This window comes from Diadema antillarum, unplaced genomic scaffold, assembly GCF_040938485.1.
Source record: "Diadema antillarum isolate AM-2024a unplaced genomic scaffold, OU_Dant_1.0 scf00000143, whole genome shotgun sequence".
Classification (NCBI taxonomy): Eukaryota; Metazoa; Echinodermata; class Echinoidea; order Diadematoida; family Diadematidae; genus Diadema; species Diadema antillarum.
In genome coordinates this window covers 2,928,441-3,000,529 of record NW_027271032.1, presented here as the reverse complement: position 1 = coordinate 3,000,529, position 72,089 = coordinate 2,928,441, and the positions used below count along the sequence as shown (strand labels likewise).

The 72,089-nt window shown below is 37.8% G+C and overlaps 1 protein-coding gene across 1 annotated transcript; it reads left to right on the top strand.

Annotated features, from left to right (window-relative positions):
• The first annotated feature begins 17,021 nt into the window (after nucleotides 1-17,021).
• LOC139721468 (alanine aminotransferase 1-like) lies at nucleotides 17,022-56,785 on the top strand. The gene is made up of 13 exons (XM_071632785.1): nucleotides 17,022-17,506; nucleotides 20,609-20,698; nucleotides 21,509-21,617; nucleotides 30,991-31,124; nucleotides 32,303-32,416; nucleotides 35,244-35,373; nucleotides 37,277-37,356; nucleotides 41,179-41,312; nucleotides 46,135-46,243; nucleotides 47,472-47,537; nucleotides 53,296-53,451; nucleotides 54,412-54,524; nucleotides 56,626-56,785. Exons 1-13 carry the CDS (start codon nucleotides 17,246-17,248, stop codon nucleotides 56,729-56,731), a joined length of 1,602 nt encoding a protein of 533 aa, XP_071488886.1. The 5' UTR covers nucleotides 17,022-17,245; the 3' UTR covers nucleotides 56,732-56,785.
• The last annotated feature ends 15,304 nt before the right edge of the window (nucleotides 56,786-72,089 follow it).

Here is a 72,089-nt window from a genome sequence, read left to right as displayed (position 1 = left end):
ATGTTAACCTAATCAAATTTCCTTGATACTTAATGCATCCTCATTCACTCTTTAGGAGCAGACTCTCTTTTTGCTCTCACCCTCTCTTATGTACATGTATGTTCTTAGTTCTTGAAGTTATTTTAATTGTGTGTAGTGAGTCTTGTTTTGTTGCTCAATGTATTTTTCTGATATAGTCAACCAATGCCAGTTTTCTCACGTGAACCCTGAACTTAAAAAACTACATGAATATATTTCTCCTGCTAGCGATAACGAATATGTCTCTGATCAGTATTACTATTCATCCAAAGATTTTAACAGCGTTTTACATTCTAAAATGATTGCAAAAGAAAATGAATCTCCCCTTTTTTGTATTCATTTTAATTGTAGGAGCATGTCTCGCAACTTTGATAACTTAAACTCATTTTTAACTTCAATTGATATTGCACCAACTATAATAGGAATTTCTGAAACATGGCTGAATGCTAACTCACCTCTTGATATGTATAGGCTTGATAATTATTCTTTCTTTGCAAATAGTCGTAGATTTAAGAGGGGTGGTGGAGTTGGATTGTATATGAAAAATGATGTCAAATTTGAACGAAGGACTGACTTGGATGTAAACAATAATTATATTGAAAGTATATTTTCTGAAATTGAAATGAATCATCGAAGAATTTTATTTGGAGTTGTGTATAGACCACCTAATCAATGTGTTGAAGATTTTATGAAAGTTTTAAGTGAAGTATTACAAATTGTGCAAAATGAGAAAAAAGTGTTTTATTTGCTGGGTGATTTCAATATTAACCTCTTAAGGATAGATAGAGAGCAATACGTAAATGAGTTTTTTGATATGTTGTTGGTTCATAATATGTTTCCTCTTATCAAATATCCTACAAGGATTACTCCAGACTCGGTTTCGTTAATTGACAATATATTTACAAATGAGGATAGTGTGAATGTATCTTCATCGGGGCTTTTTTTATGTGATGTAAGCGATCATTTTCCCATATATTGTATTTGTAATAAAATTTCCATTGTTTTTAAAGAAAAATGTTTTCATAAACGTGAAATAAGTGAGATGAATATAATTAGATTCGCGCAGCATCTGAATAGTTTCCAATGGAATATCACAATTCCTAATGCCAATGATTGTTATAATGAATTCATAAATGTATTTTTAGATTATTATGATGTATATTTTCCTTTAAAACGCATTGATTTAAAGGAAAGCAAAAGTAATAAAAGTGCACCTTGGTTTAATGATGAAATTCGAAAGATTATAAAAAAGAAAAACCGTTTGTATAAGTTATATTTAAAAAATCCAACTGATTATAGAAAAAGGGTGTATAAGAAAATTAGAAACAAAGTTGTTAATAAAATTAAGCAGGCAAAAAAACTGTATTATAAGATTCAATTTCAGGCTGCACATGGTGACAGTAGTAAAACGTGGAAAGTTATTAATAGGGCTTTGGGAAAACATAAAAAGAAATCCTGTGTTGATCATGATATTTTACTTAGTAAGATGTATTTGTATGGCATAAGAGGAGTTGTTTTAGATTTGTTCCGCAGTTATTTATCCGACAGAGTGCAATATGTTGTTGTGGATGGTTTTCAATCTAAATCTAAAGAATTGAAGTGTGGAGTACCCCAAGGGTCAATCTTGGGACCTCTTTTGTTTCTTTTATATATGAATGACTTATGTAATACGTCTGAGGTTTTTAGATATATATTGTTTGCTGATGACACCAGTATTTTTATATCTCATAATGATCCCCAAACATTACAAATCATAGTCAATAATGAGCTAAGTATAATTTCTGAATGGTTATATATGAATAAATTATCAGTAAATACAAGTAAAACACATTTTATGATATTCACCAATAGAAATGTTGATGTCAAGGATATTAGCATATATTTAGCAGGATCTGAAATTAAGCATGAAGTGTCTTTGCGATTTTTAGGAATCACAATTGATAATAAATTGACTTGGAAAGATCACATAAATATTATATGCAACAAAATTTCAAAAAATATTGGGATACTTTTTCGACTTAACTTTTTACCCACTGTTGTTCTTAAAATGATATATAATGCAATTATTGCGCCTTTTTTTGAATATGGTCTTTCTGTTTGGGGAAGTGCTGCAAAACATAGACAGACTTTTTAAACTACAAAAACGTTCAATAAGGGTTATAAACCATTCAACTTATTTAGCTCACACTTCACCAATTTTTAATTCCCAAAAGATTTTAAAGTTGTATGACAGATATAAATATATTTTAGGTAATCTCATGTTTCTATGGCATAGAAAGCTTTTACCCGATTCTCTGATGCATTATTTCACCTTAAATTGCACTATTCATTCATATTATACCAGAAACGCTAAGAATTTTCATATCCCAAAAGTAAGAACATCATTATTTCAGAAATCTGTGTTTTATCAAGGTCCGCTTATATGGAACTCAATACCAGATGATATTCGTAAAGTTACCTCTTTTAATGTATTCAAACGTAAACTTAAGGAGAATTTTATACAAAATTATAATTCCTAAGTTTTTGACATGCTTGGCTGGCAATTCATGTATTCTATCTAATGATCGTAACTCACTTTATTCGTATTGTCTTTGTAATGTAAATGTAGTGTATTGTATATCATGCTGTATTGCTTTATGTTTTGTCCTGCAACGGTATATCTGTTCATCTCATTTTTTTTTTTATAAATATGAAAAATTTACCACCAATGCATTTTTTTTTAAATGGATTTTCTGGGTCGGCCAGATTTTAAGGAAACTTAATTCCTCGTTGGCTGCTTCCCTTCAGCTTTATGTATTCCAAAGTTATGTTTTTTTCTCTGTGTCTGTCATGATTGCTCATCATTGTCTTTCTCTGTTGTTTTTATGCTGAATAAATAAATTCAATTCAATTCAATTCAATTCAATTCAATTCAAAATACACAGCATTGCTATATCACATGGCGGCCATTTTGAAAAATGGCCGCCACGGCCGCCACAGGCAGAATCAGAGTGGCTTCCATATCAGAAATGACTTGTATTGGCATCATATAAATGTGTACCAAATATGGTGCTTTTACCATAATGTGCATGATTCACCCTATATGTGCCCTATATCCGCTAGACTACAGGGGGAAACCACTCCCATACCCTCGCTCGCGCGCACATTCGCATGCCGAGATGCCGAGTCATGAAAATCTCACTCATAAATTTTTTTTGAACTTGGCATCCCTGGAATAAATTGCGTGATGAATGTGATGAAATCCATCACGAAAGCAGCACTTACATTAGCTAAGTCAGCCGGGGCAAGTTTCAGGGAAGCTTTCTGGTTGTCAGAACTTTGAATGATATAATATGGATTATTACATTACCACAAGCATCTGTCTGTAATGTGCATGCGGCATGATAATAGCGTATCCGAAGTTTAGCCGATTTATAAGTAGGCTATATAATTGTAGCTATATTGCCAATTGACAATCCCTATGATAATTAAGATCATAAATAAACCCTAAAACACGACTTTCAAAAAATCCAAAGTTGAAGATGGAATCACTTTTTTTTTTCCTCGGGAGAGTCATGTGAAGACAATATAATAGTGATGATTAAGATTTAAATGTCGCGTCTACTGTGTAGTATTGGCAACAAAGCCTTTTCGCTGTTATGTCTCCCCCACCCCCCCCCCCCCCCCCCCCCCACCCCCACTGGGGAATCAACTCTGTACTGTGAAGTACTTGGGTGTAACCATCACTTCTGATTTAAAGTGGACCCAACACATCAACAATACTGTCAATAAAGCCAATAACGTGCTTGCATTTCTAAAACGCAATCTTCGCATAAAATCTTCTGATGTTAAAGCCACAGCTTACAAAACGTTGGTTCGACCAATTGTTGAGTATGCTTCCACAGTTTGGGACCCATCTACCAAGAACCTAATCCACCAAGTGGAAATGGTCCAGAGAAGAGCTGCGCGATTCACTTTAAATCGCTACCATAACACCTCGAGTGTCACCAAAATGCTACAAGAACTTAATTGGACCACTCTGGAACAGCGCAGAGAAAATGGCAGGCTAATTATGATGTACAAAATACACAATAATCTCACTCCTCTTTCAGCACAGGACTATATCATCAAACAGGCTACTCAGTTAACGAGAGCCTCGCAACCACACTCCTATCAGGTACCATATTCGAGAACTGAATCGCATCGCCATTCGTTCTTCCCAAGAACTGTAAGGAACTGGAATTCCCTGTCGTCAGAAATTGTTTCAGCGCCATCTGTGGGATCATTTCGAAACCGTCTAGCGGTTGATCACAGTGGCTAGTATTTTCGTCAAATTTTCTATGTGCTTGTAAATATCTGTAAATAAATTGTATTATAATGTAAATAGCACCAGTCTGCAAGATTCTTCAGTCTATTGAAGGAGGCAGACTTAATCAGAAGAAGAAGAAGACCAAAAAAGAGCTTTTCCCCGAGAGGAGAAAAATCTCTTTGGCGCAGACGCAACTTGGCGCCCTCCCCTTTGTTGCGTTTATGCGCGTTACCCAGCAATACGCGCGCTTGTATGCGCGTTGACTTGACAACATGTGCAAGGCCAAGGGTAGTAACGGTTGTCGGTAAACAAAGAATTCAGCATTTCTGTGTGCTGATTTCGTTCGATCGGTTCAGTGTTTTATCACGGAGATTTCCCCGATACTTTCGAACTTTATTGCGCTCAGAGAGACAATCAATCGTAGTTTGTCAAGGTCAGTAATTATACTAGTATTTACACTCTTCTTCGTAAGTGTGCTTCAAGTAAATTTGTTCAACGAGTTTCATGATTTATAAACTTGTCTAATTCTTTCTGCTCAGAATAAATAGCCTCAAAGTCAACTGAAGGTCATGCGTTGCAAGTTTAGATTAAGCTCAATTACACACAACGGACACAACTGTGACCCCACATCCAAATCACTGACCCAAGATACAATATATTTCCCGTTCTTTTAATCTTGTTTATGTAGATACTGAGATCTAGTCTGACAGAGGAGATGTTTTCCATGTCCCAAATTCACGTCCCCGTGCCATGGGAGTTACAGCAGAGGGCACGATGTGAACCGTGGGTCAGGGCTGGCGCAGCGTCTCCCGCGTACAGCCCGGCAAATGTAAGCAAGAGCAACCCCTTGTGACAATAGACCTATGATAAACGATGATGATGATGATGATATGATGATGATGATGATGATGATGATGATGATAATGATGATAATGATAATAATGATAATAATTATTATTATTATAATTTATTTCAACATATTGCTATTCGTAAAAAAGTAGAAAATTGCAGGATGAAGCATTACAAACATGAAACAACAAAAAACAGATTGAACATTACAAAAGGAGACACCGTATGTAGGCCTTACTGCGGTAGTATATGTAACACAAAACGAAAGAGAAATAGATGGCGACAACATTGTGGGTCAAGACACGTACACAAAAGTAAAGGCATTTACTATATATTGCCCGCAAGCATGTGGGCCCGCACATAATCATGTTACCCCTAAGGAACATTAACAAACATTAATGTATCGCACCTCATCAAAATAAAATGTTTAAGTTTCAAGTTCAAGTTGTTCAAGTTGATTTATTTCACTTCCAACAAACAAATAATTAGAAATACAAGAAACGCTCATATACACAGACGTCATGAAATCAGTACCACAACGCGATGAACAGAATAACATTGTCAAAGAGATACAGGTAAATTATCAACAGAGATACAAATAACTGTTACGTCACTGCGGTAAATGCATAAACAATATTGCTGGAAATGGAGGGGACTGCTAAAAAGCAGAGCTTGTTGAATGCAGTCCCCTCATAGAGAAAAAAGATATAATTGCCAAAAACAAACAAACGAACAACAACAAATTTCCCTACGCGGTATTTATAGCAAAACAAACAAACAAACAAACAAACCAGACAGAGTATAATACACACATACATGCACACTTACGGACGCACATTAACAAACACATGGCGGCTCTCTTGTAAGGAAAGATTGATGAGAGGATAGAAAGATATAGTAGGGAAGAAGGTAGTAAGTCCGAGGTGGACAAGGGGGGGGGGGGGGGGGAGGAGAGGGAAATGGTGGGTCATAACCAGGGCACTGGAGGCACAGAAGCACGAGCTCGCTGATGAACAAAGAGTAGTGAAGCAAAAATAGCTTTGAGAATCAAAAGTAAAAAAAAAAGAAGAATGAATTATTATATGCTGCATACGAAGTTTTTAAATAATTCTTTAACTTTAAAGAAAATGTATCAAAACTTAAAGCTTCTTTTATATCATTATCAAGAGAATTCCAGAATTTTGATCCAGAAAAGGAGAATAAAGATTTTGTAAAAACCGTCCTAGTCAAAAGCAAATGATATTCATGGGATTGACGGGTTGGATATGCATGAAAAAGTTTACCCAGGTAACAATCGAAATGTTTTGACGCTTTTTTAAGGATGTTTGGCAGAACAAAGCCAGATTCATAAATACTCTGATAAAAGTATAGGCCTACTCAAAGTGTTAACTGAGAACTGTGGTTCGCACGCAAAGGACAAAGACGGCCATAAATGCAGATTGCTATTATAGATAAAACTGACATTACGTGGCAAGTAGGCGAACAAGACCTCATCATCATGGTGTATTTACCACTTCACTTTAATCAGACGTTTGCAATAAGTGTGAATATTGTGACGTATTGCTACTTCAGTTCCAAACGAAAAATGCGTTGTTACATCTCATCTTCGAATGTCATTATCTAGCTGGCCGAGACAGCCCGCCGCCAAGCTCCAGTGCCGCCATTGTATCTGGCAGGGAACCTCCTTCTGCAATGGTTACAGGATTCCACCAAGACCAAGCAGCTGGAGGAACAGATTGGAGTACGTTTGACGTCATATCATTTTCCTTCTTTGTGAATTTAAATGAATGCTGTCACTTAGCATTAACAAGCATCAAGCGTGTAAAATTGTAAATTGAAAGGGTCAGAAGCGATGACAGCATGAAAGACATTTGAAAAAACTAAGAGGAGACTCAAACTTTGGCCAATCATGATATAAAAATGTAGGCCTAATTATAACCGATTAGATTTCAAAAATGCTACAGTAATGCCCGTTGGGATCAGAACACACACACACACACACACACACACGCACACACACACACACACTCTCTCTCTCTCTCTCTCTCTCCTCTCTCTCTCTCAATTTTTTTTTCCAATAACCTTGTAAGAGAACGAGTTACTCGAGAGCAATTTGTTTCTCGTAGGTATTTAGGCCTATATCGCTAATGGGCATATCATTAATAAAAAAACTATAAAAGTACTAGTACGAGTATTCACTGCCAATAACTTTGTCTTATCTCCCTAATATTATTCTGACAGGCTTTAGTCAGCAAACTACATCAAGCTGAAAAGAAGGCGATGCGGGCAAAGCGTACGGCAAGTCTCGTGGGAGGAATGGCGAGCCACTCCCTCCAGCAGGTGGCTTGTGCCCAAGAGAAGACCAGACTAGCCGAGCTTCGAGTAAGCCGAGAAGAAGAGAGGGCACGACAGGCAGAAGATTGTGCTTGTCGTGCCGAGGAAAGGGCAAGAATTGCCGAGGAGCGGACAACAGCTATGGAGGAGGGCTTGAGAGTTGCCGAGGAGCGAGCGAGACGAGCTGAAGAGGAGGTTACCATCGCTAAAGGGAAAGAGAGGCAGGCCGAGGAGCGAGCGAGGCAAGCAGAAGAGGAGGCTATCATCGCTAAAGGGAGAGAGAACAAGGCCGAGGAGAAGGCAAGGATGTTGAAGAACAAGTTTCTTGACGCGGCATTAGAGATTCAGGTCTTGAAGATGGAGCTGGCATTGGCCAAACGTAAGAAAGATGCTACGAGGAGCCGTCTTCAGGTGAGTTTAGTATGCATTGAGAAAACAAACCGACGAACAAGATGAACAAATAAATTGGGTTGATTGCCGCTATGATGAGCCTCTTTAAACCAACACCTGTATATATTCAATCAAACAATATCAAACTACTATAAAGAAAGTTATTAATGTCTGATCGCTGTCGCATGATAATCCGAAATAAAAAGAGCAAGCAAAAAAAAAAAGAAGATCGAGTTAAATGCACTATTTTCAAGGGAAAACTTGTTCAGAGAGAAGTGAAGCAAAGACGAAATATTTCTTTCTCCTTTTTTCGCCTACCAGGATCGTCAGGGTGTCGTCACTGCCTCCTCCTCCCGTGTTTCTCCCTCTCCTAGTCTGCCTGGATGGTGAGAAGTCTTTTATTTTCGTCTTAAGCCGTAATTAGTGCGTTGACAAAGAATTTTAGTGCCAAAATCCAAGTCTGCAGATGTGAACAATTTTACTCAATTTTTCACATGCTATCAACACGGTGTGTTATAAATTGCAATCAACTCTTAAAGATGCAGAAGGTGCAAAGAAAAAATTCTTCATGGTCTCTTTCAGCTCAAAATGCTCTTCCGTAAAGGCATTGTAAGAAATTGCATGATTTTCAGCTCTCAACGGTTCCTTGCAAATTCCACGGCTGGATAGTGTTGGCAGAATCTCCCTCACAACTTCTTCCTTGATACTCTTTTTAATGACAGTACACCAAATCAGGCCGCAGCCTCGGCACCTCCCAACACCCCTCCACGCCCAACCTCACACGGTTCAGTCGGTATCGCTGGTCATCCGGCACCGAGCACCTCTCCTGTCTCAAACTCCCCATCCCTTGTGTAAGAATGGGATTTTAATATCAATGATTTTATTGGAGTTCTTACTTCATTTTCTTCATAATAATAATAATAATAATAATAATAACAGAGAGACTCTTATAAAGCGCTCATTCTACCTCAAAAGATAATGTAATGCAACACATTTCATCTGTACATTACCATTAACTTCTATGATTGTTTAACATGACCATTGTAGCCTACTTAGTGATATCTATCTCACGAATGGTAAAGAGGAAAGATCGCATAAAACATGCAGGATGGGAAAACAAAACTCATGCTGATGATGGTGATGATGATGAGGATGATGCTGATGACAGTAAACGTCAAGACTTTTTTTTTCTTTTTCTCTCTCTCCTTGCAGACATATGCCCCACACATCCAATCCACCATCTTCCAGCAAGACATCGGCAAGCCTCACTCCTCGGTAAGAACGATAACCATTGGCACCAATAATTTAATGATCACATACACTGTATTTAATTTACAAACATTATGTTTTTATGATCAGTTAGTGTTCAATTGATTCTTAAAGAGAAGCCTTGAATATGTCGTAAAATTCCAGGATCGTTTGTATACTTCTCTGGCAGGCCTACCATCACTCCATCTCCGGTGGGTGCGACTGGTGGGGCTGTCGCCCAACGCAGCACCGCGGTGAGAGCTCCAAGCCCCCGCGGTGCTGCTGCATCGTCATCCTGTACCAGCTCCTACGTGTGGACCATCTCGGACCTGAAGGCCTTTGACCCCTCCAGAGCCTCCATCGTCCTGGGTAAGGGGTCATACGGCACTGTGTATCTTTGCCGTCATCGTGTTACCAACCAACCGATTGCCATCAAGACGTTCACGCTGCCCTCCTGCGTCCAGCAGATGACTAAGAAGGTAACCTTTCTCGTCCCAATTCTTATCTTCATCTTGCAGCGGTTTTTGTTTTTGTTTAACAACATTTTTTCTTACATTTTTTGACAGTTTTCATTTTTTTTTTTTTGGGGGGGGGGATGTTTGATTCAAATGTAATCTAATGTAAACAAGAAGCAATAGATTAAGTCATTTTGATTATGACAATGATAATGTTCGGAATGAAAACTGCTCAAATGATTAACAATGAACCAGAGGCAGGGGATAATACAAGGTTAGACATGAATATCATCGTTTACGTTATCCATGGTCTATCGATAACTTGTTTCACACATTAATAGGTAGCTGAGATCCAAGAGGAGGCAGCCCTGCTAGACTTGTTTGGCAGGGAGGAGTGCTTCCCGACGTATCTTGGATGTCTTGAGATCGGCACCGGTTGTGTTGGCCTAGCGATGGAGTTCATCGGTAAGTTACACAGTGCAAGAATAGCAAACTTTTTCCTAAAGTTGAGTAATGATGAAAATTTACAATGTTTATGAATACTTTCAAAAGGACTGTCACATTATTCACGATATTAATCCTCAGATATAAAAGCGTCTCGACTGACAGAAAGATATATTCCTTTTAAATAAATTCATACAATGTACATGTTGTATTCTTCTACCATCATTCATGAGTATTATGCAGTCTTCGCGTGTTGGTACAACACCAGAGCATAAATCACAGCGATTTTTTTTTTTTCAAAATCACATTGATCTATATGTTGTGTTATAAAGTGTTAATGATAATAATGATAATAATAATAATAATAATAATAATAATAATAATAATGATAATAATAGTCTCTTTAGGTCGCCTTTTCCGCTGGATACAAAGCGCTAAGTGTTAGCATATATTCTACGGATTAATATCTTTTCACACATAAAGAAGTTATAATACTGAAGCTGAATGAAAGACAAACATAACGGTGAATAGTATAAACCACTGGCAGCATGTATCAAACTGTTACCAGGTGACGCGATGACGGGAGAGACCTTGACTCTCCACGAGGCCATACGGGGCGCGGTCCCTGCCATCACCCGCTCCAACTGGCTCCGTCTGGCCTTGGATATCTGCCGAGGTCTTGAGCTCATTCATCAGAAAGGATATCTGATGAATGACTTAAAAGAGGACAACGTCTTGTTAGACAAGTCCTCTTCAGGTTAGTTCTATAATTCTTCAGAGCAAATATACGTCCCAAACACACCTCTTTCCCCAGCCTTCGAGAAGAGGATGAAGAAATACCATTTGAATTCATCTAGTGGCATAACCGATGCCTCTGTGGCGGACGGTTGAACGCTCAAAGGGGTGGCCAAGTCTTTACATTGCTGAAAATAATTCCCGGAACTAGAATGCAAATGTGAGGTTATATTGATATTCACGGCATTCATTCGATTAGGAAAATTTGTTTTTGTAGTCTACGCTTGTATCGTATTATCGTCTAAATGCAATTAGCTTCCGCCATTCATCCATCCTTTCAACTGTATTTCTAGCAACCCATCAATACTTGTCTTTGCCCCCCCCCCCCCCCCTTCCCTCCCGGCCCTCCAATGAATCTTCCATCATTTTCCTTTCATTCATGTCTTTTCTTCGACTCCAGGTCGTTGGCGGGCCAGAGTCATCGATCTAGGCATGGTCTCCCGTCAGTCGTCTTCTTCCCCTTATATACTATTTCACCTCCGAGGAGAAGGCACGATACCTTCGAGGGGAGTTATATCAACATATCGCCCCTGAGGTCGCCATTCAAGACCAGGCGACCGACGTCCTCAGCGATGTCTATCAGGTGGGTCGCCTGATGAACATGATGGGGCGAGCTGCAGGCGACGGGAGATTGACGCTCATCGGTGCGCTCTGCGGAAATGCCTGCCGAGCTTCTCGGCCCGCTGTGAGAGATGTCGTCCACGAGCTGGAAAGGATGATATAGATGCGATGCACCAGAGTCCGAAAAGATCTTATAATCTCTTTTCGTTCAGTCATCTAGGAAACTTAAAATCTGCTTTGATATACATTTTGGCTCATTAAATTGCAGCAACCAGAAGCGAGCAAAGAGAAGTCCAGCTTGATTTAGCAGTACCAATGTTGATTAAAAAAACATACCAACAAAAATAACAAACATGCTTGCAAATGCCGGAATTGATATGATTTTATTTCGTGGAACCAAATTTTGAATACAAAGGGTTGCCATGACATAGACAACAAGGGGACAAGGGAGCAACTAAAAATCATATTCCAACTATTTTAATTCCATAGTTGCATCATTCCGCTACAGGCGTAATTACCACGAGAGTCGACAGATATTGCTAGATAATCAGTCGCCACTAACCAGGGGCCCGTTGCATTAAAGTTACAATTATGGTAACTTTGCCATCCAATGGTAACTTCCATGGAATTCTTGATTTTGATTGGCTGTTGAGTATTGCTGCCACGGTAGTTACCATTGGATGGCAAAGTTACCATAATTGTAACTTTTATGCAACGGGCCCCAGGTCTTTTATGCGAAGGAGTTTATGACATCTCTTCGGACTTTGGTGCAGAGGTAAGTATATCTGTACATATTTCTATTATTATCTTTCTTCCATAAGCATTGTAGCTATGTCACAAAAATGATGGCGCAATTACAAACGAATTTACAAAAAAAAAATGCACAGACCATGAGAAACTAATTGTTCATTGGCCTGAATAGCCCATAACAGTGAAGAGACAACCAGCTTAACGATGTGACTAATTGAAATGAAGATTCTCTTGTTGAGGTAATAAACGAATGATCACGGTATTTTGTTGTTTGAATTATACAGCTACATATTGATTATGTTTGTTCACTGATGCAAAAGCCAACAGACCAATACCACAGAGCAAGAATATACTTAAAACAAGGAATACTTTAACGGAACAATAAAAGATGCGTGTTTCGGGAATACACTGAAATTTCCAAAGCTCTATCAAACTGTCTATACGAGGAGTGTAATGGTGGATTCAAATCCAGTGATAATGTCACCTCAAAATGTCAAGTATTTCAAGTGCTGTTTAGGCAAGTGCACACCCAGCAGCCATGCACTCAGACATTCAATGCATCAGGGAAACGGAAGTGGCACCCGATCCAAGGTTGTCCATCACAGTGTCGAGCGAGGTGGGGCTCTTCACAAAGCAACAATAAACAACAACAGCAACAACAACAGGTGAGTATTAAGGTGGTAAAATACAAGGAGGTCGTCCATCCCAGAGTAGAGCGGGGCGGGGCTCTATAGATACACACCACCACCAGCAACAACAACAACAAAACAGCAGGTGACTATTAAGGTGATATAATATAAGGAGGTTGTCCATCCCAGAGTAGAGCGGGGCGGGGCTCTAGGTACACACCACCACCAGCAACAACAACAACAAAACAGCAGGTGAGTATTAAGGTGATATAATACAAGGAGGTTGTCCATCCCAGAGTAGAGCGGGGCGGGGATCTAGGTACACACCACCACCAGCAACAACAGCAACAAAATAGCAGGTGAGTATTAAGGTGATATAATACAAGGAGGTTGTCCATCCCAGAGTAGAGCGGTGCGGGACTCTACACAGACCACCAGCAGCAGCAGCAACAACAACAACAATAACAACAACAACAAGAGGTGAGTAATAGGAAGATGGAATACTAAGACGTTGTCTATCACAGTTTGGAGCGAAGTGGGGCTCTTCACAAAGCAGCAACAGCAGCAACAACAACAACAACAGCAACAAACAGCAGGTGAATATTAAGGCAATATAATACCAGGAGGTTGTCCATCACAGTGTGGAGCGAGGCAGGGCTCTTCACAGAACAACAGCAACAACAAAACGAGGCAAGTAATAAGGAGATGGAATACTGAGAAGGTTGTCCATCACATTGTAGAGCGAGGTGGGGCTCTTCACAAAGAAAAAGTAGAAACAACGACAACAAACAACATGTAAGTTGTGAGGAGATAGGGGCTCTTCACAGAAACAACAACAACAAAGCAGTTTAGTGCAGACGAGATGGAATACTGAAAGGATGTCCATCGCATTGTAGAGCGAGGTGGGGCTCTTCACAAAGCAACTACAACAGCAACAACTACAAAACAGCAAGTAAGTTGCACGGAGATGTAATACACTTGGTTGTCCATCACGGTGTAGAGCGAGGTGGGGCTCTCCTCAAAGCAACAGCAGAACAACAACAAGACAGCGAGTTGCAAGAAGATGGAATATACCAAGTACTGAGAAGTTGTCCATCACGGTGTATAGAGCGAGGTGGGGCTTTTCACAAAAGCAACGGACTGCAGCGACATAGCTAAAACGTACATTGTGCGCATCAACAATGACAACTGAACAGCAGGTAATTAATTTTGTTCGAAGATATATAGACGACTGATGAAGGTTGTCTCTTGTGTCCAGAAGTAAAACAACAGACAACTGCCTAAGAAACTGGGAAAGAGATGGAATATTGGCAAGCTCTGAATCAAAATGTGTACAGCGAATTAGGGGCTGTTGACAAAACAAGAACAACAAAAGAAACCACAACAGGCAAGTTGTAAGGAATTGAATACTTTATAGGAGGTTGCCCATAAGGAGATGGAATACTAAGAAATTGTCCATCAATGTGTAGAGCGAGGTGGGGCTCTTCACAAAGCAACAACAACAACAACAAAACGAGGCAAGTTATAGGGAGATGGAATACTAAGAGGTTGTCCATCACAGTGTAGAGCGAGGTGGGGCTCTTCACAAATATCATGCTACCACATCACAAACATCAGGTAATCTAGGTATTTGCAGAAAGATGGACAGTCAAGACGTTGTATCTATTGGTTGTCCAGAAGTAAAACGAAAGAAAACCACGAATAAGGAGGTGAGAATGGAAATCACCGAGTAGAGCGAGTGGCGTTCTTGACAAAACAGCAAAGGTCAAACCAAAGCTACAGGTAAGTTGCAAGGAGATGGAATACCAGGTTGTCCATCACGGTGTAGAGCGAGGTGGGGCTCTTCACAAAGCAACAACAAACCGCAACAGTGCAACTCAAGAGGTAGATTGTGTGAAACGACTGCAACAGTGAAACAAGTGAGTTGTACGGGGAAAAAAAGTGGTTATAAAGAGGTTATCAAGCAGCATACCAAAAGACAGCAAACTTCGAGAAAATGTTCAGTAATCAAGGGGAGGGTGTGAAACGGAGTATCCCCCCCCCCCCACCTGCACGAGGGAGCTTTTGCATATTTTAGAATTCTTTGCACTCGCTGGCGAAATATCTCCACAATTTTTAATTCAACGATCTAGTGCACACTTTTATATACATTTGCAAAATTGTCAATAAAAAAAAATATCCTATTGAACAGGTTTGCAGAGACGAAATCTGTCAAAAATGCTATAACACAAATCGATTAATACGAAAATTAGTAAGCTTTCAAGTCGAGGAGGGGCAATCAGCCGGGGGAAAAAAATCCGGGGGAGGCACCCGTTTCCAGGGATGACCAGCGAATCACAAGGGTTGGACAAAAACATGGAGTTAACACTTCAGTTGTATGAATCAAACCTCTTGAAGTAACAAGGTCTGCATACTGTATCAAACTGTCGTCACGTGCAATTTTGTATTTGTCAATAAAGCAGACGAAACATTTCTCATAAACTCCATTGAGTGTCTAGTGTCTTTTTTGTGAGTGCAATTCATGCGTCATTCTATAAGTAATAATGAGGTGCTATTACGCCGGTGTGTTCAGATTAGCCGAGTGTAACAAGAGGATACAATTTCTTAAGTCAGTTAGAGGTCTTGCAATGTTCATTGTGACATACATTCAAGGAAGACATAAAATCGGATACTATGACACCAGATAATACAGATGAAATATTATTACAAAAAAATTGTCTATCAACGTGGATGATGTGTCAGTCACACGGGTAGGTTTTCTTATTAACGGTGTAAGGTATTTGGATAACATCAGATCTAAAAATTCTTGGCAGTGAACATTTTCATTGTAGTGAAGCAAATTCAAATTAAAATCTCCCATAATGAAAATATTTTTTTTTTTGGTATAGGTTAATGGTGAAGGTATAGGTTAATGGTGAAAGTTAATGGTGAAGGTAAGAAAATAAGCCAGCGAGGAAAGATGAGCCACTGATAGAAAAAGAAGTTAATGGTGAAGGTAATAAAATAAGCCAGCGAGGAAAGATGAGCAACTGATAAGTTGACGCCTTTATGGAACAATAATGAATGTTGTTCTGCTTTGGTTAGATATTAACAGGTTATAAAGAACCATTGTTCTTTGTTATAACACGTATGCATTTTTGTGTTATTTGTTTTCATTGTTCGTCAATATTAATTTCGGGTCTATATTTAATAATAATAATAGTTATTATTACTATTATAATATCAATTTATAAAGCGCAAAACCTATAAACATATATTCTTCTACGCCGCAAAAGCTTCTGATGTGCTTAATGATAATGAACAGTTAAATGAAAAGATGTGTTTTGAGTCGTGATTTAATAAAGACTGCTATCCCCCTATTGGGGATTTCCTGACTTGGTAAGTTATTCCAGAGTTTGGGGAGCTGCATGGCACAGGCAAAGTGCTCTGTCTCCCAATGTTACTTTTGTTTTACGTGTTGTAATTAGTAAGAGAAGAGCTAGTGTCCTTAAAACTGCGCAAATTATGAGTGTGTTTGTGAGTTAAGCACCCATAATTCAATATGAACTGGGGGCTTGACCGATGGGTGACTTATTATACAATCAACAAAATCTTAAACAATAATTATTCGTTTACGAATCGGAAGCCAGTGTAGGTCTTTCAGAAAAGGAGTAATCCTTGAGAACCTGGGTTTGTTATGCCTCCGCCACGAAGTGGTGCCGGAGGCATTATTACAGATAAAGCCTTGCGCAGGAGTTTTGACTCGCTGCAGGCGCCCAACTTAAGAATCAGGGAGTCCATATAGGGTGCCTATAGTAACCCATTGCAATAATCCAGTTTACTAACAATACAGTGAGTGTAGCAGTGAGTGTAGGGGAAGGGCTAAGGGGAGAAGCAAAAAAGAGCGTAGTTTTTTAAGTGCGCCCTTTGATTAGAAGGGCGCTGGAGGGGTATACACAGGGAGCTCCAGAGGCTCACTACCACCGTACCGCGCCGTGTACTGCTAAGTACCGTTTACGAGCTAACAGGTGATTACCGGTAGTTTTTGTGCGTTTGAGGAGTACAACTACAACGGCTAGCCCGTTCACGTAGGGTCCCTACATTAATTGTACGAGCAAATCTTGCGTGAGAAAGTGAAAGCCCAAAGATTATCACTATCGATTATCGATATATCGATGCCGGCTTTGTTGGTTCCATTCATAATATTGTGCACATCGTGTGGTATCGATTATGACCCTTACTGACCTCAAGGTTCTTCCCTGTTGCTGCCACCATCTTTTCTTTCCACAACTTTACGCGCGTCGTATTCGACGAAAGAAGTGAATCGCACTGTTCATATTGTTATTTATTATAATTAGATTCGTTAAGAAGGAATTGCATAATCTCGAGGCGCCACTCGCATCCTGTAGACAGTGTATGTTTACCGTAGTCACGCGGGGAGAGAGTGGTAGTTGTACAACCGGCGAAATCGCTCGCTCGACGATCGCCTCCATTCGATCGCCGCAATGACAGCCCTCAGACGAGTTGAGCTCTCGAACTGGGCAGCACGCCTTGCCAACTTCGCGCGGCAACCTGCGATTTCCAGGATGGCTGCAGACACAAATCGCAGAATTCTCTCGACAGAAAATTGCAATGGAACTGGACATGCAAAGAGGGGGAAAGTGTTGTCTTTGGAGACTATGAATCCCCACATACGAGTGATGGAATATGCTGTTCGGGGGCCCATCGTGCAGCGGGCAACTCAGCTGCAAAAGGAACTGGAAAAGGTTTGTTTTCGATGCAGAACATGTGCCGGGCCGGGTCGGTCGGTACAGACCATCGTATCGGTCTTCACACTGTCACTGGACTCTTGTCAGTCTTGATGAAGAGAATTCTAACGTTATTGTTAGAAATCTAGTATTATCTAGTAGCATGGGGTTAGAATCTACGTATTATACCGGTAGCGGTATGCGTCTCTGACACTCGGTACTTTATTTCAACAAAGACGACTAATCATGCATACAGTTAGCATGAATCTAAATAATTACTAACATTAGTGATCAACAAACACTGAATATTCACATTACTTAGAACTCATTAGATTATTAGTACTAGTAGCATGCATGCTACTAGTAATCTAATGAGTTCTAATGTGAATATTCAGTGTTTGTTGATCACTAATGTTAGTAATTACTAACATTAGTGATCAACAAACACTGAATATTCACATTACTTAGAACTCATTAGATTACTAGTAGCATGCATGCTACTAGTAATCTAATGAGTTCTAATGTGAATATTCAGTGTTTGTTGATCACTAATAAATGTTAGTAATTATTTAGGTTCATGCTAACTGTATTAACCGTGGGCGTTAACTACGTTAGACGTCTAGGGGATCTAACTTACAAGTAACATTAACACTAACAGTACAACAGAACCACATCTTAAAGCCCAAACAAAGTTCTGGTACGTCTGCAAAAGTTGTCAAATTTCGCTCCAAAATGTGAACGTATGCGTCGGAAATGTGCAGGATAACGATGTTATGACGAGATATTCGATGGGTAACGACGAAAATGCGAAATATTAACCAAAAAGGTTCAGTCTCAGTACTTACCCGAACGGGGTCAGGCTAAACTCGGACTCGGGGATAACTCGGCTTCGCTTTGACGGCGGGATGAGTTGTAATGGTTGTCCCTCTGATTGTACAGTGTTGTTCTATGGGAGCGGCCTATATAAACTAGCGCTTCGTGTTCTGGCTACTCGCAGTAGATTGGTTCTAATGGTCCGAGTTGTTACAACGAGCGCATCAAAAACCTCTTTTGCGCGCATGCAAAATTAGTGTGCGCCTATTAAGCACCTCTAAAACAATCAAAGGCGCTTGATAAACAACAACAAAAACTCCAAAGACCGCGCGTCTAAGTAACTGAGGACTGCGCGCTGTCATTTTTGTTTTGTTTGTACAGGATTGCGTTAGCACGCACTTTCCTGTCCATTCACTTAGGCCTCATTTGGTATTATGCAGTGGCCAGTAGAATGTGGCGATCACGAACTGCGTGTGAATTGTCTGAAGTAGGGTCGAATTTTTCCCGAGACCGAGTTAGTCTGGAGCCTTCTGGAATAAAAGTCGGTTTTCCTACGATTATTATTTTTCTCAAAATACTCCAAACCGACTCATCATTCCGGCAAACCGCGTCAGCCAGGTAAGTTTCTTAGTGGACTCTTTCGATATATTGCAAGAAAAAATGAAATGGTGCTAGACGGGTTCTCAAGCACTTACCGAAACTTAGTTTTCACTTTAAATAGTTAACTTGTTATTAACTGTTAATTCTAATCTAACATTGCCATTGCATTGGTGACAGCAAGGAGGTTTAAGAGTTGGAGTTCTAACTGGCTGCAATTACTCAAACTGTTGTCACTTTTCTATTGATGTAGGCCCTACAAAAGAATTCCACAGGTGCATAATGTGTGCTTTTGTTTAGTTTGATGATCGATCTGATTTGATGTTCGATGCCGCCGTCTTGCTGAGCAATCTGAAGATTCTTTTTGAATGTTAATATAATGTTGCCAAGAAGTATCAAATTACCTGTCAAATGAAACGAAAATTCATTTAATGATAAAACATATAAAACAAAAGTAGATCTAAATCCCGTCCAAAAATATGTGCAAAAGTGTAAATTAGTGCTGTATGTGAAAGTGTTTAAAACTGTGCCATCATTTGATTGAAAGCTGGTTTTATCACTTTTCCACTTAATTCCCCCGTATAAAACTGATATGGAATAATCATTAAATATAATTCTTCATTAATAGATAGACTTGTCTAAATCAGATTAGTGCCCAGGCATGCCCGGTCGAGTAATTTCTTTTATATTTCATCACTTCTTTGCGCAATTTCTATTCACGCATCCCCATGTCTATCACCTATCTTTTAGTATATTAGGGCTGGCGAAAAGTAATTATCATCACAAAGACATATCTTCCTTGGACCTTAGAAAGAGGCTGGCAATTATGCAGTGAGACACAAATCATTAATCAATTGTCTTCCTATCTGTGCGGCAGATCCAGTTTGGTACATGCTTCAAATATTTCTGTGGCGGCATCAAACATCTAGCAAAGGAAATAAGACGGTTGTGACTCCATTTTCTTAAACCTCCTTGGTGACAGTAACAGTATTCGGTAGATCTAGTGAATTGATATGCTGTATAGTTTATTAATTTTACATTGCAAAAATATTGAGGAAGAGTGGAATGAGGTGTAGACAAAAGTTCTTAATCTAAACAAAGAGGAAAGTTAACGTTAGATTATACACATAATGAACATTTCACACACCCTTTTACCACAGGCTTCAGGGATGTATATTAATTATTAGGTTCTAATTTCTAAGATTCTATATCTGTTTCCAGTGACAATTCGGTGTTGGATGTCAAGCATATATTACACTGAGTTAGATATTTAACCTATTGTTCTATTTTGTAAAGGATATAGAAGCAAAAAGCAGACTGATTTCTCAGAATTTACTAGTAGTTAATAATGCTGCCAATTGTAGATCTAATACTAATAGTGCTTAAGGCATTTAAAGAATGAAAAAAAAAGCAAACAAGCAACACAATTTGAAATGATCAAGATGAGGAATGAGACTGACGTTGAGGCAACAATGCTCAAAATATGAACATGAAAGACAGATGATAGAATTCCATCAAGGACAATAATAACAATTCAATCATCATAATGGATTTTTTAACTTATTATTATTTTTTTAATTGCAAAAGATCTAAGCAGTTAAGTTTGTTTGGTGTTGTACCTTTTAAAAATTGTATCCTTGCATTTTTGTACTGTGTCCCGTTTCCATATTTACTTTTACATGCATCATATTTTTATCTTTTTGTCTTCAGGGAGACTCGAAGCCTTTCACATCAGTCATCAAGTGCAATATTGGAGATGCTCATGCAATGGGACAGAAGCCACTAACATTCCTGAGACAGGTAAAAGTTAAAGGGAATGATCTCCACAGTTCCATTTCAGAGCAAATATCAAATATGAATTCAAACAAAAGCAGTGAGAACAGTCTAATATTCATAAATTTAACTTTGTCATTCATTTATGGCTGTTCATTTGCAGCTTCTGAAAGTCATGGTGTAGCCTTTGATAATCCATTCAAAAGAATATTCTAAGAAACTGAAATTGTACAGTTCTGTAATTAAAGCAAAAAAAAAATAAAAATCATCCACCTGGTTGCACATCAGACCCAATTTAACATGTAGATATTGACATTTCGTCATCACTAGATGAATGATAGAAGATGCTCAAAAATGGAGTGAAAATGATACAAGAATGTGATCTGTATCATTCTGTGAGGAAAACATCTACAATATGTGCAGATGTACATGCAGTCTTATTCAGTCTAATGTGCAGTGGCAATTCTATCATTGTACAACTTTCTTTGTTGATTGCCTTTGCTTCTATTCCTCATTTGCTTGTGATTTCAGTATTACCTTGATTTTCATTGCATGTTGATGCCTCATTGATGATATTTATAAAACTGGGTTCATGAAAGTGTAATAATAATATGCTTGCAAGTATTGCTACTTGTGCAAAGTACAGAAGTTCCTTTTGTTAATTGATAACCAAAATTCATGCAGACTGTTCATTACTAGTCAGTACAAGAACATTGACCTATAAATACCAAACTGCCTATCGTAGCTTTGTTTTTGTTTTGTTTTTGTTTTGTTTTGTTTGGTATATGTAAATTATCATCTGATTATCTCTGGTATTATTTTGACCATGCACTGTAGGTGGTAGCTCTTTGTACATATCCTGCCTTGCTAGATGATCCACAGTTCCCACCTGATGCCAAGCAGAGAGCTAGAAGGATTCTTGATGGCTGTAAAGGGGGCAGTCTTGGTAAGATAAATAGTGCAGTAAAAAGAAAAAAAGATAGAGGGAAATAAATTGCATTGGCACACTGAAAATAAATGTTATTCTGTTGCCTCTTGGTTTCTCATGTATATTTTGAGATAATACATTTTGTCCTAGTTTAGAACTTTCAAAATAGATGTTGAAATACAATATGTGCAAATTATAGGAGTGAGTAAACAACTTTCCAATATTAACTGTGGCCAGAGCATTAACAACTCCCTATGAACTCGACTGTAAAAGTCGCATACAATTTGTATTAGCAGTCACACCAGGGTCAGAGCTCACCAAAATCAAATTTGTTGATTGCAAGCTTTAAATTAGGTAATAGTAAAACATGAAGTTTTTGTCTTCTAGAAAAAAAGGAAAAAAGCCTGCCGACTAAGTAGAGCATTATATGAGTAGATGATACAGTCAGTCCGCAGCGCGTGCGATAATGAGGCACGAACGACAATTTTATTCAGAATCACGTTTGCGCAGTTTGTGCCCTTGAGACTGACGAAATTTCGCGATACTTCGCAAGAGTTTTTGCAGAGGTCGCAATAACAGCTTTCATAGCTTTCGCAGTGCATTGTTTGACCCAGGATGGTTGGGTAGGTTATAGAGCTGATTATGCTCATTAATTTGATACCTAATTTCCCTATTTTTGATCTCAATATAGTAGTCCATTTTAGCATCAAAGCAAACGATTATTTTGCCAGTGATCAAGAAGCTTTTAGATCATAGTTTGATGTTTTGCTAGTTCCTGACTGGTATTGAAAATAGATCTCTGTGATTTCTTCGATTTCACAATCGTGAAACTTGAGCGAGTATGATCAATTAAAAAACGAAGAGGGGCACCATTTTTAAGGTTGTGAATTTTGCTGTGGAAAACAAGGCAAATTATGTTTTCTTACCGGAAGTGGAGTAGTGAATGAACACGCGTGGAGTGTGTTGTTGATACCCAGACAATGGTCGTGGACAATGACCAGGATTGGAATGCTTCATGAGGAATTCCACTATCGCAGCTAGTCTTTGTTCATTCTGAAATGTGGTGTGTGGAAGCACATGGAAACATGTGCCTACTTCTTTCATGTGCATGCATTTCACCCTGTGACAAGAATTCAGACTAGCAGTGCTCAGGGCAATCCACATGAATAATTGATAAAGCATTCATGTGCCTTGCAGCAGAGCTCGGGACAGGTGGTAGCCAGGTCCATTGTTCAGGGTCATTGTAAGTGCACACTCACATACGTCATCGTTGGTTTCTGTGTAAAGTTCAAGTTTTGTATAGAGAGTGAAAATTCGATCACAATCTGGAACCTAACATTTAAAAAAATCATGGATTTCATGAAACTAATATAGGCTTTCATTTTCAAATTACCTCCAACTCAATTGTACACTACTCAGCTATTACTCATATCAATGGCACTTCTATCTGATACATAGTTTTTGAACTCACAGCATTGAGTCAGCAGCCAATGGATACTACGCGATGCGACACGCCGCGTCTTGCGACAGATTTCGACCAATCACAGACCCAGAATTCCGGTGCGAACGCGAGGATAATCTTTTTAAACTCGACGCTAGACATGTCTCTGAATTTTGCTAGTTCCTGACCCGTATTGAAATGAAGATGAGAAAACTTGCCCTTATTGTGATACTATATACTTTAGCGGACATAGTCTTTACCATATTTTAGAGGGGCATGAAAGATTTCAGGTTAGTTTTTTTGCGTCAAACGTGAAGGAATATTTTTTAATACAATGCCGAATTCGAGAGAGATTTTGATATTCTATATTCTTCTTTTCTGTTTTATTTTGATCATGAGCATATTTGCTAATGTTTTCTCTTTCAGTCGATATTAAAAGTGTCGAAAACTGACAAGAAATACTCGTTCTGCACGGATTTATTCATGACCATGTATCTGCTCATTACGTATGCAAGCACCGCTGAGCCGTGCATACGACTTGAATAAATACGTGCGTTTTCGCTCACGCTGCGGACTGACTGGATATCAATACTTTAATTTTGTTGCTTTTCTGTAATCCATATTTGGGAGGCCATACCTATAGACATTGCTCTTTTTATTCCAAAAATTGCACCATACACTTTGTTTGTAGGCATGCATGGAATAGTTCTACACAATCTGTACTGAGATGGCCTGCTGTATGCTATTGTATGGATGGTTTCTCAATTTCTTAGATATGTCTTCCCAAACTGCACATTACTCTTACATGCGCCTGTAGATCTTTATTTTTGTTTTTTAGCATTTGGTCTAATTCTTGTGTCAAAAGGCCTACTAATAAATGTAGCAATTGTACTCATCAGTGGTGCGCTATTGTACTTCTGCCTTTAATTGCTTTTAAAACCACCAAGACATAGTTTGTTCACCCTTTCAGCTTTTACCACAATATTTGCTTGCAATCTGTTTTATGATTTGTTCTTAGCGCATTAATATATTTGTAATTGGCACATATTATGCAAACAAGATGGAAAAGTACCAATTGATGTGCATGATCTGATGTGTTACATACATGTAATGTTTTTACTGCACAACAGGGTTACTGTGCCTTTTTACAAGTTTTCATTTCTTTCAACATGAGAAATGGAAGACTTAATACCTTATGGTGATAATCTTTTATCAACACTCACCCAGAGTTCACGTTTTTGTGATAGGTTTACGATTCTGATAACCCTATCAGATGTCACTTGAAAAACAAGAGCTTTTTTTCTTCTTCTTTTTTTGACTGTGTACTCTAATCATAGTTGGAAACGCCTACCACTTATGGAATCAAAGTTCAGTGATATGATATATTATTTAGTCACAGGCAACCTAAAGTGTAATAAAGCTAGCTGAGATAATGCACACATGCTGTAAAAGATAAGTAAAAACCTCTTATTAGAGGCTTTGATACCTTTACCCTCATTATCTTCTGAAGGCATAGTGAAATAAACCGTTGAGTGTGTCATTGTCAGTTGAGTTCTCATTACAAATCTCTTAGCATGGGGAGACTGTATATTGCAAAGGTTAGCTTGACTCTGATATATTCAAAAATTTCCATTACAATTGTGTACCAATAAACATACAACCGGGTGTACACTTCAGTGTACATATTTGCTGATGGGCAATTCTTTTCCAGCAGACCTACGCTATTCACACTTTTATGAATGTATCCTGGTTGGCAGCAAATGAAGATCAAATTACATTGTAGTTGGACCAACCATCCCATTAATTATATAGTTTCCCCACGCTACCAAGTCTTTCCAAGCAAGACAAAATAAATACAAAACCCCCAAACAAAACAAGCAAAAAAGAACTAAACTAAAAACACCAGAAGAAGAAAAAATGCATGTATAATGTATACGTACAGTATGTATCAAGAGAGATACATCATATATTCCGAAGACAGGATGCTTCAAGAGGAATACTTTTGTTAAGTATCGAACACACAAACATGTTCCATGAAAGTGACACAATTGTTTTCTTCTCTCATTGCGCGATATTTTGTTTGGAAAAAGATTAAAGTACATTTGCATGACATTGCGTCATATAAACAGCATTTAATATATTTATCTGCAAGATATAGGGGCGTGTATGGGGTTGTACATTATCATAACCATATTTTTGCTACCAACAGACAGCAACTATTTAAAAAGCAACATCATTATATTTGAATATGTACATTTCATGAGCTGGATGTATGAAGCGATTTTCAAATGATTGCACTTGTATAGCAGCTGGGATTTGCATTGCTTTATTTTCATGTTTTTCTTTGGTTTGTTTACATGATTGTTTTTTTTTGGGGGGGGGAGGGGGCAGGAGATTTGAGAGGAATAGGGGTGTGAAGTACAGTTGAACCTCTCTTATCCGGCCTCCCTTTATCCGGATCTCTCTATTATACGGACGCAATCTCGCCGTGATTTTTTTTAAAAATAATTATGGGAGGAAAGGGGGATTCCCAACTCCTTGAGAACTCCTACACAAACACACATGATACATATTACTTCCAACATGATGAACATACATTACATCAAAATTCCTTCCAAATTGCTTACATTCAGACATTTTAACATCCCCAAACATCCCCAAATCAATCAATGAAAATGTTGCAGTATACACATTACGGTACTACATGTGGTACTACAATGGGCTACATCAGTACATGTGTATGTATACAGTGTATGTACATGTATAAAGCATTGAGTCTCCCGTATCCGGCCAAATCCCTTATCCGGATGAGCCCCGGTCCCGACTTGTCCGGATACGAGAGGTTCAACTGTACAATACTCAGGCAGAAAATTGATGGTCCATGTTGCATGAAAAAAGCAACAGACAGGTGTACTGAATCCATTTGTGCAACAATTTGTGGCCAAATGCCTCTTGCTCTTTACATTGTAGATTGCATTTAATTTCTTGTGTAAAGCTGCATGTGTGTGTGTCTTACTTTTGCATGTTTAGAAGTACATTCACAGTGTACTTTATGGCAGAGGCTGCAAACAAATGAAAAGAAAAATTAGTACTGTATAACTATACCTTGCTACATTACATGTATTACTTTTATTATTTGTTATCAATGAAATGCAATAAGGAAAAGAATCAATTTTGCAAGCCACTTTTATCATTCCTTGTTCTGTTTCGGCTTTCTACTGAATCTTAGACGGGGAAAAAGGAGGGGAAAAAAATTTGATGACATGTCTTCCCATCAGTGCAAACAAAATGAATAATGAAATGTGAACAATAAAATCATTGATGTAACGTATGTGTACATTGTAGGTGTATGAAATAATTGTTCTTACACACTGACACTTGACAGCAGTGGATGGAATTATCAAACACATTGTGTGTCGAGGGATGTAGGGTTGGAATGAAAATCTCCAGCTTGAAGCTACACAGTATTAAAGGGACTGTACAGTACTTGTTGAGGTAGGGATTCATGTTTTGAACATTCCTAAGTGGGATAATGAAAAGCCTCTTATGAAATATGAAAAAGCATGTAAATTTAAGAAGGATTCAACGTTAATTTGATGAAAATTGGTTTTCAAATGGCTGAGATATCCAAAAAAGTGCTAATGATAAAAGGCGACATGCCCCAACTTTATTAGGATCTCTTTGTTTCACCTTGTTTTTGGATATCTCAGCCATTTCAAAACCGATTTTCATCGAATAAACTTTTGATACCCCTTAGAATTGCATGCTCTTTGACATCTCATAGAGTGGTTTCTGAATATCTCGCAAAATGTTAAAAGCTAAATCTACACCTCGACCAGAACTGTACACACCCTTTAATGTTTTGATTTGATTGTTGCATTCATCAGTGTTTTTTTTAATGATTTGTTTGTTTATTAAAATGCAAGTAGAGCATACAGTGTACTTTGCTCTCAAAGACAATAGTTGAGTACATTCACATTTAAGCCCAGGGTACAATGTGTAAGGTTTTACTGCTGAATGTACAAATGTAATGTATGTATGGACATTTATCCTACAGTGTACAACTTGTATCTGACTGTTGGAAGTGTTCTTTTGTTCGAGAGCATATTGCTTTGGCTTTGTTTTGTGCTGCTCACAGTATTTACAATGTACAAGAAGCATGATAATTGATAAAATCTAGCTTGCTCAAAAGTTGATGATAGCAGTCTGCAAAATTATTATCAAACCTGTAGGAATGTATGATTGGTATCATTTACGTACTTTGAATTTAGGCATTGTTTGTGGGCATTTCACACCCTGTTCATCTTCAACTGATATATGTGCATTGTTTTTTGCCTGTTACTGGGTTCAAGAGTACTTGCACACATGTGTGTTCATGCCTCTGCCAGAAGCGGGCCAGGGGCATTTCTATGTTTACAAATGACAGTATTTTTCAACATTGAAAGTGACGACAAGAATTAGTAGAAAACTGTGGGAAATAGAACATTGTGGAAATTCATGATTAAAATGCCACACTCAATATGTACTGACTTGACATGGTCCCTTGAATATGAATTAATGAATCACCTATAAATTGTTTGCTTGTTTCTTGAGAACTTTTCTACATAGATCTTGACCTTTCTTCATACTTCTAAAAATTATGCTGTAGTATAGCATTTTCAGTCTTGATTTCACATTGTTTTCCGGTATGTCAGTCACTTTTCAAAAACTCTGGGAAAACCAGTCTTCAGCAAGTTGTGAGTCGTTTTTCTTATTTTTTTGGAGTTCAGTGGTCAAGGGCAAAGAATTTCATCAAATCTTGAAAGGAGTAACATGTATCCATGAGTTGCAGAAAACATACTGGTATATCAGTAAAGAGTCAAGGGTATGTGATACTTTTCATTTAAAAAATGAATGAATAAATAAATAAATAAATTGGATTTTGTAGAAGGCAGAACAGTTTATCTACATGTGAAGGGTCACCGATTAGACTCTTTAATTTTCCTTTTTCCAGTACTCGGAGAAGGCAAGAATCCCAAAAGTCTGTCAGAACAGTGCTGGGAGTTGTGCAAGTGTTGCTTTGTGTTTAATGTGCATTAAATAAACATGTATAGGGACATGTACGGTATGCATTTCAATCTATTAATCCTCTTCACACTGTCCACTGGGTTAGACTGTCCTCTCATGCATAATGTCCATATAGCTGTTCATTGTGGTTGCAATTGTGATCCTGAATGCAACCGCTCTGCCACCCTTGTGAAGCGTGGTCAGGTAGTACACTCATTCATATTATGGCCAATGGGGGGGGGGGGGGGGGGGAGCAAGGTATTCAATGAGATTTCATTGTTATGAGATTTGATTGTAAATTCAGGTCACAGTTCAAACATGTATCACCCCATTTCCGTCACAAATTAGTGAATATGCAGTATTATTACTGCTTTTTCTGACACTTCATACACGTGTATTCAAACATCAGTGGTCAAGCACTATATACACGTGTAATTTTAGCTGTTGTTCATGGGCTGAGAGTAAACATTAGCTTGATGGGGTTGGGTATAAGGTAATAGCCCTTGTGTGCAAGTAATACTCGTATGGATGTGATGTATGATAAACTACCTTGCACATTATTTACAGATGAGTGAGAGTGAACAGTCACCTACATGTATTGAATTAAATTAAAGGAAGGAGTACTGCAAAACAAGAAATTTTAGCATGCATGAAACTTTTGCACATTTTGCTAGGAGCCTACAATGTAGATTCGGGACAGCAAAATGCTTGCAAAAGTGTTTGTCAAAACAATGCATTGAATGCCAGTGGCAATTCCTCAAAGTTTCATGACACACACACACATACACAAAACAGAAATAAGCCGTCGGCTCCAATTCAGTTTTGTGTTGCGAATGTTTCTTGTTTCACAGTTATTAAAGCTTTCAACAATTAATTTTAAAAAATCTCTCACCTTCATTGTCTTTTGCCTTTTGTGAAAAATAACTTCAAAAAATTGTGTTTTCAAAAAATTACATCATCTTAAGAAACTAAATGTTCTCTATCTGAATAGGATACATGATTGTATGGTGCAGTTTTTTGTTATTGTTTTTATTACTCTAACTACTCGTGCACAGTGACATTCGTCATTGCATTGTTGTGGTTTAACCATTTCACACGTGTATGACAGTCATATTACACTAGTACATTGTATGGCAGATCTTTAGTAGGGCAGATCTCTGCAGCACCCTGTGCACTGTATTCTCAATCGCATGCGTAGCTGTCACCAAAATCTATACGTTGAACGTAGCACAAGGACGTACTTCTAGGAATGTACACAGTAGTATCATGCTGATCAATCAATACGAGCCGGGCAGATTGCATTTTGTGTACAGTGCGGGACATGTTCTAGTGAGAGGGGGTTCAGGGTGTCTGCAAGTGAGACTGATATATCACACTTGTAGTTGGATGCATTCCTTTGGAGGTGATTCTCTCACAAATTGTTTGTGCTGCCCTATTCATTTATTGTTTTTGTATTTGTTTGCCTGTAATCAGTGAAAAAAAAATAGTTTTAACGATGGCCAGTACTACTGTATGGCACAATAATCAGTACACAATCCCCCCCCCCCAAAAAAAAAAAAGATGAATAAATAAATAGATTAAAAAAATAGGGGAAATTGTGAATGACTTCTCAATCTGTATCGGTTTGCAAATGAACAACTATGCACTCCATGAGTGCAAAAGTGTATGTACATGAATTGTTAACGTATTACCTGTATACATCTTTTCTTCTTCTTTTTTTTTTTGGGGGGGGGGGGGGGGGGTGAATTTGCCAGCAGCATAAAAATCAGAAAAAAACAACAGGGTTCTACAAGTATTGTATGTGCTGAATACTTCATCTGGATTTTATTTGCACCAATTTTGTGAGCCAAAAAAGTGATGAATTTAGCAACTCAAACAAAATGTCACCCTCTCGTTGCCAGAGTACAAAAAATGAGAGCATTACACATAGTACATATGTATGCAACATGGGCAGGCAGTTGCTCCAAACAGATGACTAGTCTACCATATGCACACCTACATGCTTACATTGTATTCCTGCGATTTAACCACCAACAACTAAATTGTTTTAGAATTCACATTCACAGGACACAATATTCTTTAAAAAGATAATTTTTATCTCTGAAGTTTGTGTAATAATGAGCTTTGTCAATTGATTATGCCTCTCCTCCCTTGTTGCTCCCAATCAGCCAGAAGCTGCATCTTTATTTTTACAGTATGGTTGGCATCATAAAATCGGATTTAATTTCATGCCTTGCAAGGTGCTTATGAATTTTTGCAAAGTTTTTTTTTTCTTCTTCTTCTTCTTCAGCAAAAGTTTAATTGCGATGATGATAGTCATTGACATGCCTGTGACTTGGGCTATACATAGCTCTGTATATATGTTTTTGATGTGTGGGCGTGTATGTATTGTCTGTGGTCTTTTTCCATGCTTACACTGTAGATGAACACTGCAAGATGATATTCTGTGATGGGCATTACACTTAAATACACTTAAAAGTAAGATGCAGGATGACTAATAAATCTTAGTTAGATGTGAAGTGCTAGTATCTACATTTGTACATGTAACAATATGTGCTTTTATACCTCCCAGTTTGTTATATTTGTTTATGTCTATTAATGTATTTAAACCATATCTGGAAATTAGCCTCTCTGTGTACTCGAAATAGGTTGTGCAATTTTGAAAACTTGATCATGATTTAAAAGGTTTGGGAGACTGTCTGTGTGGTTGTTATGACTCATGGATACGCTGCATCTCAGAGATTTCCATTTGTCACTTTAAGCTCCATAAAGCAGCTTGGCAGTGCTTGAGATGCATGGTTGTGCCTAATGGGGGAATAATTGATTTGGGGATATCTTCAGAGGGTAGTGCCTTGACGTCATCCAAGTTGGGTTTATTGTTGCCTGCATTCGTGTTTACCTTAGGTTCATACAGCGAGAGCGTTGGCTTGGAAATAATTCGGCAAGACGTTGCTGAATACATAAAGCGACGAGATGGTGGCTTGGAGAGCAACCCTAAGGACATCATGCTATCGGCTGGAGCAAGTGAAGCAATCAGGGTAGAGCTATAGAATCAATTCTTTTTTAAATTAAACTCTTGTTTATAAACAGGATGGATGAATAGTAATTGAATTATTAAAACAAAAACAAAAACAAACATACATTTATATGTACAATTACAGTAGACTGAAAAAAGTGCATGTAATGAAAATCCTATTAAAATATTTTAAATTCAATTCAATTCAATTTATTGATTTCATAAAAGCAATACGATCAATATTTGTACAATAGTCAAATGTCGAGGAAACCACGAAAAAGCCAGTGGCTTGAAGATTGTGATTCCCTACAAGTATGTCACTGTTATTGATTATATGTCACTGTATTTGACAGCACAGGGTAGGCCTATGCGGTACCGAATTTTTAGCGTGTGTTTTTCGCGTGTGTTTAAATTCACGGTCGGTAATGATAGCGTTGTAACAAGCGACGAGTTCAAAACATTTTTGCGTGATGTTAAATTTGCGGTTCAACATCAAAGCGCGAAAAGCGCGAAAATAAAACCACCGCGAAAGAAACCACTTTTACAGTATATAAATTACTACTATATGCAAGTATACTATGTAGATGTACATATTAAAGGCGGAAGTGAAGTACTAAATTCAATAACGTCTTTTTTGTTTGATTAGCATGATTCCATGTAACAAAAGTTTTCTAAGCATCCAGTACTTTTGGACAAAAGAAAAGGTTTTATAACTTGATCTTTGTTAACATTGTTATGCTGTATGCTCAGCAGTCCACTGGTGTCCTTCATTCCATTGTTTGCTATTGTATGGTGATGTAGCATGCAGGGGAATATGCACATATTTTACTGTTTCTATTTTTCCCCACTTTAAACAAGATACCAAGTATGTTAGAACTGTACGCAGGGTATTGGAATAAGTTCTGTTCAATATCTGGCAATAATGTATCCAGGCTGTTAGAAGTAATGAATCCTTGAAATGTGTACCAAGTAAGAGGAGAATTTACCTTCAAATACAGCTGAAATACAATGGTTGTATGTCATGTTTCTTCTATTTACTAATAGGGTTGTGACATTCAATTCATGAAAATGTATTAATGCTGTGTATTGTGATAAGTGTGGTCTGCAGGGACAAAATTGACATGTGGCTACCATACCAGCAAGTTTTCATTGAGTGTAGCACTCTAATCAGCTTTGTACCTTTCTGTATCCTTGGTTCAGATGGTGCTCAAGATGCTTGTCTCTGGAGAAGGCAAGGGTAGGACAGGAGTGATGATCCCCATTCCTCAATACCCCCTCTACTCTGCCACACTGGCAGAGATCGATGCAAGGCAGGTAAGGACAAAAATTTGTCTTCAAGGTACATCCATTCAATGTTTGCAGGGGGAAAAAAAGAAACTAAGTATTTCTTTCTACCATCTGACCTTGATGCTATTTGAAGCATGTTGTGAATTTTGCAGGCAGGTATACAAATATTGGTACATGTATTGTGTGTGTACAGCTGTACATACAATTGTATGTGTGTGGATGTGCACTTTGTATCTTAGAGCGTGTTCATGTCATGCCTACAGTTTTTATCACAAAACGTTATGCAAATGAGTACTCTATGGCGCCTGAATGTAATCTATGACTGAAAAGAATAATTCTGTAAGGGTTAAATCCCATAGATTAATGTCTCAATCTACTATGGATCTTTTTCACACTTTTCATATGTTTAGTCTGATATGTACAAGTCTCACATTAATATTCAGTGTGAGGTTCAGCCAGTACCTTGTCTCATCTAAATTCGATTGCCCTTCATGGTACGCGGTGTACAGTGTTATTCAGTTCTGTTTGTTGGCATACTATCAAGTGAGGGTCGCACTCAATTAGCAAAGGTCTCATTGATGGCCAACTCGAGCTTGGTTGCGTACGTGAGAATGCAAGCTGCTATTAAAGAGTAAACATGGCATGTCCTTACATTAAAGCATGTACAGGTACAATTTGTACATGTATATAATATACAAGTTCAAGTGTGTGTTGCCTTGTATCCGCAAAAAACCTAATTTTAGTTGTATTTCTATGTCCTAAACTCTCATGTATATACACTGTATTCTTGATTCCAGTAGTAGGCTATTTCTGTATATCAGCACATTTGATGGGATGATTTTAATTCTTTCCTCAAAATCTACTAAAGTCTAATATTTTATTTTGAAAATGGACTGTAAATCATACTGCATATGACTTTTCACGACATGACTGACTGCATTATGCAGAGCACACTATTCAAGTACAATGTCAACTTTGATATTTGTGGCACATGGGACTACTCTAGTCTATGAAAGAAAAAAAAAAGAGGGCTGTCGTTTCTGCTCCAGCTAATTGTAAATGTGTGGTGTGCATACTAATATATTACTGATGGAGTTATCTTGAAATTATGATTTGAGATTTTTAGCAGTGATGTTTTGTTTTCGATCTGTCTAAATCTTTAATATAAACTGTTGCAAAGTCGCTTTAGCTGTTGGGATACTTTGTTGTTAAGTGGATGTTTTCATTTCATATTTTTACATTCAAGTTCAGTTTGTTCACTTTTTAAAAAGTCTACATGAGTATTCTTGATAGTTTGTTTGTATGATTTGTGCTTCTGAAATAGATTTTTTCCATAAAGTGGGTCAGTCATTCTTGATCTTGATCATTCATGATCATCTTTGGCTTGAACATTTCTACATGGTTATAGAAATATAATGTTGAATAATATGTTGTGAAATTCATATTCAAATCTTAGAATGTCATTTGCATGTTGCGATGATCAAAATGAATTTCCACTCTCAAACTTCAAGCGAGTAAGAATTACTGAAAATAGCCAGAATGCAAGTCTAATGCACCATGAACGGTGATTTTAGGTCTCTGATGAGCATGAACAGCATCATAGAACACATAATCACCTTTGTGAAAAGAAAAAGACGAACTACAGTAGTAGTAGTTAGTCATTTCATTACAATTACCTGCATGTAGTTTACACTGTTTGCTGAAAACTGACGAGGCTATGAAATTCTAAGTTTTATGACTAATTGATACAGCAGAATAGCATGTGAGTATTAACCACCTGCAACTGTGCCTCCGCAATCCTAGTCATGTACCTTGGTGTTGAATGTGATATCTGCACCACGTCTGGTTGATGAGAGATGCCACGCACCCACACTCTCTTGGGATAATGAGGTTTAGGCAAGTCATGAGGTAGAGGCGATGAGGCAGCATTACAAGACAAGTGTGTTCTTCATTCTAGAAAATGACTAGTCAGTGACTAATGAGTAAAAGACCTTTGACAGTTCAGACACTTTCATGTCTTGCAGATCATACAGCCAAAAAGTGTTGGGATCGGAAACAGCAGTCATACAGTTTCATATTACTCAAACCTTGTTTGAATATGAAATTTATTTTAAACGTTTATTGGATGTTTAAGTGGTACAGTCAAACTTGTCTATAGTGGTCACCCAAGGGAGGTAAAGAAAGTGGCCACTTCAGACAGGTGGGCACTAGCATGGCTTTCCTCTTGGAGGGGGTTTTAAAGTGGCCATATGGCAGGTGGCCTCTATAGACAGGTGGTCTCTGAGGCATGTTTGACAGTATAAAGGGTTCGTAGCCTGTTCCTGTAATTGACACTTGAGAATGTATACAAATGTGTATGCATGGTACAATGTGTGGAAATGGCCTGCTAATGCATCATATACTGTATACGCCATATATTTCGCGAGTCTAAATTTTGGGAATCGGGAATACCCTACAATTTCGCAAGTGGTTAAATTCGCAATCGTGGAGTCCTGTACTGAACAGAGAAATGTACTATGTACGTCAAGTTCACATCGGGATCAGAGTCAATATTTTCGTGTGTCTTTAATTTTGCAAATAGCACCTGACTCGCGAAATTCGCGAGAATAAAAGCCTCGCAAAATATTCAGCGTATATAGTACTTTATGTGGTAAATAGAATAGAGTTTTTGGTTTAGTTTTTAGCTGATCAGGAGAACTTGCTCCAGGAATATGAAAAACATGACAAATTGAAGACATGACAACACAAACAAAACTATACCCAAAGTACACATGAGCAGTCAATTTCATCATTTTTATCATATGGCTAATTATAGTTAAATACATATATGATATTTGATTTTTTTTTTCCCCAGGTCAATTACTACCTTGATGAAGAGAATGGATGGAGCTTAGACATCACTGAGCTGCAAAGGTCAATTGACGAAGCGAGAAAACACTGCACACCCAGAGCCATAGTTGTGATCAACCCAGGCAATCCAACAGGTACCACGTCACTTTGATTACCTGTAGATTGAATGTTTCTAATCCCATGAGAATCCCAGAGCAGGAGTTAAGGTGTCTGGTTTCCTTTGAGTTACTGTAAAACGAGGAATTTTTGCGTGCATTTTAATTTCGCGAGAGCCAAGATTCGTGAAATTAGAATGCACGCAAAAGTTCTTGTCTACACTGTATGCATTGAATGTTAGAGGCAACTTGCAAAAATTTCATGCCACGAAAAAGGCCGTCGGCTCCCATCCGCGAAAATTTCATGCTGCGAAGATATCATGTTTTACAGTATCTTAGAATGTCCATTACAAGAGTAGGGGGTATTCTGTCACAAATGAATTCAGATACCTTTTGTTTTCTTTTCACATCAATGAAGATTGAGATAAGATCTCTTGGATATGATTGTTGCTATGCTTTAAAAAAACAACAATAGAAAATATAGGTTGTCTTCATAATCATACTTTCTAGTGTTCTAAATGCTATTGTAAAAGGAAAGTCATGTGAATTTGAATAAGTGGCTTTTTGGTAATGTCGTCTGATTGTATTTCCTTTTCACGTACAGTCTGCACACTCTGCATTGTTTGGTGCAAGCTATGCAGAGTTATAGTGACAGCTCCCTTTGATGGTGATGCTATGTTAGATCACACTTACAGGGAGAATTTGTGGGCACACGTTCAAGGATGCAGTATGCATACGTGCAGACATGCATGTTAACATATGGCAGCACAGACAGTATCAGTCACTTGTCATCAAACTCTGCATTTGTTTGCATTGGAAGTTTAGGCCTCTGTGTAGCAGAGATGTGACCCGGCCAAACACCCCTGTGTTGTTTGTGACTAAGCTGAAATATAATCCGACTGTAAGCTTGCATCATCTGTGTGTTGTCTCATACTCTCAAGGAGTTCATTCACTCGTACTCAAATTTCAGAGAGAGAGATCTTGATTAAAGAAGCCCCTAGTGTGCATATCCTCAATGCAGATGGCAAGGTCTCATTTCATCTGTTCATCAAAACTATACATATTCTCATTTCTCCTTGAAAATTAAGAAGTTGAGTTCTTCTTTAGATATGATTATTATATGTGATTTATCAAAAAGCATCAGCTCTAACCACAAAAGTTTAACTTCTATAAATCTGTGTTTGTATCATGATATACATGTACAAATATCAAATGCTGTCAAAGTACTTATGAATATTTTCATATCAGAGTATTTCTTTGCAATGCTACCATATCATTTTGACCAGAAACAAACAGACAAACAAACAAACAAGTATGTTGCAACCTGTGGGCAGTTTATATCAACTGCACATTTTAGATGAGAGGGGCAGGAACTACTTGGTTAAATAAATTGTTTGAAGTATCATCTTGCGTCACCAGTTCAGTGTCATTAACAATTTAGTAATACAATTCATGAACATTTCATAATTTAGATTAGTGTAAGACAGCTAAATTGACATTAGAGTCTCCTTTGGTCAACTTTTTGTTTTATTTTTTATTTTTAGTTTGTATTGGTCTTTGGGTTGTTACCCATTCTTGTTGATCTGTCCTTGATATCTCTCATCACCTTCTTTCCTTTCCTGTTCAGATGTGTTCATCCATTGCACCCCACATCTAATTCTTTTGTTTGACATTTCGTGATATGTGTTTGCCCCAGCTTGTTGCCATCTTCGTTCTGCAGTTTTGGTGAATTAGGTTCTTACTCTAGTTAGATGTGAAAACCTCCACCTGTCCTGTGTATTCATGTTTATTTACAGGGATCCTTAAAGAAAAGGTTTTAACAAAAGGAGAAAAACGGGCATGTGTCTGAATCTTGTTTAATGCACCTGTTGAAAACAGCACAATTTAATATTGATAGAATCCTCTCTATCCTCTTAATCTCAATGTTCTCTTCCCATCATAGGACAAGTGCTGAGCCGACAAAATATTGAAGACATCATCAAGTTTGCATACAGGGAAAAGCTGTTCATCTTAGCTGACGAGGTAAGAAATCATTATAATGTGTCTTACACATTGCACAACAGTTGTAAATACTTAATAAATTTTATGACAGAAAGAATATTGATTTTTTTTTTTTTTTACGAAAGAAAGAGAGGGGGCAAGAGATTCAGTCTACTGCTGCTCAGAGCACACTGTGCCTAATTTCATCAGTAAAATTTGTGAACATTTATTGATTGATTGATTGACTTAGTATTCTCTACCTCGAGTAACCCCATTAGTTGTTTGTATAGCGTACACTTTTTCTTTGGGGCCCTCCAACCCATTTACAAAGTAACAATTCATGCCAAAATTAATTAAAAAAGAACTACATGTACCAGTAAGTAAGAAATCAAGGACATTTAGTTGTACCCAGCAATATACAAACTATGGCAATATTGTGTTGAAATATTGCAAAGTAAGTTATGAAAAAAAAGAAAGATTGTTATTAAAAGGAAAAAAGAGTGAAACCCTAACACAATTAAGGGATACCAAGTTAACCCATTTTTAGAGATATGCATGCTCTATTATTAAATATTAATGTTTGAAGGGAGGAGGTGCAGGGAGGTCATTCCAAAGACAGGCTGCATAGTGTGAGAAAAATATTTTCTTGCTTGAGTGTAAGCTGGTGGGATTATAGACCATTGTTAGTTGCCTTTCATGTACCATATGAGTGTATATTACCTAGTATGATGAGTTTTTGCATGTGTGCAGGTACGCTGCCATGAAGTGTCTTAATAACTGATTTACAAGTGCTCAAACGTCACCTCTCTTCTAGTCAAAGTGTGGTAGAATGAGTGAATTTACCAGAGTTTTGGTATCGCTGTGGATTAAGGTGTCCTAAGATGTTGTAGTAATGCCAGTTGTGTGGCATTTTTTTTTCATCCATCCTACCACGTATTAGTACAAATACATGTATTTGTATTCAGTCACTCTGTTGAGTTCATTAATTGTCCATTTCAAGTTACTGATCGGTGCCTAGCAATCTTCTTAGTGTTCCAACTAGCATGAATTGAATTTTCTTGACATTCAGCATCAAATGAGGGTATCCTAACCACCTGTTTTCATCATTTAATTCAGTATTCAAAACTGATTCAATCTCACATGCACTGTGTCCACTGTAAAACAGGGCCATGTCATCTGCATGTAACATTACTTTACACTTGTTTACTGCTTTGGGCAGGTCTTGAACACAACTGAGAATGAAAGTGGCCCAAGTATTAAACCTTGGGGAACACGCGAGCATACATTGCAGGGAATAATTTTCCAACTCAAATTTGATTAGCAATTTCAGCTGATGAACAATATTTGAAATGTTATCCTGTACACTTTTATCCATGAAAACTGCTACGCAAAAGTTAGTTTGTGTAGCAGTGTTGTGAAAATGCATAGCAAATTGGGATGCGATACCAGGAAAATTATTTTTTGACCGCGCCGCTCGCTGACTTTTTACTTTCAAGTCTCGCGCAACTTTTGAGACCAAATTTGTCGCGCCCGGGCATACCGTTCGGAAGCCACGCCCCTTCAAAAAATTTTCGTCAACCCCAAAATTGCTCAAAAACGTGATTTTGTGTACAAAGTCAATACAAATTGTCTTTTTTCAATCAATTCTTATAAAGATTCATATTTTTAATTTTAATGGCTGAAATCAATTTATTTTAGCATAATTATGCTTCAAAAAATATGCATGACAAATTCTGCTGAAAAAAAACAACAAAAACAAAAGTTCGAAAAAACGAGGAAATACATAAAAAAATTGATAAAACAATAAAAAACATAAGAAATTGATTTTGATACTGATTTTTTTTAATGCACAAATGTTAGGAATCAGCATTCCATAAGCTTTTATAAGCCAATTACAGATGAAAATGAGGTTTTTTGCATATATTTGCATAATTAATTGATTTAAAATAGAAAATGCAAATTTTTGGAAAATTTAACTTAACATTCTTGTAGATTACATTCGGCTTTATGTTCATAGAAAATTTTGCAGCGATCGCGCAATCAACGGCCAAGATCTGAAGGGTGGGCCATTATGCCCAACCCTTCCCCCCCCCCCCCCCCCCCCCCCCCCCCCCCCCCCCCCGGAATTCAAGCTCGCTAGATAGCCCAGGTAAGTTAGGGTTAACTGCATTCTGTGCAAATTTGTTTGAGTAGGAGCTCATGGTTTACAGAGTTCAAAAGCCTGCTGTAGGTTCAAATATACCACTCCTGTTTAATAGCCTACCGTGGTGCATATACATGTACTCTTACAAAAAAAACACTGAAGTATGTAAGCACTGTGTCGGTCAAGTGATTTCTTTCTCTGAATCCAGATTGTTCTTTAAAAAGAAGGTTGCTAGTAAAAAAAAGTTGCAGCTGATTGTGGATTACTCTTTCGAGAATCTACATGACTGTGGATATTGCAGAGATAGAGCTGTAATCGTTAACAGCTCATGTTTGTCTTTGCCCTTTAAATGAATTTGGGTAACTTTTGCCTCCTTCCACTCTTTGGAATTACAATTTACAAGAGAGAGATTAAAGAATCTGATCAAATGACTGATGCTGTGACTTTCAACACTCTTGAATTTATTCCATCAATTCCAGAAGCCTTCTTAATATCAATCTTTTCCACGAGTTCCAAGACATAAGTCATTTGTATATCATCAAAGCTGAAGATGTCCCTTTGATATGGGTGACCACACCAATATCTCCTCCCCTCTGAATATTTTAACCAGGCATTGATTTGACACCAAAAGAAGCAAATATTTGGTTCACTTCATTTGCCGTTTGAGTAAAATCTTGAACATAAACTCCTTTAATCCGGAACTTTCAGCAGATGAATTACTTGTATTCCTGTAAAGGCCCTTGAAGTCTTCCAAAATTGTAAAGGGTTAAATACAGTACTCCTCTTTGCAATGTTCAGCGCATCACATTTTTTCTTCAATGTATACCTAAAGTTATGATTTTCTACAGGAATGATAGCATTTCATGTCTGCAGACAGGCCACTACATTCAGCTTTATGTGACAATGATGCATCTCATTGTTAACCCGACATATATCCTTCCCTTTCATTCTTATTGTGACAACAAGAGCATGCATGTTCGAAAGTATGTCCAAGAATGTCTGTTTCAATGAATTCCGTTGACTGCTTGTCATGCTGTGATTCACAACAACTATGTTCATGTTCATGTAAACAAAGTTTAACCTTTTTCAGCTGCATTTTAGGCTGATAAAGCTTCCATACAACCATCTACAATGTACACCACAGTATGATCACGTGTAGCCTCAGAAATAAAATTTTGCTCACAGATGTTGTTTGATGTGTTTGTTAGTACAATATATTGTAACTCGTGCTCTAACTAGTCTCTGTCACTCTTGTTGGTTATTGTACAACCTGATCAGTCACCATGTCATCTAAGAGTTTCCAATAAGATTTAAAAAAAAAATCCAAATGGTACCGGTATATCAATTAGCTTCTCTGTCAAAAATCATATGCTCCTAACATGCTGTGCACTTTCCAATGAGCAAGTTTTAACCGCTTTGTTCTGAACATCGATAGCTGTAAGGTTTCAAGTGTCACTGATTGTCTCATCCTGTGGTTTGAAGTCTCCCTTTGTGTCTGCAGTTTTGTGAAAATGGGTAATCCTCCCTTCTCTGATTGCCTTGTCCTTCAGCAAGCAATCTTATGCCATACTGTCAGTCCCACTGAAAAATAGGTAATCAAAAAAAAAAAAAAAAAGTGTGTGTGTCTTGTTAGATTTCTCATTGTACAAAATTCTTATCTCTTTATGCCTGATATTACGTGCATAACTGTTGTAATTGTTTGTTTGTTTTTATTTCCATAGGTGTACCAAGACAATGTGTATGCAGCTGGCAGCAAATTCTACTCCTTCAAAAGAGTCCTTCATGATCTTGGGCCTGATTTTGCTGGCCAAGAGCTGGCATCCTTCATGTCCACCTCCAAAGGCTACATGGGAGAGTGAGTGTCAGACATTTTTTAATCCTCCCAACCCCCTCCCCCCCCCCCCCCCCCAAAAAAAAAGAGAAAAAAAAATCTTTGGATTTTCTTCATTGATTTTGTGCCTTACATCCTTCACATAGTTCTTGTGTGTTTAGAGCTGCTCCATGACTCACTTGATAACTGACCCTTCTGTCATGTACATATCCAGAATGAAATACTGGTACTTGTCAGTGGTTGCAGTATATACCATTCATAAGTTAGATAAAATTCAGTGTTTTCTATGTCTTTGTGTACACTTGGACATTTTACATTAAAAAGATTGATTACAAAATTTTGCAAATACTAGGTGTTACAAAATAAAGATTCCCACTTTTGATCCTAAATGGTTTGAAAAGTATTCATCAGATAACACTGTCATTGATATGAGTAATCGCTGAATAGTGTACAATTTGGTTGGAGGTGATTTGAATATGAGAGCATGAATCAGTTTTGTTAAAATCCATGATTAATTCTGAAGTCAATTTCCAGATTTTGGTTGAATTTGAACCCTCTGTACAAAATTTAACTTTACACAAGAACCAATGATGTGTATATGTGAGTGTGTGCTTACAATGACCCTGCACAATAGACATGGATACCACGAGTACCACCTTTTCAGAGCTCTGCTGACTAGGCTTCTGGACTCTTGCTCCAAGGCACATGAATGCTTTATTAATAATTCATAATGGATTGCCCTGGGCACTGCTAGTCTGAATTCATGGTAAAGGGAAAAATACATGCACATGAAAAATCATAACCACATGTTTTCATGCGCTTGCATACACTACCACTACATTTCAGGATGAATAAAGACTAGCTGTGATAGTGGAATTTCTCATGAATATGTAATAGAGCATTCCAATCCTGGCCATTGTTCAGGACCATTGTCAGGGTGTTAACCACACACTCCCATACACACCAATTGACCCCTGTGCAAAATTAAAATTTTGTACAGAGGGTTGAAAACTGAGCAAAATCTGAAACCTAACTTTAAAAATAAGTCTTGAATTTAATGAAACTGATTTATGCTATCATTTTCAAATTACCTCCAACAAAATTTTACACTCTTCAGCTATTGCTCATATCAATGTCAATGTTATCTGATATATAGTTTTTGAACTATAGAGGATCAAAAGTGGGAAATGTTTTCTGTAACACCTAGTGCATTTTCCCATAAAAAAATAAACAAACAAACAAACAAACAAAAAACATGTCAAATAAGGTATAGTCAGTGATGTGTGAGGGGAGCTGTAATGTTGGGGATTTGCTTGGAATCTTTATTAGGATGAAAAGGATTACTGGTACACTGAGTGTATTATGAAATGATATACAAATGATTACAGGAAATGAGAAATTTATTTCACCCACGTCAGTATCTCTTTGGAAACTTAATTTGTGTTTTGTGGCAGTAGAATATGGGTGGGGGTGTACATAAACATGTAAAATTTGTGAAGTTCCCAATAATACATGTAACCTTGGACATGCACATGCTGTGATAAGCTTATCTGTATTACAGCCCTTTGTACTTTCATACTCCCCTGCTCCAGTAACTGAACTTCCACCTCCATTTATTGACTTGGTGTATCTCTTCTTTTGTTTGCTGCTGTTCACCCTCATTTCTCTCTAGTAGGCACTTTATGATAATTCTCTCTTCCCTTCCTTAGCCTTGGATCTGTTGTTATACCCCCGCCAAACGAAGTTTGAAGGGGGTATATAGGAATCAGCGGACGGTCAGTCGGGCGGTCGGGCGGTCGGTCCGTTGCAAATCTTGCGTCGCGAACTACTTCCTCAGTTTTCAACCGATTCCCATAAAACTTGGCACAGATGTGTGCCTTGGGTTGTAGATGTGCAAGACATATTTTTTGACAGTACCCAAAAGTACGTTGCCATGGTAACGGCATATTATGGGCAAAAATGGGTACAAATCTTGCGTCGCGAACTCCTCCCACAGTTTTTGATCAATTTTTATGAAATTAGGTACAGATGTTCATCTGAATATGTTAATGTGCAAGACACATATTTCCGCAGTGGCAAAAAGTGCGTTGCCATGGTAACGGCATGTTATTGGTAAAATATAGGGCAAAATGCTTCATGGCAAAACTGCTTCATCAGTGTTCTTCCAATTCTCATGGAATTCATATTGAATGTTTGTCTTGGGATATAGGTCAGCATGACACATTTCTTGACAGTGACAAAAAGTATGTTGCCATGGTAACAGCTCACATATTATGAGCTAAAATGATGGAAAATTTTGTGTTGCAAACTACTTCCTCAGTTTTTGCCCAATTTCCATGAAACTTGGTACAGATGTGTGCCTTTGGTTGTAGATGTGCAAGACGCATTTTTCGACAGTACCCGAAAGTACGTTGCCATGGTAACGGCATATTAATGGCAGAAGATCAAGGAAAGATCTTGCGGATTTAACTACTTCCTCAGTTTTTTGACCAAAGCTTATGAAATGTTGTTTTGACCAAAGCTTATGAAATGTTGTTTGGCGGGGGTATAACCAGTCGCTGTAGCGACATTTCTAGTTGTCTTTTGTCATACCATTTTATTTCATTTCTGACACATCAACCATGAGACCAGACTTGATTTTCCAGGAGTCCTCCATAAAAAAAAAAACAGAGATAATCTGAGTGGAACCGTTCATTTTTTCTTCTATGTTCCTTGTGCTTGTTCAGAATTATGATACTGGTAAAACTGAGACTCTCAAATATTCAGAAGGCTGTGCAGCTTTATTCAAAAAGTATGCTTAGGTTCATGTTAGGGGCCTGTGGTATAGCTAGTGAGGGCTGAATGATTTCTTTTTTATTATTTTTCTCCTGTAGTACATGTAGATTTTACTGTGTGTAGAAACCTATTAAAAGGTAGAAAAAGATGCTTTGTGATTATTTGTGGGCACATGAAGAGGTAGTTACATTTACAGTACAATTCCACATCATGATAAGGTAAAGTTTCATAAATAGACAAATAGAGTGAAAGGTGTTTAGAAATAAAAAGATAGATTTAAAACAAGAAAGTTTTAGAAGTTCAGATGTTCATATTTTTTATACTGAAGATATGCAAATTGGAAAACATGGGGATCTATGTAATTCTTCAACTTTTTGTTTAAATCCCATTTTCTTTGCTCAATTTTTCACTCATAAACTTTTTTTTTTAGATGTAAGGTCATATTTTCATGAAGCTCTTGCTATTCTGTTTGAATAAACTCTGTTCATGAAGCCAACTTGACCATGATGTGGATTTGTACTTTAAGTCTAACTGCCTCTTCACAACTGTGACTGCACTTTAATTGAATAACATACCATCAAGGGGCAACATAAGGTTGCATTGTAGATGAATCTATTATCTTGAAGCGCAGGCAAGCTTGATGCCCCCAGGGGATCTTGTTATGAATATCTGTGAGAGTACTCACATGCAACAAACGTACAGTAGCGCATGACTGGAACCTCTGCCTGCGTGACGTCAAATCCTATGACTACTTTGTCACATGTTCTCTGTGTGAGACAATACAGAGCCCACCAGATCTTTTATGTTTTTCAATGCTCTACTGCCCAAGTCTAGATGTAAATCTGGGTTCTTTGTTAATACTCAGTCTACAGCACCTTGGCAAACCACATTTCCGACAAGCATTAACCCATTGAGGAGGGACCGATTTTGCTATAACAAGCATTTCCCATAGACACCTGCCCGAGTATTCTCAGGACTTGTTGTCAATGGGTTAAAATTGTGGATAGGCATGTATTCTAAATTCATGGCAATGCTGCCTATACTAATGCACATTTAGATCATGTTCTGTTGCTTCTTATGCTATATATTACTGGTAAATAATCTAGCATGTTCAGACTTCTCCAGTTACAGTTACAGTTTACTAGTTATGAAAATGGCAAGCTACTTTAAACATCTGGAACAGTGCAACTTCTTAAACAAAAAATGTATGTACAACATCAACAAACAAATATATTTTACAATAACTATAAGGGTCCATGTGTTATCATTATTGATGTGATTCAATAATGATGATTATCATCAACGTTTTAATCATCATTAGTGGTATTGTCATGTCATAACCTTCATTTGATTTACAGAGAATATTTTTCCCATGATGAAGCCAGATCTTTTAGAGGTGTACATGTTGCAAGTTCCTGGAAATTCCCTTTACAGAATTTGATTACTGCACAAGCCAAAATTTTGCGTGCAGATTCTACCTTTTCACGATTTGCTGCTTGTTAGACATTTTTGCTTGTTGTTGATTTGAGATATCAAGGGTCTAGAACTCATAACTTCACTTTTTATGAAATAAGTAAGAATGAGTAACAAGCAAGGATACGAGCAGTGAATGTTTTCACTTTGATTCCCTGGACATTAACAAGTGGTGTGTTCTGTGTTCAAAGTAGTGATCATTTGAAGTACTCTACTAGCATGTTGTTAAGCCTCAGATATTGTTATGTCATTGCCCACGCAGTGTGCTAACGTACAGTAGTTTAGTTACACTCAATTTTGCGTTGGCATGGCTTGATTTTTGGATTTGTTATGATGTTTTCATGCATTGTTGTGTTTGTGCATTTTTATAATTGTTGCATTTATATTTTCTTGTTTCAAAAGTAATTTTACAAAGTTTGTGAAAATGAAAGTATCACAAAAATTAAGTTTTGTAAAGTAGTTTAATGGAAGACCTCCATCTTTCTATTAGGCATTTCCTGTCCCAAAGCGTATGCGATGTGTGTGATTGTTGTTCAAAAGTGTCAAAATGACATGTCAGCATCGACCTTTCTTAACATATTTTCACGTCTGTCTGCAGGTGTGGGCTGAGAGGAGGATACTGTGAATTGCTCAACATTGACCCTGAGGCTCAGGCTCAAATGTTCAAGGCTTGCTCAGCAAAGCTCTGTCCTACTGTCAGTGGCCAAGTAAGAGTTTTTACTGATGAATATCTTTGTAGTCCTGCAGTCCGCTGCTGCTAAACAGCCAAAGTTATATCATACATGCGTAAATAAAATGATATGATATGAGTATGTATCATATGTATTGTATCCATGCTTAGTGATTAGTTTTATAAAGGTTTTTGAATATATATATATTTCTTTCTTGTTTTCTTCTTTAACATGCAGTATGTCGTATGACTGTTTTCTGATGAATGATAAGTGTAGGTCAAACAGATGCGACATTCAGGATCAGGAATCATGATAGCTTTGGATAAAGTTTGAACATCACCACTATTTAGAGCTTTCATTTCTGTGACCCTTCACCTCCCAAGTCTGATACATTCTCTAAACATTGTGTTCTGGCTTTGCCATCTCTGAATTTTCCAGACTCCAAGCTTTCCAATAATACTATGAGTTGTCCCACTTTATTTCCAAAAAATTGCTGCTGAGATGGTGTAGAACCTAGTTTCCAAGAAGCAGATTTGTGAAAAAAAGGCTTTGAATTTCAGATGAAGTCGAGTGCACAAGTACAGATAATTAGTGCATCAAATTTAAGTGCACACCTCACACACACACACAAAAAAAGCACTTCAGATTTTTAATTTTTGATTGTACACTTTTAATTTGGACAGGAAATGGGTGAAAATTCAGATTTAGTAATTTTTTTCAGTAAATAAAGTATACATTTATTTGCAGTTTCTCAGCATTAGTGTTTTCTGGTTCATGAAGGGAAAGTGACAGGTCACATACTGTCATTCTATGATAGGTCAGACTCTTTGAGCAGTAGAATGTGCAACATTGTGCATGAACTGTGACTATAATGGTAAGCCAATGCTGCACACTGGCACTGGTCCAACGGTCCCTGACCAGTAAAAATTACTGTCGGACCAGTAACTTTTTTAGGAATGGACCAGTAAAACATGGAAAAACTGGGTACCTATCGGTCCGACAGACAGATCGGACCAGTAAAAAAAAAAAAAAATGGGTCAGTGTGCAGCCATTAGTAAGCACGTGTACAATCTAACAGTTATTCATCTTTCATACAAGAAGGAAAACAAAAATTGAGACTTAATGTAGGAATTGTTGACTCTGGGATTCCTTCAGTGCAAGTGGTCTGCTTTCATGAGGTTGCATAAGAGCACTTTGTTAAATTTCACTCCCCTCACTCTCATTTCTCATCACTCTTCACTCTTCTAATCCTCATTATGGCCAGGCTGTCATGGACGTAGTCGTAAACCCGCCACAAGATGGAGAAGCATCATATGAGCAGTTCTTGAAGGTCAGTTTACAGGTCTAACTATTCATGTACTGTTGCTGTAGGAATAGAGCACAATATTGTGTTTGTATTTCAATGTAGTTCCATCTCTTGCTGAGAATTGTCCATATCCATTTTTTTTTTCATCCAAGATCACCACAAAAAAAAAAAAAATGATTTCCCTTTATTAAGACAGAAATGTTAAGACTTACAAGCATGCATAATTGTCTTTTGTAGTTATAGGAGAAAATAGTAGTTTATACAAGTCATGGGAATCTTTTGAACACTTCATCCACGAATGGACTGATAAAAGCCTTGTTTTATCATTGCCTTTGGGGATTGGACAGTCACTTGTCAGCATACATTCCTGCTAGACATTTTCTATGTTATTTTTACATTTAAAATGAAGAGGGATTTGGTATGCTTTAGGGCAAGTCCAAGATATCGCGCACCTTACGTATGGGACATTCAGAGATTTCAAACCTCTGAAAAATAATGAAGGAGCACTTGGATTTTACTGTTTATCATCAGGAGGACTGGTAGCCCTGAGAAGAATATTGTGTTTAAGTTTGATGTCATTTGACCTTGGATTAATTATTTTATTAAGAAAAATATGGCAACTTACGTATGGGACCAGAGAAAAACTGGATTTTTCAAAATAAAGTTTGAATTAAAAATTCTCTGAAAGTACCTTACTGATCAAGTTCTGTTTAGAAGTGAAGAAAGGTACAATCCTGAAGTATCTTTCAGCAAAGTTTCACTTGAAAAGAATAAAGCATATTTTCATAAAGTTGGTTTAATTAACGAAAGTACACCTTACGTATGGGACATGGCTCAACTTACGTATGGGACATTTGTCTTTAGTGCACAAGTGTATTCATGGGAATGACCTTAAATTTCCCCATAGTGTCATATTCAGTTCCACAAATCATACTACAACATGTAACAAATGAAATAGACTTCTAAGTGAGTACTTCCCCGGTTCAGGTACCTAACAAAAGCTAAAATAAGACAAATAAAAGTAATTACCAATTTACAATTAAATGTCTTAGTTCAAAATGGATTCCATCATGCATTAACACTGTCCTCATGATGTCTGGTATACAGATACAGTACACATATACTGACACTCTATTTCTAGCCCATTTGTTATACTCTGGTCAATATTTTTTATCAAATGAAAACAAAAATGTGCAAATTCTAGCTTGTGACCTTGATGTAGCATACATGCACATGTACATGTACCATGACTAATTTGGAGTCTTAATAATTTCAACTATAAAATCAAATGTCATGTACAGTATAATTTGCAAATTTTATACAGTTTGAAGTGGGTACTTTCAGTAGTTCTAGGCTTACCTTGCAAGTTGTCTAAGTTTTTATAGAGCTTAAATGCAGCACAAAACACAACAACAACAACAAGAGTAACTCATTTTGCTCTGTAATCATCATGTTTTGCCATGTGAATTTTGGCTTAATCTGCAAAATCAATCAAATTTTAATGAAACTTTTAGATTTTAAAAGCTGTGGTAGAACAAAGAGATAGAAGAATGTACCAATGCTGGCACACTTTTTTTCAAATTGCTTGGCTTCAGGTCTATGCTACCAAAGATGTCAAAACTTGTGTTTACTTTGTACATGCTTGTGTAGTGATACAGGAAAGATTATCATTAATTGTACATTCAAATCTTAAGAGAATGTAATTCTAGATTTGAAACACTTAAGTAATCCACTGATCTGAAACTTACAATTTTGATAAATTCTAATAACCTCATTTGATCATACACTACCAGATTGGAATGCATGTTGATAATTGTGTAGATGTGGGGACCGTCTACAAAGTAAGTATGAGTTGATGAAGGTGTCTCAGAGCACATCTGTCTCTTCAAACACAAAATAGAAAAGAAAACTGAATTCCCTATTTGTTTGTGTAATTTGTGTTTTTAGCACTCCAACCACAGAACCAGTATTGATATTGTGGTTCATGGCAATGTAAACTACAAAAGTCTTCATTTTACAGGATTTTCAGAAATCATGTTCATGACCTTGATAAGTCATGATATATTCTGAGGGTGTGCAGTTGAAATATTAAACATCATATCGAAATAAAAAGTATTCTCGTAGGGTTTTTCCTTTGCTATCAACTCTAGTAATTACATTGAAGTTACCTGCTGTCACCTTAATTAATTTTTCTTTTCAGTAAGATCGGTAATGTTGTCATTGATGAGCACCACAAGCACAATTGTTTTGATTTCCCTTTTGAGGCTGCACAGCCTGTAGTACATGCTGAACAGTGTACTGCACCTAAAATGACACTCAGAGAATCCCATTCTCTTGGACAAAGTCATTTTGTAGAGAGGTAAAGTTGAAAATGATAACTGAATTAAGAAAATGTCCAATATCAATATGTTAAAAGGAGGAATGTTAATTGAAGGCCAGCTGCCCAGCCTGTAATGAAAATAATAAAATACATGTATAAATGAATATTCTTTATTTTCCTTTCTTAATCATAGAATGACTCAATAATGCTGTTCTTACACTCTCCCTGAGGTCAACTGAGTAGGAGAGGCAGATATATAGACATATCCTTCAGAGTAGGTGCAAAGATATCCATTAACCAAACAAATGTAAGGACATAATAGCATCCATGTCAAAAGGCAGTTTTCCCATTCACTTTGCATGTAATGTCCCATACGTAAGGCATTTGTCCCATACGTAAGCAAACTTTAATTAGTTATAAGATGAAGGACTAATTAAATGTTGACATTTAGATTTGCTAATCTGGAGTTAAAATTGATAAATTAGAACTTCCTACAGTTTGATTGGTCAATGTTAGAAATCTTAAGAAAAAACTTAAAAAAACATACTCAAATCCTTACGTATGGGACACTTCGTTCTGGGAAAGTGCATAATTTGCATAATTAATGTGCAGACCTTGTCTTACCAATTGGAAATTATACTAGCTCATACAGGGGTCATGTCCATAAAGGAACTAGGTCAAGGACAAATTCAACTGATTTTAGATGAATATTTTTAATTTGTCCCATACGTAAGGTTTGTTTTTAATTTATGCAAATTAAGGCCATATTTCTTGCATAAATTTGCATAATTCAATATTTTCTTTGCTGGAAATATATGATTTAACTCTTTGGCTACAACATGATATCAATAACTTTTTGATTAGATCAAGATGAATTTTGAGCATCGGAGGGGACATTATCTTGGACTTGCCCTTTTCAGAACACTCTACATATAGTATGCTTCCTTCATTTTTACGTAAATGCAATCTAAAAGAAATATGTAAATATCTACATAGAACTCCCCTGTTATTGAGCTGGTTATAGCATATATGAGAGGAGGATGAATGATATTTGAAACACCAGCAGTTCAAGCCATTCTTATCATCATGTGTTATGTGGCATGCATGTATCGTCGCTGGGGCGACAAGACCTCGTAAGATCTACAAAATGTCAAATGTTCAGGAGAGCCAAAAAACATGGCAGTCAAAGCACTATATCAAATGGGAGAGCCCTATCTTTGGCATGCCATGGTGGCTTAATTTTTGGGGTAAGATAGTTAGGATTTGGACAGGACATCACTTAACTGCTTATCTGACCATTAATGCAAAAAAGTCATTTTCACCAAAATTTGAGATACAAGGTCTTGTCACCCAGTGGCGTATCTGTGGGGGGGGGGGGGGGGGGGGGGGGCAAGGGGTCACGTGCCCTGGGCGACACTCCTTGGGGGCGCCGAAAACGAAAAAACGGGGAAAAAAAGAAGGAAAAAAAAAAAGAAGAAGAAGAAAAAAAAAAAAAAACTCGCCCGGACTGGGGATGGTAGGTAGCATAGCATGAGTACCATGTATGTCTGAGAAGTGCCTATTTAAGTTGTCTCCTTTGAGCATAGCTTATGGAACATATGTCTGAGTAACGTATGTGTAAACAGTGAAACCACTGAAAAGGTAGCATAGCATGAGTACCATGTATGTCTTAGAAGTGCCTGTTTAAGTTGTCTCCTTTGAGCATAGCTTATGGAACATCATACGTCTGAGAAACGTATGTGTAAACAGCGAAACCACTGAAAAACGTCTGAGGTGTATGTCCATCAACACCCCAGTCTGTGTCCGACAAACTGCCAAGCTCCACCATCCGCCTTCTCACAACAGTCATACTTCCTGGATGGTCCACATCACTCATTTTGAAATCATATTTAGAGTGCTATTATTACCTCCGCCAAGGGAGGAGGTTATGTTTTCGTTACCGTTGGTTTGTTAGTTTGTCCGTGTGCAAAATAACTCAAAAAGTAGTTAACGGATTGGGATGAAACTTGCAGGAAAGGTTGAGAATGACAAAAGTACCAAAGGATTAACTTTTGGTAGTGATCCGAGAATTTCGGGTGAATTTATGAAGGATTTTTGACATTTTGGCAGGTAGGGTCAATGAACTTGGGAGTTCAGGCTGCGCGTATTTGAGGTTTGCCTGCGCGCATTTGAGGTTTGCCTGCGCGCACTAAAGTGCGTGCTCTAGTTTCTGCTGGGGTGAGGCGCGCCGTGCAGCTGAGTGTTTATGACGTAACAAAGGCTTCTACATAGGGAAATCTGGCAACTTTCATTACACAATGCAGTACGTATGGGTGGAAATCACTGATATCTCTACGGAAGAACAAGATCAGTGGTGAAAATGATTTGCATGCTTGGCGGAGGTCTGCGCTCTCAGAGTGCTTTTCTAGTTGTGGCATACTATTCTCTTGGAGTGTCATGCTTCATCTCATCATGCAGGCAAAGGCAGGGAAGTGAATGCCCCAGCTAGGCAAGCCCAGAAGCCTTAAAAGTGAAAATGGCACCAAAAAATAAATAAATAGATAAGCAACAAAACAAAAGGCACACAAAATGCTAGAGTAACATGAGAACCATCAGTTTCAATTCAAAGCTGACTATCAGAAATATTAAGCATGTTAAAAGTTTGGAAAGCCCAGTGCTATCTGTCAACATGTAGATACATGAATTATGGTATGTCAGGAAACCAGCTGAAAAATGAATGAAAGGGTCCAATGAATGTTTGTTTTCAGACAGAATGGGATAGTACCTATAAGCAGTGTTGGTAGAGAGCAAACTGGCTGTCTGCAGTCTAGCCCCGTCATCCAAAACAACCTAGATTGTTATCTGACATGTAAAGCCCTGTTTTATCAGAACTTTTCAAACTAGAGTTACTGCGGAAATAGCCTGGTAATGTCAGGGTAATCTGTTTTTTTCACCCTGCCTGTTAAAACAGTTCCTGCAAAATGTTGCTCCGATGTTGCCGCGGTATCTTTTGCCAAATTCTACGCTAGCCAGACAGGTAATTGCTGCGACACTCCCCTCACATTATTGCAACACTGTCCTGGCAACTCAAAACGCAACTGCGGTAACATTCCTTTGATACACTCAACGCGCATGCGCAAGATTGCAGACAGAGAATGATTGACATACGGTGCGTCCATCACATGCCTGGATTGTAACCATATTTTGTTTACAAACACGCGGCGCTGACCTTCGGGCATAGTAGTCGCATCTATGGACACACCCCCTTCGTAGAAACCTGTGCGGGTAAGGTTTTTTGTGTGTGTGTCTGTTAAAATGGTACCCCTTGCTATCTCCTGTGGTTTTACTGGAATTTTAAGAGAATGTTGTTCTCTGAACTGTCTTGACATTGTCGTGGTAAGGTCTGTTAAAACAGGGCTTATGAAATTAAAACAGGAGTTTAATGAATACTCAGAAATACAAATTTGTCTTGTTTCCCTGCAGGAGAAGAGAAACGTGCTGGACACTCTAGCAAAGAAGGCCAAGGTAGTGGCAGATGGTTTTAACTCCATGGAAGGAGTGACATGTAATCCAGTCATGGGTGCCATGTACTCCTTCCCACAAGTCACCCTGCCCCAAAAAGCCATCAGTGCAGCAAAGGTGCAGCAAAGGCATGAGGAAGGGAAAATCATCAAACATATAATGAAAGGAAGCAAAGACGTGCTGTACTATTTTTTTTTATCCACCTCTTAATGTCACTTGTTTGTCTGAAGTCCTTTTCCATCAGTGTAACTATACTCAGGGCTTCATTGTTACTCCATCGGAAGCCTCATAGTATTAAAGATTTGTGTGAAATTGTCAAAAAGTTGATGATGCAATCTTCAAGCAGACATACCTTCACTTGCATGGTTTGAAGGGGTTATGCTTGAGATAGAGCAAACAGTACACAGAAACAAATTGAATGTGAGTACAGGCAACTCCCATAATAACAGTGTCCTCAGGATGGGCTGTTTCCTTTTGTTGAAACGAAATTTTATTAAAGCCGAAAAATAAAGTATACTCAGATGTATGGGCAATAATTTTAGGACGTGAATTTTCTCTCTGTTGTAATGAGAACTTCATTATACTGTGTTCGCTATACCAGGAGTGCACTGTACCAGGTAAAGGCCATATAGTTCATGTCAATAAATAACCTAATTTTACATTGTAATAGTAGGCTTGTCAAAAGACTTCATCAATCACATGACTATAATTTTCATGGGCTAGTAGTGATGCGGTGTGTTTTCGTTTTGTTTTTATTTTTCCTGTGCTGGCTGTCACTCCTTTGTTTGCAAGTTCCCCACCCGCATGGCTTTGTTCCAAGTCCTCTCTTTGAGATAAAAACTGATGTCTTTAAATTATCAAAGTGTACGACTTCCTGCTACACACAGTAATAATTGCCATAATGTAATACATTTCCTGCTAAAAAATACTTTGTGAGGTGAAGTAAAACGGTGCAGTGTTTTCAGCTTAGCATGAGATGGATTAGTGACAATTAGAGAAATAAACTCTATTAAAGTACATGTTTTTGTCTTGGTATTTGTGGCATTGATTGATTGATATCAATCTGTTTTGATACAGGAAGTAGGCAAAAAGCCTGATGCATTCTATGCTGAGCAGTTCTTGGAAGAGGCTGGAGTCTGTGTGGTTCCTGGAAGTGGATTTGGTCAGAGGGATGGAACATACCACTTCAGGTAATTTTCACATTCACTCATTCGTCTTTCATGTACAGAGGACATACAGCAAAATTAATTTCAAGAAGACGACAACATAACAAGGTGGGGTAAATGATCGGGAAGATACCAGCTCACATAAAGACCTTGGGGCGTGAAGATACCATGGAATGGGTAGGCTGGCCTAGCTCGGATATATTACTAGTATTCGAGAATTCCCATAACAAATTGTTTAAAGCTTTATCACTGATCTCTATGGAAGCTCACACACAACGAAGCTTTCCAGGAATCTCAACTGGAGTTGACAGTTACTGATGAGTGTTCCCTTGATGCACATATTCGCTGATGCCGCTATTTGTGGTTTTCTACTGTACTCCAGTGGGCAGTGAATGGAGATCGATTTAATCAGGCTACCCATATCTTCTTATGCTACCAGGTCTTTTTGGCTTAAGAAAAAAAAAGAAGTGATATTACACAGTTCTTCCAGTCACACAGATATTTACCACAGCCATTTTCATATCTATATATTCCTGGAGGGTTAAAACAGTGAGTTCTTAAACAGCTAATACAGATTAACCCATCCTTGATTGACTAAAACTGTGTGCAAATCATTGAATGCAAATCAAGTATTTTTATTCTAAACTGTGGTATGGTAAAACAAATACGTAAGGAATACGTACAGAAATACGCAAGTAATGCATACATGTACATGTATGTAATATATGTAGTACAGTAAACTCCGTATGAGTCAAAGTCGCATGACCTATAAATCACCTTCCTCAAAAACCCCATGGAAAAAAAAAAATGCAGAGTTGAATGTTGGACAAGTCAAAGAAAAATCACTCCCAGTTACTTGAAGTACATGATGATTTAGTTACACTGTAGTTGAGGTTACCACATCTCCTTGTTAATATACTGACACAAACTTGCAGTACACTGCATGGAGCAGTACACAAAACTCTTTGTTTTGCTGTGGGTTTGTGCAATGTATTTCCATCAATGTTCTATCAATAATAATTCAGTAGGAAATTTATACCAATGTATGGACAAAATCCAAGTTTAGTATTAAAAATGGTCAAAATTTGAAATCATGTCAATCCAAACAAAAACTCTTGCAAAAGTCACATATCATGTGAGTCAAAGCACTTTCTGCAGTCCCAAGAAGTTCAAATCACATACAGTTTGCTGTTTAACATTAGAATACCATAAAACTGATGGATGAGAAAATATTTGCTCATATACACATGTATTGTTAATCAAATTAATGTGGTCTTCTTGTTCAAAGCTGTTGTACGTATTGTAAGGCAAGTTTGTAGTCAGAATGCAACTTCAGACCTGGTTTCATCAGAGTAAGGGTGCGTGAAGGTAGATAAAAGCTTGTGTGCCCATGCATTGTTGATCAAATTAGTGGAATGTCGTCGTCACTTCCCGAGCTGTTGTATTGTAAAGCAATTTTGTAGATTGAGTGCAGCTTCAGACGTGGTTTCATTGGAGTAATGTGTTTGAAAGGAGATAAAAGCAGAGGGGAATCTCACACAGTATTCATGCTACATTGAGTTTGTGAGGATGTTTGTTCAGGTGCTGTAGTATGATTGCAAGAGCCAAGTGGTAATACCAAGGAGGTTTAAGAGATAGAGTCACAACAGTCTCCCTTTGAACCCATGCTTGATGCCGCCACTCCAAAATATATGAAGTAAGTGTCAAACTGGAACAGAATTATATCGTATTTAAGACGTTCCCCGTATTTTCTTCTTTTATCATAGGGTAACCACAATGCTGCAAAATATCAATACAATTAAAACACCAAGTGTAAGAATTCAAACTGATGCTATGTTTTGACAAATTTTTAGGATGACATGCAAGTTCAAAAATATTTTGTATTTGTGTATCCATTAATTTTACTGTAGTGTACACTGATACTTATGATTTTTTAAGAAGAAATTATGAACTCATTGATTGAGTATGACTAATTTTCACTTATGATTTATAGGCTGTCGTAATCTGGTACTTAGCAACATGACCTCATTATAGTTTCCGCCACTTTCAATGACTCTCAAGTTCCCTTCTGGATCTGTATCATTCTTGAGTTCTGTTTTTTTTTTGTGTGTGTTTGGTTTTCCAGGATGACGATTCTTCCCTCAGTTGAGAAGATCCAGGAGGTAATGGAACGGTTCAAAACTTTCCACACAAAGTTCATGGAGACGTATCGGGATGACGCCACAGCATGAAGGACATAAGGAACTGGTGAATGTCTGTGCAGGTACTTCCTGACCGGAGCTGCAGAGGCCATACAAAACTGAAATTATGCGATGGTTGCACCCATATCAATTATCAGTGAATGCAACTTCAAAAAGAAATTATTCCCCCCATGAGGAGATTTCTTACCTTTGTATCTTTGTTTTAGTTTGAAAAACAAAACAAAACCAAACCAGAGAGTTGAATGACACAAATGTATGACTGATTCTACAAACAGAGTTAAGTACAGTATTTCACTGTCAGGAGATAAAATAGAAACACTTAACTCATATCTTTGAGATGCCTTTGTGTTCCACAAACAGTTCAGTAAATATTAATCATCTGTAGCTTTGTTAGGTTGGACATATCAAGAGAAGTACTGGACATGGTTATGTCTTTGCTTTTCAGCTAAGAATAGGGAAAAAAACCCTTTTCTTCCTCTGTTCTCTGTAATGAATGGAGTGATTTTATAATATTGGGTATATTTGTGCACTACAACGGAGGAAGGTAACATATCAGTCCCATTTAGAGATTCTAGAAAAGTGTTGTTTTAGGATTGTCTTACTTTCAAATTTTTACTCATTTTCATGCTTTCACTGAGCCCTCCAAGTTTTTGTTTTCGAGTGTTCTGGTGAAGGGTGTATGGTGTGTACAATTCCCGTTTCCGCTGGCAGCATCAAAATTGCACAACCTAACTTTCAAGTTTCCTGAGAATATCTTTATACCAGTCAAAGCTCAGCTAAGAGAGCTCAGTGACAAACATTGTGCATGTGTTTATAGCAACCTAATATTTTTGTCAATAATTCTGGATGTTATCAGATTTTGCCCATTTTATCTTTATGTCTAATCTTCGGGGAACGATCAATAGCTGCCGTGGTAATAAGAACAACAAGAGCATGGCTTGTGTATAGCTGTGTTGGTACAGCACCTGATTCTGTTTTCAGTTTGATGCATTGATTTGGTAATTTTGGATTGGTTTTTTGGATAGATATTACTTGGTTTAGCTGGGAAATGTGTTTTGTTATCCTGCCACAGTCTTTCTGTGAAGCTGTTAAGACAGAAATAAAATGAAACAAGCAAACAAAATAAGTGAAACATTTCAGTCAAGGATTAGTCATGGTAGGTATCACAGGGTGAGAAGTGACAGAACAACCTCTCTGTGATATCTTTGTTTGGAAATTGACACATGAAAATAAGAATTTATTGTCTATGAACATTCGGTTTGCAACAAACATGGTTTGAGATGATTGTGTGCTGTCATGCTGCCAAGTAAACACTGACAATTATATCACTATTTGTGCTAGGGGTGTGCATACAATGGTGTACAAATGTCATGAATTCTCGCACCAAATTTTGCCCCATTGGTCTTTTAGTGGTGGCGTATGGCGATATACCAGTAATCACCTTCAATGAGTATCGATGCACTTGCCGGCAGTAGACAACAACAGTTATGGTATAAAGCTACAGTATGCTGGTACTGCATACGAAATGTTGCAATGGAAGCAACAGGGCCTTTTGATTGATACAGAATCAGAAGCAGTACCATAGAAAAAAAATATGAAATCAGAAAACAGTATTGAGATTTTGAAGTATTCTGTCGGTCAGTATAATGTTTGTTTGTTATTTTTTTTTTTCTCATGTGCAATTATAACATGTTGACGACCGAGATTTCTTTGTAAAGATATACTCAGGCCAATGCACTGCATATGTAAAGTAGATGGTACTGAATATCTTTAAGAAGAGGTTAGATCCTGATCTCTCCTCCTCCCATACATGGTGTAAAGCAAATCTTTGGAGAACAACCACATGCCAAAGAGAATTTGCATATAGGAGTTGTATGTACGTGTAGATCATCAGGTCGAAGTTATCTTCTTGCCTAGAAATACATGCCAGCAAGAAGGGAGTACCAGTATGTAATGTGCTCAGTCGATAAATTGTTGTGAAATGTGAAGCAGAACACTGTGAGTACAGAATGCAGCCAGCTTCCAATATGCTGTCATAAGAAACGTACAAACGGAGGAATGTATGAAAACGGAAGGCTGCCAACTTCCTATAGACCGATTCTGTGACGCGCTATGTGTATCTTTGGCATGGGCGCAGCCATAGTGGGTGTCTTAGCCGACCCCCCCTTCCCATTCCCCACCCCTCTCCCTACATTAGCACGCGCGCAGAATGAAAAACTGCTTTAGCCAATGGGCGTGTCGTACTGAGTGCGCGAATGCTTGCTTAGTGCGCGAACCTTTGTTACAAGTGCGTGATAAGCATGTTGCCCAGGGGTGGGGGAGAGCAGGGGGTGTCGGCTCAGACACCCACTATGGCTGCGCCCAGTGCCATGAAATGTCTGCTGCCCTCAACGAACCCGAATCGGTCTATATACACTGCTATAAAATGTAAAAACATGAAATGTGTGAAAATTTTCTCCTGTAAAATTATATACTAGCCTAAGTGTGCAGGTGTCATTTGTCTTCTGAAGATTATATTCTAAAGGCTACTGATTGTGTGTGATGCTGTATATGGCCACCTATGTGAAGATATTCTTAGTCAATTAGCGATCTATAGCAAGCAAATGGCATCCAGGTGAAGAGAAATGCATGAGGAGTATTGGAATATTGCTGTGTATCTCCCAAGACTGTGAATTGAGTAACCCCTCATGGTGAGCAGAGCTCAATGAATTCACCATGTGTAGGGTGAGTGTATGAATTGGAAATTAATGGGTACTGGATGTTTCATCGTACACCACGTACTTAAATGATATGACTGCAGTGAAAGACTTAAATATGTTACAGACTTACAAGAAAGCACTGAAGTAGGGTTGATATGAAGATATGGATCTAATGTTTATTGGTGGGTAAGTTAATCCACTGCCATACCACTCATTCATTTTATGCAAATACATGTTTTAAAAAAAAGAAAGAAAAAAGTAATCTACTCATGGAAACTTTCTCAGTGTGCAACAGATGGTCAGTGTAGATGTAAAGATTGCTTACAGAGATTTACTGATTCTACTGAGTATTAATATGCTTGAACTTGACACTCACATGAGTGAAGTGGTTTAAAGGTAGGGGGAAAATGGTGCTTTGGAGAATACAAAGTCTTTTGACTGAGATACTGCTTTCCCCTCGTCATGAATATCATACTTTTTTTTTTTAAGTTTGAATTTCTGTCGAGTTTTCACAGGTCTTCCTGTTATTTTTTTTTCGTTCTTTTGATTCTGATGTTATGTACATAGAGGTGTATTATTTCTGGTTTTGCAAAAGATTATTTCTTCTGTGTCAGAGAATTGTATAGGATCCATTCTTCCTCCTTGACCCCTGCTAAAAGTTGTAAGTCATTCTGAAAGCATGGGAGAGTAGTCTTTTAGGGCCAGTCTTTTCAGATTTTCATTTTAACTCCAACTTGAGCTTTGGACATTGAAGAAATACCGAAGAACAAGATTGTATTTCATTTTTGCTTTTATTCATTTTGAGAACTCCCAACTGTCGCTTATGTTGCATGGTAGCTATATAGTTTTATGAATGTGTACTTGATGCTTGTCATTGTGAAGGAGGATCCCTCTTTTGCTGCTGAGATGTCATGAGTTGTTTGAAGTGAAAAGTTCCATTTGAAAGAGTTTTATTTATTTTTATTTACCTTTTTTTATTCATTCTTTTTAAATCAATTTTATCCTCATTGGGATGCGATGACTTCTACAACATGCCTGTTAGCAGGAAATTAGTCCTGAAATTTACACATACTTGTACAAACTAACATCTTGTTATATTTATCTCCCAAGGAAATGTGTGTAGTGTTTTACTCTCAAGAGACTTTTTTTCTTGCAACTGTTTAATATTAAGGTAAGTTTAAATGCAGAATGAGCCTAATACCTATATCTGCTATAGGGAAACCTCCATGTACATGTAACAGTCTGCTTGGGACCACTGCCACTTGAATGTCCTTGTTTATCTGGAATCTTGTAAAAAAAAAAGAAAAAAGAAGAAGAATATTAAAGAAAAGGGACCTGCAAATTTACCTCATTATAGTACATATCTCACTATATCTGACCTCGTTCTAACGGCGTTCAACTGTACTGTCATCTTGTTGGTCTGCAGTTTAAAGGATCTGTACGACAGTGTTAGATACAGTATGTGATTACATCATTACTTTGATTTCTTCATGGCAAGTGCACTGGTTGACTTACGGGGGAAGTTTACTTAAATGTCTAGTACGGATTGAGTAAATGCTGCAATATCGATAGAACACATCAGTGAAGGTTGAAGGAAATTGGACGATCCATTCAGAAGTTTTGAATTTTTAAAGTTTCAGTGCCACCATCACTGGATGAGAATACAGCTTGTGACATCACTGGAGGACGATAATAAAGAAAATATATTGAGAATTCCACAAAGTTTCATATTTTATGAAACATACACATTCCCTCTACTTAATATTAACTGACACATGTTAGGGGCAATATTGTTCCCCTTACTTTCTGAAAGAGAGAAGTTAGGGTTTTTTCACTCTGCTGGAAAAATTAGAATATGTGAAATTCTTTTAATATTTTCTGTATATTGTTCTGCAGTGATGCTGTGAACTGTGTAGTCTTGTCATTCAGCGATGGTGACATGAAAACTTTTAAAAAATTTGTAACCTTTTGAATGGATTGTCTGATTTTCCACAAACTTCACTGGTGTTCCTGTACTAGTATTGCTGCATTAAATCTGTATATATTTGGGTAAACTACCTGTTTACTTTATATGTCTTGTTATTCTGCTGGATTGACTAATTGCCTGATTGAGAATGAAGTATGTTGATTCTTCAAAGAAAAAGAAAAAGTAAACGATAGGAATGTCACTTCTTTCAGCTTTGATAGTGGTCTTTCTTCCCCCCCCCCCCCCCGAAACAACCAAAAGCTAGCCAAACAAAACAAATAAACAAAGCCAAGAAGTAAGTCAGGAATTTGTAAGGAGAGGGTGCTGAAAGGCAGAGAAATTCCATAATGATGGCATTGTAATGGTTATGGGGAATATATCTTTGGTTAAGCTTGATGTTTCTGATATACAAATGTATATTGACTTAAATGTATGATTTATATATGACTATTGTGCCTTGAAAGCATGTTGTTCTAGGTGGGGTTGAAACAAATTGAATTCTCACTTTTTTATTGATATATTTACTTATTTATTTTTTGCCTCAATGCAGAGTGGCTACATCGACTATCCAAAGATTATCGCAATTTATGGTTTTCACATTTTTATGTATTCTTTTCATAAGAATTTTTCATCTTATAATTTCATGTCAGATACATATGCTTGGAAAATCCTACACATCAGCAAAGTTAGTGTAATGCATAGAGAAATGAACAGATAAAACTATTTATTTTTGTATAAAATAATATTAAAAAATCTGGTGTGTCTGCCAGTTAAGTATGTATTTATTCACTTATTTTTGTCGGTTAGTTTATATTGGATGATTTGACATGGTAAGGATTTTTCCTTCCTGTTTTGAACATGCTATTTGAGCTCATAGTAATATATACTGTTTGCTACTTTTCCCCTTCTTATGTTCTGTACTTGTGTGTAAATCTAGATTTAATTCATTAAAACAAAACCTTGAAAATGAAACCATGCTCTTCAGCAAGTTTTGAAGATGTTTTGTGTGTTGCCCAAACCATAGTCTGATTCAAGTGTATTGGTATTCACACCTTCTCTTTGATCGAAATAGATCTGAGTTTGATAGACTGTATTGTTGCCTCAGAATTGTGTCACCGTGGGGGTGTTACCTTTTGCCAGAAATGAAATTTGTTTCATCGGCTGCTTATGTTTTAGTACCTCCAGGAAAATTTGCTGCATAGTAGCATACCAAGGTACTTGCATACTCTCATAGTAATTTCAGAATATGGGTAAATTAAGTACTGTGTGTGCTATGATCTGTTAGCATATCTTCTATGATTTTTTTTTTTTGTTGAATGGATGTATTTGGAATTCAGAATTATAGCGATGACATGAGAAGTTAAGTATTATCCCTTTAAACAAACAGTTGGCAATACAGCTGTAGTTCCAACTTGAAGACAATAATGTATATATAGCATTTCTGACACAGGAAGCAAGTTTTTTGTGAGTTGTTGATTTCATGCCATTTTTGAAAATAACACTTTGAAATGTCTGTCATACACATACTCTAAATATGTATCTGATGTAGAATTTGACTGGAATGTGTATCAGTGTGAATCCTGACACTTTATGGTTACTGCCAGATGCAGAACATGCTAAGCTGGACTGCGTTCACACAAGTTGAAATTTTGAGACTGCCAAGAACCTGCAAAGTGTATGCCATTCCCCTCCCTCCCCCCCCCCCCCCCAAGTTTCCCATCCTTTATATGACCATGAAAATAAGATCTAATTACAGTGTATGTACTGTTATGGAGCCAAGTGGTGGTGCTCTGCTGATTACATTGGATGTGACTTGTGCATGGTTGACTGTATGAAACATGTTAACATTTGTTTGTGTGTACGTGTGTAGGTTATTATTGTACCATGTTAAGTTTAATTAGCTGTATGGTTTCCTTGTGCCACCTCATGTCAGGTGAAATATGGTCCCTAACATATTTATCTGTGTCCATTTGTGTGAGCATTTGAAGTGTTTCAACAAATATTTACAATGAATTCCAGTGCAAATAACTGTTGAGGAAGTTTGCTGTTGTGTTTTTCATTATGAGGCTTTGAAAAGAGTATATATGTAATTGTAATTTGAATCTAATTAGCATGAAAGAGTTCCTCCTTGTTCTTTAAAAAAAGACAAAAATAATAATATCAAAGGGTCATATTTGATGAAATAGAATGAATACTAGTAGTGCTTCCATTCAATGTTGTGCCCCATTTGTACGACTTGTAGTCAATATTAGATGGCATAGCGGTTAAAAGTATAGAGGGAGGGGGTTGCGTTCCTTTGCTGACACGATAGCAGGCATTTATGGTATGAGAAACAAAAGTGAGCAAGTTAGTGCCGCTGTGATTGCAGTAGAATGATATTCCTGTTCATTAGCTTCTGTTTTTTTGATGATGTACAACTGAAGCTACTCCGAGCCCACATATTTATATATCAAAAAATCTTATTTACTCAATTTTGTGTAAGGCAGAACCACCAAAGACATATGCTATCATTATTTTGCTTACTTTCATTTAGTCAGTTTGTAAACAAAAATAGTTCTATTGAAGTCCAACTGGTGTGTATTCTATTCTGGACATTTATTGGTATTTACAGTGAATGGTTATCATGAATTATATTTTGATAATTGTTTTGAAGTTAAATGTACAATGTATATCAAAAGTGTATCTCTGTGAGAATGTTCAAGCTGTGTATGAATGACCAGCCCAACTGATTTGTCAATATCAAGAATTTCAAGAATTTGACCATACCACATCCATCAGCACTGTAGGTTGGGATGAATTCTTCAAAATCAGCATTTTGACCTGCCAGTGAACAACATAACTTGGCATTCAGTCCTTCAAATTTGACACAATTCACATCCCATATACCACAATTTCATTGCACAAATGGTATTAAATATGAACATGGTTAACTTCTCCTTTTCCTATGGTGGTTCCTTTCAATCGGTATTTTGCAGGGAGTTTTTCTTGGGATATTAGTCGACCACTATAATGTCTACCCATTAATACTCTGTAAAAAATAAAAAGCAATAAACGATGTTAAGCAATGAATGTCATGGATTGTAGACATAAAAATGGAATAAATTTAAGTGAGTGTGTGATGAAAGATATTGTTGAAAAAATTGTTTTCCATCCATGATTTTTACCTTGTGTGTCTGTGTGTGTGTGTGTGTGTCTGTCTGTCTGTCTGTCTGTGTGTGTCTGTGTGTGTGTGTGGGTATGACAAAGAATATTACTTGCCAGGGAAAGACAAGTTCATTGTTGACAATTTCAAGAGCAAGAACAAAAGAAGAGTCGTGTTCACGTGCTTGTAAGCATCTTATATTCTTCCGCCAGTTTAGTGACATTTGCAATTGATGTAAGATGCAATGATTCTACAGTAGCTACCACAATGAAGTTATTGCTACTTTTAACAAATGCATGACAACTCTTTTCATGACACGATAAAAAAACCCACATTTATGGGCTCACAGTACCATAATACATGTATTTGTTCGTACATGTACAAGAGAAAGACAGAGTACAATAACAGTAATGTTATTCACAGTCCAGATGATAAGTGTATCTACCCCTTTATAAAGAAAATGTTATTTCATAGTTCACAAATGGCCATGACAAAAATGTGTATTTGTGAGAATCATTTTTAAACACTTACCCATTACATTAAAAGGAATTATAAAATGGGTTCAAGAATGTAGCCAATTGGAAGCGCTGAAATGAGTCACGTGTGCGTGCATTAATTTTTACTATCATGCACGGCCTTGCAAAATGCGTAAAGTCACTGCGTCACAATGTTTACACTAGCAGTGCGCACTTAATCAGGTGTTACAAGTGCGTCGCGCGCTACCATACGCGCTGTCAATCCTGTAAACAACTTCTCGTTCGGGCTGCCAGCCGGCCTTTCTTGTGCACAACAATCATGTGGCGTACGTATACGCTTATACATGTACGTACAGCACTTACATGTGCGGGATTTCCGAGTGCGACGTGCGTAAATGTTTGGGACGAACATCCTCGGACGTCTTGACCCACAAAGGTACGTGAAAAACGCTGACAAATGCTGTTAGTTTTCGAATTTTCGACCCATTTTATAAAACAAATGATGCACAGGATTATTTCGTGGCGTTAGTGGAGGCGTAGCTCACTCTCGGGTATTTACAATGTAGTGCAACATGCACTCGGCTTCGCCTCGTGCATGTTTCACAATTGTAAATACCCTCGAGTTCACTATACGCCTACACTAACACACTCTATCCTGTGCATCATTTGTATAACAACAAAGAGCTCATACATGTCATGCACTTCATTTACACTTAACTGTTCTGAATAGAATAATCATGTCTCACACTCAGTTTCTGATATTTTTCATTGAAAGCCATATTTGTTGATGCTAAAGATATTATGTGATCATGACATTTTGTGCAATGTTTTGCTGATCATAAGTATGGTTTTCATACACCCCTATAAAGCAAAGCCAATATAAAAAATTAGAAACTTCAAACATTATATGCGCGGTAATGGTGATTTGAACCAATGATGTATAGAACGTGTCATCACTTCTCACAGAACTTTAACAATAAAAAAGCACACGGATGTTCTAAAGAGTTCTTCGTTTTTCCCCCTCTCTGATTTGAAAGGAATCAGAGGGCTTTCACATTACGTAACTGCAGAGGTGCAATCATCCTTGCAATGATGCACACGTTTCAAGAAAAGTTAACAGTCGCTAGATCACATTGACAAGAAAGGGTTGTTTGAACAGTTTATTTTTGTCAATAATGTACAATCAATGATAAGACTGGAGGTCATGGCATCGCGGCATCATATTGCATGGTACTCCTGTATACATGGTATGTATGTAAGTAGGAATCAAAATCAATGTTTCATTACGACAGGTGAGAAACCACTTTAAGAAACCACTTTAAGTTTTGTGACATCACAATACATGTACAATGCTTATTGCTTTTACTGTATTCATTTATTGTTGATTTATTCATTTTTATGCCTCCGCCACGAAGTGGTGCCGGAGGCATTATGTTTTCGGGTTGTCCGTCCGTCTGTACGTACGTCCGTACATCTGTACGTACGTCCGTCCGCTTTTGTTTACGCGATAACTTGAGTAATATTGACTGGAATTTTACCAAACTTGGTCCAAGTATAAAGTATGATGGGGCAATTATTTGATAAGATTTTGGGTGAAATCGGCCAAAGGTCAAAGGTCAAGGTCAAATCATGAAATTGTATCTGTTTACGTGATAACTCAAGACTGGATCGAGCAAATTTCACCAAACTTTGTGGGAGGATGATGTATGATGGGGCAATTACTTGATAAGTTTTTGAGTGAAATCGGACAGAGGTCAAAGGTCAAAGATCAAGGTCAAATCCTAAAATTTATCTGTTTGCATGATAACTCAAAACTGGATGAAGCAGCTTTCACCAAACTTGGTCCAAGGATGATGTATGATGGGACAATCAGTTGAGTAGATTTTAGTGACATTGGCCAGAGGTCAAAGGTCAAAAGGTCAAGGTCAAATGCAAAAAATGTTGCTATTTCCCCCATATCTATGCAATGCCCAAAGGTATTTTCTTGAAACTTAGTGTAGACATGTACTACTGCATAAAGATTCTCCAAAGAGAGTTTCATGTTATAAGGTCAAAGGTCAAAAGGTCAAAGGTTAGGTGAAAATGTTGCAATATCACTTTTCTCACAAATGGTTCAATGTATCTTCATGAAACTTGGTGCATACGCATGTACTGACTGGCAGGGATTATCTAGGGAATTTAGGGGTCGTGGGTCAATAGTCAGGAAGGTCAAGGTCAACTCAAAATTTTACTATTTTCCTCATATACTAGTATATGCAATGCTTGCATTATTAGTTTTAAAACTTAATACATACATGCGTTACCTAATGGAGATTCTCCAGGAAATTTTCAGCCAGAAGGTCAAAGGTCAAATGTTAAGGGTCAAAGGCCAGGTTTCAATGCCCCCCCCCCCAAAAAAAAAAAAAACCAAACAAACAAACAAAAAACAACAACTATTTTGTACTGTAATTACACTCTTTCTTCATACCTTGGAAATTACTCAATGCATAAACTTATAAAAGGGTCCGTCAGAAGTCAAGTAAAAATTCTCAATTTCCTAAATATGTGTACATGCACTCTTAGACAATTATAGCAAACCCTGTTCAAGGAAAGTGAACATTCAAGATATTTCTGTCAAACCTGTCTTTTCAATATTTTGCCAGTTTTATATGAAACTGTCATCACACATTGTGAAGACATTGTACTATACACCTATTGGGAGAATCATGCATTATGGCGGAGGCATCAGTCGCCATAGCGACATTTCTAGTTTTTTCAGATTTTATCTATTTATATCATACTTATTGATTATTTATTCACTTATTTATTCATCTATTTATGCATTATTTTATTCATTGATTGATACGTTCGTTCGTTCGTTCATTCATTCATTTGCTCGCTTTCATTCTAATTACAGCGTTGCCTGTCGAGCGGTGGCGACGCGTAGTACACGTATTCGGTTCCTGGGGCTGACGTGCTGAGTAACCATCGCCGACGTTTCTCCTTATACGTACCGGTACCGGTAGTTCATTTGATGATTTTCTTAACGTCACATCTTACTGCAATGTGGCTAATCAAGAGGCATCTTAATTTCTAAAGTTTTCTAAGTTACATTAATACAACAAAAATAATGATAGGCCAAGAAATAATATCAATTCTCTCTCCCTGTCTCCTTTTTCACACACATACACATACACACACACACACACACACACACACTTTACTTCGAATTTATCTTTACATAATATACTGTATAAAAAAATGTAGCTCAGATACAATAGTTATTTTCGGTTTGAGATGCAAATCAGATGGCAAGCCGCTGCAATAAAATGGCTACGCGCTACTATGTATACCGTCACAATGGCCACACGTTCACCCACTTTACACTTGTGCTGGTAACGCCGGCGGAACGTTTCCAAAAATGGGGGGGGGGGGGGGGGGGCCACTCCCGGGTTTCATGAGCTAAAGGTCGTGTCACACCTTTCCGGGCAAGCCTTGCTTGCGACTTGCGAAGAACAATTTTTACTACCCGGAGGTCCCCGCAGATGACCCGCATATGACTGTACCTATAGCACGTATCACCCGTAGTCGCCCGGTGGAGATGCGCACGCAAATCTTTTTACCCGCAACCATGTTTAGGCCCTGTCACACCTTTCCGGGCAAGCTACGCGGGCTTGTTGCGTGTAGGGATTTTCCAGCATACCGGACAATTTCTGAGGGCGGACAAGGATTTGGGTGAGTCAGTGGATGTGTCTTACTTGCTGGACGCGTTCTACTTAAATTCTACTTGCGGGTATACTGTGTGAACCTGTGTGCCAGGCGCGTGGGGGCTGACAACTCAGTGAAGGAATTCGTCTGAAGGAATGACAGAAGTCCCACAGAATGTCATTATCTTGGCTGCATACGGGAACTGCGAAGTACCTGCGTGGAAGTTGCCTGCGAAGTGCTGCTGCTAAGGGCCTCCTACTGGCGTTCTGCGTGGACCTCTCCGGGCATCCCCGCGGTTCACCCGGAAAAAGTTTTGGTCGTGCTCAAAACTTGGCTGCGGTTAAATCGGACTTGTGTGCGCACCTTGATAGGCAACTAACTACAAGCGAGATACGCACTAGATACTGTCAGGTGCGGATCAACTGCGGAGAGCTCTGGGTGGCAAATTTGTTTCCCCGCAAGTCAAGCCGCAAAACTTCCCCAGATACGGTATGACAAGGCCTTGAGCATGCTCAAAACTTGTTCCGAGTGAGTCGTGGGGGTTCGCTCGCAGAGGTACACGCAGAACACCTGTAGGAGACCCTTACCGGCAGCACCTCGCAGGCAATTCCAATGCAGGTACTTCTCAGTACCCGTAAGTCGCTCGTAACAGATAACGGATCGGTTTCAAAGTTCTCACGCAGGTCACAAGGAATACACACAAGTAGAAGGTAAGTTGCACGCGTCTAGCAGGTAAGAAACAAGTGCGAAACTCGCAAACATTCTTGTCCGCTCGCGGAAAATTCTCCTGCGTGCTGGAAAATCTCTCCTCACAACAAACCCGCGTAGCTTGCCCGGAAATGTGTGACACGGCCTTAACAAGCAAAAAAAAAAAAAAAAAAAAAAAAAAAAAGGCCTTCAGCCCAACTTCTAGTGCCACTTCCAAGTTTCTTCAGCTGACAAGCAAAAAAATAAAAAAATAAGGTCTTCAGCATCTTTCTCATTCCACTTCCTGGTTTCATGAGCTAACAAGCAAAAAAAAAAAAAAAAAAAAAAAAAAATCTAATTTCAGCGCAAAAACAAAGCTTAAAGGGTGTGTACAGTTCTGGTTGAGGTGAGGATTTAGCTTTTAACGTTTTGCAAGATATTCAGAAACCACTCTATGAGCTGTTAAGGAGCATGCAATTCCATGGGGTATCAAAAGTTTATTTGATGAAAATTGGTTTTGAAATGGCTGAGATATCCAAAAACAAGGTGAAACAAAGAGATCCTAATAAAGTTGTGGCCTGTCGCCTTTTATTATTATCACTTTTTTGGATATCTCAGCCATTTGAAAACCAATTTCCATCAAATAAACGTTGAACCCTTCTTAAAATAACATGCTCTTTCATATTTCATGACAGGTTTCTCATTATCTCACTTAGGAATGCGCAAAACATGAATCCCCACCGCAACCAGTACTGTACAGTCCCTTTAACCGCGCTCACACTTCATGGTTTCTATTTTTTCACTTACGCACTTCTGGGGTAAAAAAAAAGTGTGTGTGTGTGGGGGGCAAAGTGGAGACACCTTATGACATTGTATGCCTTTGTATGGTGAAAAAGGGCCAAACCACGAATTTTACATAATGATAATCATGCCTGTGCCGAGATTTGACACGGATTACTCCAGTTCTCCAATCCCTCCACTGTTTCCCCATATATCAACGTATCGCCTTTAAAATCCTTCTCTTTGTTTGTAAGATATGTAATAATCTAGCCCCATCTTATCTCAAAGACTTGATTTCTCTCCGCTCCTCCACTTCAACCTGTTCTTTCCGTGCTTCCTCCACTCTGTAACTGTCGCATGGTCCCGCACATGTACCCGTTAAGGTGAATGGACTTTTTCTGTTATTTCTCCATCTCTTTGGAACAATAACTCCCTCTTTATATCCGAAATGCTGAAAGTGTTGATAAGTTTAAATCATTGCTGAAAACTCATTTACTCAATCCTATTTTCTTTTGTTATGTAATATTACATAATGCTGTATTTTAACTTGATTTTTTTTTCTGTATTAATGCGCTTTCAATAGAAATGTCAGTATTAAGTGCTATGTAAGTGTTATTCATTACTATTTATTATGATTATTAAACTATACATAGGACGTCAGGGGCCTCATTGCAGTGAACTGTACTGTGTTACCAATTCACTTTGCGTGGCTTGAACGTGGAAACAAATGGAAAATGTAAAAGACTAAATGATTGCGTCCTTAAAGCCAACCAATGTGATCATAAGGACAGTAATCCCACAAACTATTAAATCAATGTCCACAGTAAAATATATAAGGGTATCTGCATCAATATTCACACAAAAATGTTGTATGAAAGAGCGCAATTAACCTTCGGAGTGTCATTTGTTTGTTTGTTTGTGTGTTTGTTTGTTTGTTTTCTCAGCCACTGCGAAGATTTTAATCCCTCGGATGGCAAATTTATTGTCTTCTCTACTACTACTATGCTACTAATTCGAGGGCATGTATTTATAGCTTCAGCCTATGCCAACTCGGGTTCCATAAACAAAGTTGCACCTCCAAACCTGCCTGTCTAACATGACCAAGGAGGAGAGTAATACCTCCTTGACATGACTGTCCTTAGTTCATTAATACCATAAAGGCCTGCGTCCTTCTTCAGTAAACTGATCAAAGTGGCCCTACCTCTTCCTCTTTTTGCAATTCCCTGTTTGGACTCCCACAGACAGTACGAGTTGTCTTCTAGAAAAACATCAGCTTGAGTTGACTCCGGCAAAGACTATACTCGGCAGACAAATGAGTCAACCGTAATGTGTGGAGTTTCTGACGATGAGATAAGACATACATACTGTTTGTCATCAGTCCGCCAGGATCACATGAAGAGCCATAAAATAATAATCTAACGATTATGTGAACGTGGCACGTTTAAAATTAAATCAATATTCGACTCGACGTCTGTTGTAATGAGCACATTCAATCAATGCAAACGACAAACACTGATAAACGCCTATAATTCACATTGTGTAGGCCCATAAAAGTCACACCACAGGCTGCATTGTATTGAAAGAACAAAACTTCCTTTGTTGTATATTCCCCCACACATCCGGAGAAAACACATTTATTTACCGATAGGAAGGGGAAAAGGGCACTAAATACAAAATCTGCAACGCTTAACGTGTATACGCTACGCAGTAGATAGTACATCATTAGCAAAATTTCTTAATAAGGAATGCATTTGACAGATAAAACAAAAGTTCCCTCCAGTCTTCGCAATAGGAGAGATGTCCCATGAAATTAGATATTAGTAGTTGCAAAACATCAACCGAGAGACTGCCTCATCGGAATGCCTTTTATAGTTTTGACTTATATGACCCTATTTTTCACTCAAGAATCCCATATATTCACGTTGTAATCAACACAGTAATTGGTTGGCCA

Excerpts from the sequence above, each read along its gene's own strand:
- LOC139721468 (XM_071632785.1), top strand. The coding sequence starts at position 17,246 with ATGACAGCCCTCAGACGAGTTGAGCTCTCGAACTGGGCAGCACGCCTT. Across the intron at positions 35,374-37,276 it reads CAACCCAGGCAATCCAACAG|GACAAGTGCTGAGCCGACAA; the intron begins GTACCACGTCAC and ends TTCCCATCATAG. Across the intron at positions 47,538-53,295 it reads CATATGAGCAGTTCTTGAAG|GAGAAGAGAAACGTGCTGGA; the intron begins GTCAGTTTACAG and ends GTTTCCCTGCAG.